The sequence below is a fragment of the Leptodactylus fuscus genome, chromosome 9 (genome assembly GCF_031893055.1).
Source record: "Leptodactylus fuscus isolate aLepFus1 chromosome 9, aLepFus1.hap2, whole genome shotgun sequence".
NCBI classification, from domain to species: Eukaryota; Metazoa; Chordata; class Amphibia; order Anura; family Leptodactylidae; genus Leptodactylus; species Leptodactylus fuscus.
Window position 1 is genome coordinate 52417619 of NC_134273.1, and position 72089 is coordinate 52489707.

Here is a 72089-nt window from a genome sequence, read left to right on the forward strand (position 1 = left end):
AGGGAGAGACAGTAAAAGGACCCGAAAACAGATCCTGGGACTCTGCTGGGAAGATTGGGCATGTTGGCAGGAAGGAAGGGCAGACTCTTGGGTATGAACACGACTGCAGGTAGTGGCTGACTGGCTGGTGGAAAAGCAGCTGGAAGCATTATTTGCTAGCCATTGTAACCTGGTCTGCGTTGTACCCTGCGCCCTGCTTAACGCATCTGTCATATCAGGAATTGTGAGGAGCGCATGCTAATCTTTCGGTTTAAATTTATGTTTCTGTTCATATTAATGTGGAGGAAAGAAAGTTTCAAGTATTTTTCCACTTTCATAGAGGTTCTAGTGAGTTTGTAAAGTGTCCAGTGGAAAGGATGGGATAGGATTTCACATAAGTCTACTGTCTGATGAACCCTTGGGTTTTGGAGTTGGAACTCCGTCAAAGGTCTCTGCTGCTCACACACCCTGCTCAACATATGTTACATAGGGTTTCAGCGTGTGGTGACCTCGAAAAAAGAGCCGATGCTTCAGGCAGATGTAGGCGCTGCTGGAGTGTATTGAGGCTAGCAGCGGCTACTGTAGACTTGCAGAAGTGGCCACACAAGTGCCGCACTTTCACCAGTAGCTCGTGAACATTGGGGTACGTTTTAAAAATCCGTTGCACCACTAAGTTGAAAATGTGGGCCAGGCATGGACCGTGTTGGAGGCTGGCAAGCTCCAGAGCCGCTACCAGGTTTCGGCCATTATCACACACGAAAACATGCATAGGCCCAGGTGCATCGGCGAAAACCATATTGTCATCTTATCGAGGATGGCATCTCTCACCTTGGAGCAGTGTGCTGTCTGTCCCCCAAGCTGATGATCTTCAGCACGGCCTGCTGACGTCTCCCCACGCCAGTGTTGCAGCATTTCCAGCTCGTAGCTGGGGTCAATTTAACGGTGGAGGAGGAGGGTGGTGTTTCAGCGCTCCTGCCAGTAATGTTGGGCAGGGAGACAAGGCAGGCCGCCACAGTTTGCGACCCGGTCCCAGCCTCAACTACATTCACCCAGTGTACCATGATTGAAACGTAGCGTCCCTGTCTACCTGCACTTGTCCATGCCTTGGTGGTCAAGTGGAACTTTGTGCAAAGCGCAGAACTTAGGGCCCGCCTGATGTTATGGGACACGTGCTGGTGCAAGCCGTGGACAGCACACCAGGAGAAGTAGGGACGACATAGCGAGGTGCCGCAGTTGCCAGCAGGTCTTCACAAGCTGGGACGGCAACATCCCCTGGGCCAGCAGTTTTAAGATGAGGCCGTTGAAGCCTTGGGCATGTGGGTGGGTTGCGTTGTACTTCTGCCTGCAATGAAAGGCCTGGGAGATGGGGAGTTGCTGGGAAGAAGCGCATGATGGTGCAGGCAAAAGGAGCAGTGCCAGGAAAAGGGGAGGATGAGGATGAACTCCCCAAAGTGTCAGAGGCAAAGGTGACCTGGCTGGTGATATGGACTGCAGCGCCAGCACTGGCATCACTGAGGACTGTTGCTGGTCCACAACCACAAAATTGCCAGGAAATGGCAGAGGCTCCAGTGTTTGTGCATCAGGACACACAAAGTGGTGTGGTAGCTCCTGGGATTGGTGAAGTGGTTGGACAGAGTGAGGGACAGTTAAAGGACCTGAAACCATCTCCTGGGAGGGGGAAATGTGGGATGACAGTCCTGGGAAGATTGGGCATGTTGGGAGGAAGGTGGACCAGACTCTTGGCAAGGAAGAGGACTTGTAGTGGCTGACTGGCTGGTGGATAAGGAGCTGTAAGCATTATCCATTGTAACACCTGTTCCTGGTGCTCGGGCCTGGTTAGTGTGGTACCCCGCTTAACGCAGCTATCAAGTCAGGGATTGTGATGAGCGCATGCTAATGTTTCTTTAGCTTAAAATTTGGGTTTCTGTCCATACTATAGGGGAGGAAAGAAGGTTTCCAGGTATTTTTGAACTCTCCATAGAGGTTGTATTGAGTGTGGAAAGTGTGTAGTTGTTAGGCTGTGATAGTGGTAATACAGGGACTTTGGCATGTTAGATGCACCCAGGCATGCTTCCCCTGCTGTCCCAGTTGCATTCTCGAGGTGTTGTCATCTTTTCCCAAGGTGTCATAGTGGACTTGGTGACCCTCCTGAGTCGAATATTGGTTTCCCCCTAAACAAGTATTTTTTTTCCCATAGACTATAATGGGGTTCGATAATCGTTCGAACAGTCGAGTTTTGAGGGGCTACTCGAATATTTCACTGTTTGCTCACCTCTAGTACTTACCTTTTACTTTGGTCTTGTTGGGTGTTTTCATATACCTGAATAACTACCTCATCACCCACATTATATTTATTCTAAATGGGTATATATCTGTCTGGGTATTGTGCATAATCTATTAACAGCACTGTAATACATATGCTGTTTATCATATTTTACATGTGACACTGCAATCTCCACCCATATTTCGATGAGACTTTTTAAATTGTTTTTAACTGTCTTGTTTTCCCTTTTGTGATATTTGTAATATTAATAAAATTATTTTTAAATTAGAATTACTTTGCTTTTGTTTGTTATTATATTGATACAGATACCATATAGGTTCACATAACCAATCGCAGAAGTTGGGGTTCACTCTGTTGCATTTGTAAGTACTGTCGAACTTGTATTTCTAGTCCATGTTTAAAGACATTGCTTTGATCTGAATTTTGCCAGAGTACCCAATGTTAAAGCCCCACTCTGATGATTTTTTCCACTCATTGTATACACATTACTCCAATGTATTATATACAGTAGATCTATAATTCAGCCAATATTATCTTATTCACTCCTTTTTATCTAAATCCTTCTCTTCTGCATGGTCATAGGACTCTGACTTAAAATATCCAGAACTAAAAAGTCAGTTTTGAGACCTCCTGTTTGATGAACTGCATCAGTGGAGAGTCTATGTTGGAGTAACAGAAACTCCCATCACTAACTACTGAAGAGCAGTCAGTCAGTTCTTGTGACACAGCGCTAGTGAATGGACTCACAGCTCAGTCTCCCTAACTGTATACTGATAATCTGCGCTCCAGAAGGAATGTATAATACAGTCTAGATACTGTGTGATGGTGGGCTTCTGTATTATGCGATTGATAGTAGAACAAAGACGGTGAAAAATCAAAAGCCAAGATGGTATTTGATCCTGAGCCAAAGAGAAGCTGAATTGTAGGGATATGAGAGTAGCATACATGTAAGAAACCTGCAGTGTCACAGACAAGCATACAAAGAGTGCAAGGGTGAATTTTTTTTTGTTGGAGTGCTTCTTTAAGTGAGGAGCATTTACTCTAGGCCCCAGCTTTTATATTACAAGTTGTAACTCAGTAACTCAACAGTTCAGTCAAGTAAAATTTTATTTTTATTTTTTTTTTTTTCAATATTTGCATTTTTCATATTTCTGGCACCCAGATAGTAGATCATATAATAAATTGATCCACAACAGGGTACATGTCTGTAGAGAACAAAACAAAAAGATAAGCAATATCACAGGATAGAAAGTAAATACAATAAATATTTGCCAACTTCAAAAACAATGAAAATTTGATTTTCCCTGTCCACACCACCGGTATGGGAGAAGGGCAAGAATTTTGGTCTGCCAAGTTTAGAATCACCTGTTACATAACATTAGAGAACCCCAGTTTAAAGGCCAAAAGCATATTGAATGGAAAATTGAACTTCCATGCCAACTCCAATCCATTTCCAAAAACCATCCAATGTATGATCACCATTTACTCTCAATGAACACTTAGAATGCCAAACCTTGGAAAATACTTTTGTGGCAAATATCTGACTTGTACAGAAATTCACATTGAGACAAAACACAAATAATTGGATTCCATGGAGATGTATGAATTTCATTCTTACAGTAGTTACTGTGAGTGTTCAAGTTTTGTTAACCGTAGCCACCATAACATTCCCCTAATTTAGAGTTACAAAAAAAGGGGGGGGGGGAACAAAATACAAGCCATCAGCATACTAAGCCACTGATTTCCATCTCCCGCACAGACACCAGCAAATTCCAGCAGGTTTGGTTCAAGATGCAGTAGTCAAGTAACACTTTTCTTGCAGAGCACTTGCCAGCATGTAAATATGCTGTAGGAAATTATTACGCTCCAAATAAAGCCTCAATCCTTGTCTCTCCATGGTACAGCTGCAAGGAACATGTATTGGTATATGTGTATACAAGATTCCATTTTCACTGGGCACTTTAGTGAGGTCGGCTGCTGCTGGACTCTGAGGAATGCCTACTCCGATGGCTGCTGTAACCGTTCGTATAACCATTGGTCTGTCGCTTTGATAAACCACCATTTAAAATATCCTGGATGTGCTGAACAATCAGGTTTATTGCAACTGTGAAAGAACAAATCAAGACAAGAGCGTGTTCACATAATTAATAAAAATGAAATGATAAAATACACATCTACCTTGGTGACCTTGCCTGGACATACATTACATGGTTACCTTAACGTAGTCTCTCCCAGCAATAACTGCGGACCCCAGGGGTCTCATTTCCAACAGCTGATAGCTGGTTTCATTATTAATTCCTTTCTACTGCAGATAATTTTATTTTTCATTCCTTTCCATCTTAAATAGACTTTTTTTTAACTTTTTTTTCCCCTGTATTGCAGTGTTTTATACCATGTTCAGCAATCCGTTACAATGTGTAGAGTTAAAATCACCAGCACTGGAGCAGTTGGAAATTGCCAGTGGCTATCTGCTGTATAATATATAGAAAGGCCTCAACTTCTCTACCTATGATGCATATAGCAGGAGGGGGTTAAGAGGTGTAAAGACTCAGATCACATTTCATTCTATATGTAAAGGGAACCGGTCTACAATTCTGCAAGCAACATATTATAGAGAAGGAATATATATTGTTTTGAGATAAAACATTCAATATAATTCTTATAGTCTTCTCAAGGAGACTGCACACCTGAACAAGGTGGCATGCAGTGGCAGAGTCTATATTGCTCCAATGAACTCAGTTGCATATTGACTAAAACTGCAACAGAGGCACCAATTCACAAGGGGAAACCATTATTTGATTCACATGACGTTAACCTATCTGCGGGTTGATAGGCTGGGTTCTTCAGAAAAACTCCCTCAAATTCAATTATATCATTCTTTGTTCAGAAACGGTGATGATGTTAAAGTGGCAGTCCTAGATGGCAAATAACAGCTATCTATACATGCACAGTCATACATGGACTTTCAATCACTGATCTAAAATGGTGATAATTTGCTATATAGAATGCATAAAATAAAAGTGATAAGCTGCAATTCACCATTAGCTATTAAAAACTATCATGGTCTATAATTCAGCAAAAGCTAAGCTTACCATTCCCACATCCTAAACTGACCTCTTAGCCTAGAATGAACGGCTACTTACCCAGGTTGTCAGCACCTCTGGGAATGATCACATCAGCATATTTCTTGGTCTACAAGACAATGAGGGGGAAACCACAGCGATTAAATAGCATTAAGGGCTCTTAAGCTAGCATTCCGTCTGTGTCTGCTTTCTTTCGGAATTTCTGGTGAGGCAGACACAAAGTATACAGGACATTTACTAGGTAATCCACCTCCAATAATGCTGATAAAGCAGACATAATATGATTAAATATCAGGTTTACTTACAGGTAGGCAGAATTCTTCAAAGGCTGGCTTCACAAATTTTATGTACTGTGAAAGAACCTGCTCTAAATCCCGCCCTCGTTCATTGATGTCTCGCAGCACTGCAAAATAAATCAATAAATCAGTGGACTGGCCTGTGCAGGATAATACAGTACAGTATGAACATCTATGTAGAAATAGAAAATATTGTATAAAATAACATTTTACATATAGAATTAAACAGCCAACCAAAGATCAAATAGATTACTGCGCTATGCTGAGGAGGTCCAAAAGACCGAAACAGCGCTGTCCATAGCTGGGAATCTGTTCCTTTTGGAATAAAAATACTAAATTGGCAATTAAATCTGCATCATGTTAGTAGGCTTATTAACTGAGTCATGCATGATGTTAAGGAGGCTGCCCTCTAGAGGGCAGCATACAGAGGCACTGTTCTCCTAATTACATCTTGGAGAATAGATTTGCATATTTTTTACAACATTGTATTAATTCTTGGCAAGAGCCGAGCTTAAACATCTGCAGTAAATAAACATTAAGAAAAAGAATCTCCAGATAATACAAAACTGACATAAAAATACAAAATGTTAGCCAAAAATATATGATTTACTAAATGTTCTAAAATCCAATAAAGAACTAAGGAAGTGGCAGGAAAATGCACTTGTAGCTTTCTCCATCTTCTAGGTTATTAGTCATATCTAAGTAATCCACCAACTACTTAGACATGTTTGGTTATCCACAGAAGCAGAGAGAAGGAAATCTCAATGGAAGGTAAGGAAATAGGAAGAGTGGTTTCATCATATGTTCACTGTATATCCATTAGACATCAGTCACAGCAGAGAATGGTGATAAAGGGGTTGTCCGACAAAAAGTAGTTTAGAGAATCCACAACTTCAGGTTTGTTCATTTATAGCAAGTTCCTTATTTGGTCTATTGATCAGCACATATAGTTGAAAGCTAACAAGATGTATGTCTGCCACAGAATGTGTATGTAGATGGGCTTTCACTTGATCAATGCCTCCAAGCAACTAATCCTGAAAAAGATTTACTATTAGTCACAAATTTTTAGCTATAACCTAAGGCTATGTAAGATAAAAATATTTCCATTATATTGAAATCTGGCTAAAAGTCTAAGGCCAGATTCACATGGTAGCGTTCAGGCCAGGTGACTGTCCCACATGAAGCTGAGCTGAATGGAGCTAGGTTTTGGTCAGTAATTCTGGTCGATACACTGACCCTGACTTTCCTAACCAAACCAAGACGTGTGAAAGTGGGCTAAGGGTCCTTCAACACAGATCACTGTCTGGACATAACATGTGTCAATCAACAATAAGGCGATCCGTGCTCCTTTAAAGTGCTTTTTACATTGCCTGATTTTAACTATATTGTAAATGAATGACTGTTAAAGGGGTTATCTAGCAGTATTTCAGGAACTGACATCATGTCTTTCGGTCATATAGCCATGCTGCAGATCAGTCCAATTAATTTGAATGGGACTTGTCTGTTGGTCAGATGACCATGGTACTGCTATGTTGTCACTTACTGGAAAGAGAAAGTTGAGCTCTTTTTGAATGAAAAACAGCCATGAATTACTCCTTTAATATGACTCTCCATGGTCCCCATACAGTTTGCCTATTTTGGCAGCAAACCCGTTTTTACATAGTTGGATTTTGGTCATTTATTGGATGACTACAAGAGTCAATGATCAGGGATGGCGTTTATATCTCACACTAGGAATGATGAGAGGCATTTGGAAGGCAACTTCAAAATAAATTGTTATAATTTTGGGTGCACATTTGTAACCTTTAACAGCTACTGAAAATGAACATCCGAAAATATTGTCCAAGGCACAGCTGTCAACTTTCTGAAGACTGCACAACCAACTATTATTGGCCTCAATAGGAAATTTTTTTTATTTTTTTTTAAATCTAGAATATTGGTGGCTCCAAGATTGATACTCCGTTACTACCAGATACTCATTTACAGCATAGGAGAAAAAGTGATATTTCATAGTATAGGGTGATTCAAAAGAAAGTTGGTGCAAAAGCAGAGCCAAATTTGAATTGTGCTTACTCAGAGTAACACAATATGGTGAAAGCAAAAAAGTTTTTTTGCATGTTGGAATTATCAGTGTACTCCACACCCAGAAAATGCATTTCACATTGGATGAAGCAGTTTGAAACAACTGGGTGTTTATGTCATGGAAATAGACCAGGCCTCCCAAATACTTTGGAAGAGACAGTGTACAAACTTGCATTGCCTATAGCGTCTTTCCAGGTTAATAAATTTGGGTTATATGCTCTTGGTTATGAATACCAAGACTATAATGTTTAGGCTCTGTACTGTCAGGAGGGCAGTGTAAAGCAGCAGCAGCAGGCAAGGGGGTGTGATTCGGAGCCTGGACACTGGCTGCCTCCGATTGTAGCCCTGAATCACGCCCCCTGCCTGACATCACAGAGCCTAAATAGTACATCAGGCACCAAAACTAACTGCTTGTCGCTTGGGAATGGAGGGGTTTAGAAAGAAAATTCAAACTGCGCTGAAGTCAGCAGAACAGCAGCTATTAACTGAAGGTAATACAATGGATTGGAGGTATTGTCTTCTTTAACATCTTCATATGTGCACATATTAGTGATCACACCCACCTCTTCTTGATAGCCTTGTGTCTGCATCTGTGTCCACAAACAATTTCATCTGAAACATATCCCTGATGTCTTGAACATAAAATGCCAGAATGCCTTCAAACAGTATTACATCTGCTGGATAAACCGTTTCAGACTCCTCTTTCCTTAAGGTAGAAAAATAAAAATGAAAAAGTGAAAATAAAACAGCTATTTAAGCAATATCCAGATCAAGAGTTAATATCATAATGGCTACCTTTGCACAAAACTGTTATAACAAACCTTTTAAGCAGTCTGTGACTTTGCAAAAGTCTCTATAAGCAACCCTGAGACCCCCAGAATGGACAACTGCAGCAAGAAAAGTGCAAGTCTCTGCAGAATCATTAGAAGACACTTGTCAAAAGCATTGAAGTTACTCGCGTCATTTGCTAATTATTTCTAGAAAGGTTACAAACTTATTGCTATTGAAATGTGCAAACACATTTTTCATTTTAGAACTTGCTTGAAAAAACAGACTACGTTTGCCATCTGAATGTGTTATGAACTGATATTGATTCCTTGGTATATAATATTAATGTTTAAAATGAAAACTGAAGAGGCTTTCATGGTGTTAGCACCTTATATCAGACATGTTCATTTCATAGAGGTAAGATTGTAAGATTAGGTTATGAGCTCTTACCAATATGACCACTTAGTCCATAGTCCTATTTCAAGGCTCTTTAATGGGTCAGACATTAACATACAGGGTAGCTAAGTGACAATATGGAGAGAGTTTTGTTTTAGAAGTGCTAATACAGCTCTAGCAACATTTAGTTAACCTTCTTGTCCTGGATCCCTTCCACTGAAGCCACTGATTGGCCTCAGTGGTCATGTGAGGTCAATCCGTAGCCTCAGGAAGAGACCCCAGAATGTCACAGGTAGTGAGGTCACTTATAGCAGGGACTTCTGGCAGAAGACAACAACAGACCAGGAGGACCGAACCACGCCGAGAGTCACCAGAGCCTTGGGAAAAGTTTGGGTTTTTTATACTGCTGCACCTGACAGATTTTAAAAAATTATTTTTTTTTGCCCTGGCAACCCCTTTAACCCTTGTCCACACTAACTGTAGAGGGGAGTTTGCTTATTCATGCCAAAACCAAACATATACAGAAACAGGCAAGCTGAATGTAAGTATTCATAAAGGAGAAGGATATTACAGGATTCCATGATCACGATAGGAAATATAACCAATAGGCCAGGCAAGGTCATATATAATACTGTAGAATATATCTCATATGGCTCACTTACTATGCATTTAGAAATGAGATTTAATTTTTAAGGACTAAAGGGGATGCAAATGAAAAGGAGACTGCAGAGAGGACAGTTCTGTACTTCGGAGAGATCTTTGCCCCTTAGCACTGTTGAACAAAGATGATAGGAAGTACATTGTGTCTCTGACAGCTTCTCAAACCACTGGCATTTTACACTCCCACTCATATTGCAGGATTCCATGACTTGTGGGTAGAGATTTCTGCAGAGTCTGTCACCGGACATTACTAGTTTGTCCAGTGAATTTTTTAAGTGTTGATCATTTTAGAAATCTGCTATAATAAAATATAACAAATATTTCCCGCCCCCAATAATACAATTTTAAAGGGGACAACATTTACTTTAACATTTATATTCAAGTTATGCAAGGTAGTCATTGAGTTGGATTAGTAGAAGTATGCTAGGGCTGATGCTGCCAGCCATGTCTAACACCCGAACCCATGTCTATTTCCCGATTCTGCAAAACCCTGCAGAGCCAAACTGATGTTCCAGGACTGTATATTGTGAGGGTAAGGTTAGCAAAGGCCCTAAAAGCTGCAATTGTATCTGCTGCTGATAAAACTGGGGAAGGCAATGGAGCAGTGATGGCTATGGGCAGTATGCAACAGGGAGTTTATAGATAAGCTGAGGTGCAAAGGAGGAGCAGGGAAACATTTAGACAGAATAGGTACATGACCGAGCAGGGGCAGGGCTCTGATTAATCTGAGGTCACATGGTATGCTGGCAGCAGCAAGATATCTCCGGTTTCCACTGCACTCCATACTAGCGAAAAAAAGGGTCTAGAATTATTCTTGGAGCAAAAGAGTGATCCAGATTTCACAATGAAGTGATGTCATAAGAAGAAATATAGATTGGACAGAGAACTGTGTAGCCTGGACCTTCCCTATAGCAGCAGAGCGGAATGGTAGGTTCAGGCAAAGAAAGCTTATAACCTAAAAAGTATGTGATAAATGAAAATTTAGGATGAGTAAATTTTATCTAAACTGAAGCTACACTCTAAGAAAAAAAATATCTAAAGCCAAATATCCCGGTACTAGACATAGTCCACAGGGTATGGGAAAATTGTCTGATAGGCGAGGAGCCAACTGCTGGGACCACTAAAGGGGTCCTGTGCCGCTCCATCAATGACCCAAACCAAGCAGGATTGCTTCAGAAGAAAAAATCCCTCAGGCTCTTCCCTCCCTTAAGTGTATTCTTGTAGATAAACATTTTTGGGAGAAACCAAGAACAATTTTCTTTCTTTTGGCATATAAGAATACACTTGTGGGCTTAGTTTTGGGTCACTAAACACCCTCGTTTGAGCTAGTAATAGGTTCTGCACAGGGGTGTTTGTTTTTTCCCCTTTCTCTATAGCTCTCTATGAATGGTGAGACAGACATGTAAGTCTTCTGCACTCTTTTCATTTCCATGGAAGTGCTGCAGACAGCTGAGAGACATTTTCAGAGGTTTAGGAGTTAAAAGGGCAAATTAATGAGAGTCATTCCCGCTACCAGGATATTGCTTACAGAGAGTACAATGTCAAGAAGTCTATCTGATAATAGAGCCATGGTTGAAGAGTACAGGTATTAAAAAGATATATAAATTGATTTCATTTTATAGTCCGTTTATTCCCGTAATGGCAGTTTATTCCTAGTACAAGGGTTCAGCTCGCTTTGAGCCTTCTTTTTTGGTTTTACTATTAAAAAGGTACCTGTGAATGTGGTTCCTTCAAGCATGTGCTTTTATTGTTATGTGCTGCCAAATGGTTTTTCTATTTGTATATTATAGTATGTATGTCCTTAGAGCAATGCAAGTCTGTCTTCCAATTACCTGGAGTGAGTAACAAAGTCATAAACTGGGATTTGCACAGTTTTCCCTTCCATGAGCTCTCGGAGAGTCTTCAAGATTAGTTCATTGTCAAAGGCATCTGCAAAAGAAAAAACGAATTTTGGGATGGTAAGTAGTCAACTGAAAAGGACATAAAGGTCAATATACACTCACCGGCCACTTTATTAGGTACACCTGTCCAACTGCTCGTTAACACTTAATTTCTAATCAGCCAATCACATGGCGGCAACTCGGTGCATTTAGGCATGTAGACATGGTCAAGACAATCTCCTGCAGTTCAAACCGAGCATCAGTATGGGGAAGAAAGGTGATTTGAGTGCCTTTGAACGTGGCATGGTTGTTGGTGCCAGAAGGGCTGGTCTGAGTATTTCAGAAACTGCTGATCTACTGGGATTTTCACGCACAACCATCTCTAGGGTTTACAGAGAATGGTCCGAAAAAGAAAAAACATCCAGTGAGCGGCAGTTCTGTGGGCGGAAATGCGTTGTTGATGCCAGAGGTCAGAGGAGAATGGCCAGACTGGTTCGAGCTGATAGAAAGGCAACAGTGACTCAAATAGCCACCCGTTACAACCAAGGTAGCCAGAAGAGCATCTCTGAACGCACAGTACGTCGAACTTTGAGGCAGATGGGCTACAGCAGCAGAAGACCACACCGGGTGCCACTCCTTTCAGCTAAGAACAGGAAACTGAGGCTACAATTTGCACAAGCTCATCAAAAGTGGACAATTGAAGATTGGAAAAACGTTGCCTGGTCTGATGAGTCTCGATTTCTGCTACGACATTCGGATGGTAGGGTCAGAATTTGGCGTCAACAACATGAAAGCATGGATCCATCCTGCCTTGTATCAACGGTTCAGGCTGGTGGTGGTGGTGTCATGGTGTGGGGAATATTTTCTTGGCACTCTTTGGGCCCCTTGGTACCAATTGAGCATCGTTGCAACGCCAAAGCCTACCTGAGTATTGTTGCTGACCATGTCCATCCCTTTATGACCACAATGTACCCAACATCTGATGGCTACTTTCAGCAGGTTAATGCGCCATGTCATAAAGCTGGAATCATCTCAGACTGGTTTCTTGAACATGACAATGAGTTCACTGTACTCCAATGGCCTCCACAGTCACCAGATCTCAATCCAATAGAGCATCTTTGGGATGTGGTGGAACGGGAGATTCGCATCATGGATGTGCAGCCGACAAATCTGCGGCAACTGTGTGATGCCATCATGTCAATATGGACCAAAATCTCTGAGGAATGCTTCCAGCACCTTGTTGAATCTATGCCACGAAGAATTGAGGCAGTTCTGAAGGCAAAAGGGGGTCCAACCCGTTACTAGCGTGGTGTACCTAATAAAGTGGCCGGTGAGTGGATATTTCTACATAAAAAATTATATGTAAACTAGCACCTGCTGTTCAAACAGTTACTACCCTTATAAGGTTACTAAATTTCATCATGGACAAAGCAGGTTAAAAAAAAAAAATTGATGACTTATCTTTAAAGGGATTCTACCATTAAAACCTATTTTTTTGTGGATAAGACGTCGGAATAGCCTTTAGAAAGGCTATTTGTCTCTTACCTTTAGATGTGATCTCCGCCGTGCCTTAGAAATACCGGTTTTTAGCGGTATGCAAATTAGTTCTCTCACAGCCATAGGGCGGGCCCCAGTGCTGAAAATGCGATGGGGTCGTCCCCACTGCTGCTCAAGAACACGATCCTGCGACGCCTCTATCTTCGGCTGGATCCTCCCCTTCTCTGTAGTCTTCCTCCTGCGTCACCTCTGACGCCTACGCAGTTGGCTCTGCCAGTGAGACGCTCTTGCTCTTGAAGTTCAATGCAGGAGAGGCCTCCCAAAAATGGCTGCCGGCCGGCATTCGCACTCGGCTCTGCTGGTGTCTCACTGGCAGAGCCAAATGTGCAGGCGTCGGACGTGACACAGGAGGAAGACGACAGAGAAGGGGAGGATCCAGCCGAAGATAGAGGCGTCGCAGGATCGTGTTCTCGAGCAGCAGTGGGGACGCCCCCATCGCTGCCAGAGAACTAATTTGCATACCGGTAAAAACTGGTATTTCTAAGGAACGGCGCGGTGGAGATAACATCTAAAAGTAAGAGACTAATAGCCTTTCTAAAGGCTATTCCGACATCTTATCCACAAAAAAGAGGTTTTAATGGTAGAATCGCTTTAAGTTAGTCCATTAATTGAAGTTAATTGAGTTTTCTGGGAAAAAGAAAATATGGTTAAAGGCAGAAATGCTTGTCAAATGAATGAATGAATGAATAAACATTAACTACTGGTGAGCAATGGTGTATTTGCACTTTTTTTTTTTACCATTCCTCATACTGTCAGGCTTACGCAATACTTACTTGTTTACATGTCTTAGTTGTGGCAGTGTCAGCCCCTCCTATCCTCCGCCCACTGCACCTCCTAGTAGTTTTTCATTCACACCCTCTGATGATGTGCAATACTCTCCTCTTTGCTATATAGCTGTATTATATCCATATACATATTTGCCTTCATAGTTGTATGTGTATATATCTACATACATGTACGTATGTGTACAGTATTTATATGAAGCATAAATTTTAGTATGTGTATACACACATTATATATACACACATTAATATAGTTACTTACATCTATATACAGCATACAACAAATATACAAAAAATAGAGAGAGCATATATGTATGTGTATCTGTAGTATCTAAAAGAACAATCACACAATCTGATCCCACAATAAACGCTTCCCAGTAAGTTGTGTTCACATGCTGCGTTTTTATTCAGTTGGTCTCCCTAAAATGTGTTGCACAAGTCATAGAATCCTAGATCTTTAATGATCTTGTATGGACTGTGTTAGTGCACTTGTATAACTGTAGGAACACTTTATGGCTCTCTGAGGAGTGAATGAATCACTTCTAGTGACTGAGACAACTGGTACGATGCATCATTTCTTGGAACATATAAAGGCTGGGTGACAAAGGAAAGACAACATTAACATTGAACTATTTAATAAAAGAAAAATACACACACCAGATGTTGTGTGCTTACAAAAGACTCTTGGCAGGAATCCTTGTTCTGGCCTCAAGTAGAGGAGAAAGGAAAAAAAAAAATACAGTGTGGGACTTTCATCTATGCACAGCAACAATTTGCAAACAGTAAGGCTTCGCTCACATCTACGTTCGGGGAGTCCGCTTGAGGACCCCCTGAACGGAATACCGAATGCATTGTCAAGCGGTGAGCTTATGAAAGCACATGGACCCTATAGACTATAATGGGGTCTGTGTGTTTTCCACACAGTGTTCACACACAACATGCGGGGAGGAAAGTAGTTCATGAAGTACTTTCCTCTCCGCATGTCTCGTGCGGACACCGCATGGAAAACACGTGGACCCGTTTATAGTCTATAGGGTCTGTGTGTTTTCATAAGCTCACCGCTTGTCAATGCATTCAGTATTCCGTTCAGGGGTTCCCCAAGCAAACTCCCTTAACGGAATACCGAACGCAGATGTGAACCAGGCCTAACATATAAAGCATGTACAAAATAACAATAAATACATCTTTAATTTTAAAAAAAAAAAAAAAAGTAGTCAATCAATTTTGATTAAAAAAAGGACCAAACTGACAAAACACTATAAAAGACAGAGAACCTGGCAATAGTTAATACGTAGAGCTATTTCACTAGAAAAGGCCTCATTTGTACAATTTATAGTCCGAGGGACACAAAGGCTAAAATATGAATAAATATTACCTGGGTGATCAAAGTTGAATTGGCCTTTGAGAGCTTTACTCTTCTGCTCTGGGGTCAGTATGCGATAGAAGCTGTCCTGACTTATCATAACCACCTGCTTCTGATGGTGATCCACCTCATTCTGTCCCAGGAGCTGCACAATCTTGGAACATACAGATGACTGTAGGGGAATAAAAAAAAAAAAAAAAAATGCATATTACGCAACTTGGTGAAGAGTTGCAGACACACACACACACACATACAATTTGGCCAATGTCTAGATTTACTGCAGCAGGATATATAAACACTGAAAGGGAAAACGACAAATACATAAACTCTGGTGTAGTGTTTAGTCCTGTCATTCTAGCAAGAAGTTAAAGGGATTCTATCATTAGCCTCCCTTTTTGAACTAAGACCACGTCGGAATAGCCTTAAGAAAGGCTATTCTTCTTCTACCTTTATTATTCCGATCACGCCGCCTTTCCGGTGTTATTTAGTTCTTTTGCCGTATGCATATGAGTCTTTAGAAAGTGCAGGGGGGAGTTCCTCTTTGCTGTCCGAAGATTCTCCAGCGACGCCTCCATCTTCTTCTCCCGACCGCCTCTTTGTCGCGTCATCGGCCACGTCTTTAGCCAAAAGAGCTGACTGCACATGTCCGGCGGCCATTTTCCTGCGGCCTCTTACACAGGAAAATGGCCAAACGGACATGCTCAGTCAGCTGAAGACGCGGCCAATGACGTGGCAAAGAGGTGATCAGAAGAAGAAGATGGAGGGGTTGCTGGAGAGTCTTCAGACAGCACAGGGGACGCCCCCTGTGCTTTATGAAGACACATTTGAATATGGTGAAAAAACTAAACACCGGAACGGCGACACGGATCAGAATAGTAAAGGTAGGAGAAGAATAGCCTTACTTAAGGCTATTGGGACGTGGTCTTAGTTCAAAAAGGGATTCTAAAAATGGAATCTCTTTAATAATGAACAGTTCTGTTAGGTCATTTCTTAAGACTGTACACCCATCCTCCCAGCCATGAATATTGGGGCAAGATCAAAAACTGCAATGTTATTCTTAATATAGAGGCTTTGATAAATAGAGGCTATTGGTTTTCAGAGACTAAGCTTTAATGTCACCTCTGGCCAAGATTGTAAAGTGATGGTGTTAACTTTACTATGACATTGTGTACACTACAATAACATTACCCTTCTATTTAGAATATCAAAACTGTATCAGCACATGCAAGTCAGACAAGCCTGGGTCCAAACCCATTCAGTATTCCTAAACTGTGGATGAGCGGAACAACCAGAACATCCAGACAAACACTATTCAGCATTTCTGACAGAGCAGTTATAACAAATATGGTACAAGTGGGTTGTGCAGAGAACTAGAACATGGAAAACCTAGGTGTTCTTGTAGATGAGAAGAACAGCTTGCAACAACAATCTGTCATATTAAAGCTAGCAGGATCCTGAATTGAGAGGTATGTACAGAAACAACAGAATCTAGAAAGTATAAGGGTGCATTCACACTGAGTAAACGCTAGCTTATTCTGAACGTAAAACACGTTCAGAATAAGCGGCGTCTAAAGCAGCTCCATTCATTTCTATGGGAGCGGGGATACGAGCGCTCCCCATAGAAATGAATGGGCTGCTTCTTTCACTCCGTGCAGTCCCATTGAAGTGAATGGGGAGTGCCGGCGTGTACGCTCCGGCATGAGCAGAGCTTGCCGTATACGCCGGCACTCCCCATTCACTTCAATGGGACTGCACGGAGTGAAAGAAGCAGACCATTCATTTCTATGGGGAGCGCTCGTATCCCCGCTCCCATAGAAATGAATGGAGCTGCTTTAGACGCCGCTTATTCTGAACGTGTTTTACGTTCAGAATAAGCTAGCGTTTACTCAGTGTGAATTCACCCTAAGGCTACTTTCACACGGTCAGTATTTTTCATCAGTATTTGTAAAACCAGTGAGAACAGAGTAGCATTAAACCTGATAAACCGCAGAGGATCCAAGATATGACAAAAGGAGAAAATAATTATATTCAATTACTTATACAGTGTTTTGTAGCAACAAACTGTGATCCAACAACCTCCCCTCCCCCCAAACACAAGACTAATGGCATTTAACAGGTCCAGAGCCTCTGCTGCAGATTCACATTCAGTTGCTGCTGACCCATCTTGGCAAAACCCAAAAGGACACACTATAAGGGCGTCATGACATGTCCAGTTCATACAGATATGCGAGATCAGTTTCAATCACAGACAGCACATAATCCTGCTCATTTTAGGATTTTGTGCGGACCATGGATCCAATTCGTTTTTTTTTAATTTTATACTTTTTGTCTCTGGGTCCATGAAACATAGATGCGCTGCCTGGGAATATCATGGACCCACCTGTTTTAATGGGTGTCAGTGGTACACAAAAAAAAAAAAAAAATTCAGGGCTAGAGAAAAAAATCCCAAATGTGCCAGAATCAGTGGAGCAGCAACTATTCATAAGAGAGCTGGACTTGGTGGAGGTGGTGAAAGGTCTTCTTTAAAGTTAAGGGGGAAAACAAATCCCTAACACTTGTTTACCAAGATCAACCTCTGAATTGAGCCGAATCATTGTCTACAGGGAGTAACGGCAGCAACTGAGGACAACATCTGTGAAGAAAGTGACATGAATGCCCTGTTGGATTCTCCCAGGCACAGTGGCAGTTTTCATTTTTATGGGCAGGAAAACATTGCAATTTACAGTACAATTTCCTGTTTTTCCAAAGTAATAGCACTGTCTTTATAAACACAGCCTTTCCGCTCTCAAGCTAGATCACAACGAGGAAGTCCATACTAAAAATGGAATTCTCAGCAAATGCAAAGACAGGTAACTGAAAGCACATATACATACATACAGGTGGAAAAAATGGTGCAGATTATACTCCAGGAGACTGTAATTTGATTTTTTTTGTTTGTTTCTATGGGCTTGGCAACTCAAACACACAGGGAAAAAAGTTAGATGCAATAGCAAGTTCTTGAATTTATTCATATTCCCGCATAGCACTACTCTAAAAAACTGCTTTATCACATAAATGGGTTTTCCAGGCTACAAATATTGATGACCTATCCTAAGGTGGGGGTCCGACAACCAGCACTCTCACCTGTCAGCTGTTCTCAGTAATTGACACAATGAGAATGGAGAAAAACAGACCTGTGAAAAACTGTGCAATGGCTGAACCAAGTCACTGCAGTTTAGCTCCCATTCAAGTGACTGGGATTGGACTGTAGTAATTTGGTCTGGCCACTGCTTAGAGAACGGAGATCTGCTTTCTGCTCCGTTCTCTGTGTATCACTTACAGAGAATAGCTGATAGGTGGGAGTGCTAGGTGTGAAACCCCCACCAATCTGATACGGATGACCTATCCCATAGGATAGATCATCCATATTTGTAGTCCTGTAAACCCCTTTAAATAAGGGAAACATTTTTAAAGGGATCCTATCATTAAAACTCTTTTTTTTTCTGCCTAACACTTCGGAATAGCCTTAAGAAAGGCTATTCTTCTCCTACCTTTAGAGGTCTTCTCCGCGCCCCCGTTCGGTATATAATCCGGTTTGCGTCAGTATGCAAATGAGTTTTCTCGCAACATTGGGGGCAGGCCCCAGCGCTCAAACAGCACTGGGGGCGTCCTCAATGCTTTGAGAGAACTCTCCAGCGCCGCCTCCATCTTCTTCAGGAACGGGTCTTCTTCGTGTCTTCTTCCAGGGGTTGGCTTCAAACTTCTAGGCCTCGGGCCTAGGACAAAGCAGACTGCACATGCCCGCCGGCCACAAGAAAACGGCCACTTACACAGTATTGTAAGCGGCCATTTTCTTGTGGCTAGCAGGCATGCGCAGTCGACTGCCTGAGGCCTAGAAGTTTGAAACCACCACCGGAAGATGACCTGTTCCTAAAGAAGATGGAGGCGACGCTGGAGAGTTCTCTCAAAGCATTGGGACTGCCCCCCAGTGCTGTTTGAGCGCTGGGGCCCGCCCCCAGTGCTGCGAGAGAACTCATATGCATACCAACGAAAACCGGATTATATACCGAACGACAGAGAAGACATCTAAAGGTAGGGGAAGAATAGCCTTTCTTAAGGCTATTCCTATGTGTTAGGCAGAAAAAAAATGAGTTTTAATGATAGGATCCCTTTAAATGTGCAGTCAAAATACAGGAAGATTCAAAAAAATTCAAAAAAGCTGGTACAAATTCAATGCCTGTATTTAAAGGGAATTGGGGTTTAGTTTCCCAAATTGCCCTGTTATAATGTAAAAATATATAGGATGTAATGCCACAAGTCTGGACTGAACTGGACTACTGCCTAGACATCTGCCATGTCAGCAATGGAGACTGCATCAAACATTTGTAGTGTATAGGTCAGTGATGGCGAATCTATGGTACGCGTGCCAGAGAAGGCGCACAGAGCCCTCTATGCTGGCACGCGTGTAGTCGCTTGGATCACTCAGTAACAGGGAATCTGGTACAGGATTCTCTGTTAGTGAGCGATCACTGCTTTCGCTGCACATCCAGCTGAAAGCTGTCAGTTTAAAAACTCATTCATTTCAATTTATTTTTTAAAGCAAACCATCAGTGTTTGTTTGCAGCCTCTCCACCATGAAATCTTTTTTTGCCCAAACACGAAATAGGACCTGCAGGACTTTATGTCCGTAAAAATAAATAAATAAATAAAGTTTCACGGTGGGGAGGCTGCATACGGACACCGACTGTTTACTTTAGAGACCCATTGAAATTAATGGGTTTTTAAACTGACTGCCGGGAAGGTGTCCCCAACCTGTTTTTCCTGCAGTTTTGGTAGAATCACAGTGTGAACGCCCCCTTAGTCTTCATGCTAGAGTGTGTATTTGCGTTATGTATAAACGAGGATTAGATTTTTGTTATAATTTTGCACAATAGTTTTTGAGCCACGCTGTGCAATATTATATATTTTCCACAAGTACAAGAGGACCAGGAAAGCAAAATAAATATTAGCATAGTATATGAGGTGAATTCCATGAGATCAGCAGACTGAAGCGCCACAAGTCATCAAACCAGTTAGGCAGAGGCCACGCATTGAAAAAGCTGCATTTTTTATTGCAGATTTTGCAGGGGGGGGGGGGGTTTACCCAAAACCAAATGTGGTTTGGGAAGCTGAAGGGAATGGGAAATATAAAGGAAGTCCTTGTAGATTTAGCAGAATGGAGAAGTACAAGACTTTCCTTTATATTTCCCATTCCATTTCCCATACTCTTGCCTTCAAAAAAACACTGTAAAATCTGCAAAAACAAAACGATGCGTATAATGTACTGGAGGGAACAGATGACACTTCCATATTTTCTAGTGAAAGTTACAACATAACAAAAATAAATAAAAAATAAAAATAAAAAATAAATAAAAAATATATCATGCAGTGATATTAACTAAACCTAGTATTTTCCAGTGTCTGTTGTACAGTATATACTTATTACAGGGGATCTGCAGTTTTGGCCTTTAGTTTGCTATGGTTGGCTGCATTCTCTCTGGCCACAAGACATGAACAACATATTGCCTGTGGAAGTGATGCCCATCATAGGAGGTATACTCCGAATCAGAGCAAGCGTCGGGTACGGAGAGACTGTCGTACAAATGAGCGTACACTGTTGCCAAGGAAACTGTATGAAGCCAGAATCAGTACAAGTCTTGTTAACCCCTTAAGGACAGAGACAGTTTTGGCCTTAAAATGGACTTTCCACCACCTCCACCAACTTCAGTTTTTTGCATTGTTGGACAGTGTGTAAGAGCTCAGAATCACACCCCATTACCGGAGTTTTGTTTTTACAACAGTTACCATGCAGGATATTCACCGACCCCAGGCCTCTGTTTGGATGACACATCCTCCATTCCCTTTAGTACCAACATTGGCCCAGCCAGAAGCATAGTCGTCACCTGAGTTATGGTGATGTTTCAGTAGTAAATTCACCAATACCCAACATGTGACCGATTTGGCCAGTGAATGACAGCAGCGGGCACATAAGCTCGGTACTTCTGGACCGGAGGAAATGGGAGACATGCCACCTGAACAATGGACCAGGGATGGGCGATGATCGATAATACACTAACATCTGCTACTAATGGTGCAAGGGCTTGTGTCTGCAATGTAATTGTACAATGTGGTATATTTACATGCTACCTGCCATGCCATATTATTTATGCTTGATTCTCTCAGAACTGAAGGGATCATTTACCTCCTTTTTTTTTCTAACCCTATCTCTTAATCTCATCATGCCCAACGGCTGGTTTCGCACAATGCGTTTTTGTGCCAAGAAGCTGCAGCTAGTTTTTTGGGGGGAGAAGTCTAACAAAAAAAAACAAAAAAAAACTGTATACCTATAATATCTTTTACTTCTTACAATAATTCGGTGATGACCATGACTCTTGACCCTAGCCATACACATGATTTTGATTTCTTGTACACCTTCAGTTCAGAAAATCTACTATATATCACTAGAACATATCGCATTCTTTTTTGTATTTCTGGTTTAGTTGTCCTTTAAGTACTGCAGGGAATTTTTTTTTAAGTGACCTTTACGCAGCATCACATGACTGTCAATGTAACACATTACACCTTAAGTAGGGAAATTCCAAGTAGTCAGAGCTAAACAACAAATGATACCGAGCTATTGTTCACCAGGAATATCATAATAAAAAACTGTGGGAATTAATAGTGGACAGGAAGGAGGATCCCAAGAGCCATGTACGTTCAAATACGTTACTGGAACCTACTTTAAGGCTTAGGCCACAGTTATCCATTAAATCTACTTTTGGCTTTTCCACTACACGTGTCCTCAGCCTATGCCTACAGTCACAAAAAACAAAGGTAAAAAAAAAAAAAATCAGATTTTGAACCTGCAGGGTGTCAGTTTTCACGAATCATATATTGCTGTGTATGTATGCAGCGTCCATAAAAACGGACAAAAATAAAGCAAGTCAACAGTCAAAATACTGCTCATGTGAATAGCCACCATTTTTCAACAGTGATACCAAACGTCCATCTCGAAGCCATCATTCAGTCATTTTGATATAGGATCATATTCTATCTACACAAATGTAAGCCCCCCCCCCTCATTTCCTATACTTTCTACGGATATTCAGGAACCCATTGATTATAATGGTCCACAAAACAGACCAAAAATAGAGAAAGTGTCCCATCTTTTCCCTCGGATTTCTTCATGTACCTAAAGGACTCAATAGGTACGCATACAGTCCATGAGTAATACGGACATCTCACATCTACATCTAGAGTTAATTCTATATGGCATTGACTGTCTGCAGTGAAAAAAATGATATACCCGGTAAGTGACGAGTCACCATCAGTCCGTTATTATGTGCGTACAGAACAGATCTAATCAGTAATTTATCACTTCAGCCAAGAGGGTTTGGGTTTTATGTAAAATAACTGGTTAAAATAAATTAGATACATATTACATTAACCACCTTTATTGGATATTATGTATAGTACCCAGTTATTACAATAAAAAACAGTAACATATCCTATCCTACTAATATTATAAATGTGAAAGTTTGTAAGTTTGTGTATTTGTATGTTTGTTACTCAATCATGCTGAAATGGTTGAACAGATTTGGATGAAATTTGGCACATAGTTTGTAACCTGGATTAACACATAGGATACTTTTTATCCCAGGAAATGACATGGCTTCACGGTGTTATCAAGTTTTGTATCCTACTAATATTAAACTGCTCTTGCCGGCAAGACAATCATTGTGTACAAACCATTCTGTACAAGCACCTGCATATTATCTGATCCGCGTAAGTGTTATGTGTCCCGTTCAGCCAGAGGGAGGAGAGGGGGAAGAAATACAGAAAGTGAGAAACAGACAATCGAGGCAGCGTGCTGAAACACTAAGATGGGCAAACCCCCTTAATGTAAATTTGAAGTTTCCCAATTTTAAACATACCTGGAAAACGAGAATCTAATTCTCAAAAAACGAGAGCTATGAAGGTAGCCAGAAGTCAACACACTTCTCCTCAAGCAGAGCTGAGGAGGATTGAGCAAACTAGGCATCAAGCAGCAATTAGAGCAGCTGAAACGCCAGAGCAGGCAGATCATCAACACCAACAACACGCAGACGAAGTTGCAGGCGGCAGAAGCTAGTACCGTATTTTTCGGACTATAAGACGCACTGGACTATAAGACGCACCTAGGTTTTAGAGGAGGAAAATAGGAAAAAAAATTTTTGAAGCAAAAACTGGTAAAATATTTAATATATGGGAGTTGTAGTTTTGCAACAGCTGCAAGGCCACATTGACAGGTGACCCTGCAGCTGTACGGGGACGCATAGAGTGTTTTTTTTTTGCGGGGCCAGAAGTACTTTTTAGTTATACCATTTTGGGGAATGTCTATTGCTTAGATCACCTTTTATTGAAAAAAAAACGGTGGTTTATGACATATGATCTTCTACTTTTATATATATATATATTCTAGGGACAGGAGGTGATTTAGAACTTTTATTTATTTCATATTTTTATTATATATTTTTAAAGCTTTTTTTTTTTATTTTTTAACTATTTTATTTCTCCCCCCCCCCCCCCCGGGGCTTGAACCTGCGGTCACTTGATCGCAAGTCCCATAGACGGCAATACAACTGTATTGCCGTCTATGGGACATTCTGTGTATTAGTATTACGGCTGGTCATAGAGACCAGCTGCAATACTAATATAGCCGTGACAGGCCGGGGAGCCTCATTAGGCTCCCGGCTGTCACCCGGACAGGTCGGCTCCTGCGATATCGCCGCGCAGGAGCCGGCCTGCATCTTTACAGGTACGGGGGAGGCACAGGTTCGGGGGAGAAGGGGCCGCTGATACTGACCCGGCATCCGCTGTACTAGAGAGGCGGATGCCGGTGAGGGATAGACGCCGGGGCCTGAGACATCGCTGCCCTGCCCTGCATGAAGCCAGCTCCCGCTGCTGGCTTCATGTAGGGCAGAGGAGCGCAGCGATGTCTCAGGCCCCGGCACCTGTAATGGCGTCTATCACTTGCCGGCTTCCGCCTCTCTATTACGGCGGGTGCCAGGCGCCACATTCGGCCTATAAGACGCACCCTTCTTTTCCCCCAAAATTTTGGGGAAAAAAAGTGCGTCTTATAGTCCGAAAAATACGGTATATTATATGAAAATCCCAATAGATAGCACTGTAATCTTTAAGTGAACAGAATCCCCTCCTTTATAGGAAACAAAATACAAGTTTGTACATTTAATAATGTCTGAGATATAACTGTTTGGAGTGACACTTCCCTACCGCCATTTTCTCTACATTTTACACAGCCTTGTATTCCTGTACACCATATACAGCAATATTCATTGAGGGACAGAAACAACTCTCAATACAGAAACAAAGGAAAGAGAAAGTCTCCCCCCCAATAACAAAAAAACAAAAAAAAAAAAAAACTGTCTAGATGCAAAACATATAAAATTAAGTTAGAAGAACAGGGCAACTGTCAAGAATCCAGCATATACAACATTACAGGGAACACATGGCTAAAAAGGACAATACCGCTGGTAAGAACACTTATATGCACCAGTAAACCAGTAAATAAGAAAGATGGAATTTTCTATCTGATGAAGCCTTAAGCTCCATACATCTACGTGTCACTATATCTGATACAGCAGATAAAAGGTTAACACTTGCTTCTTGCACGCCCTTTGTCTGCACAAAGAGGTAAAGGGCACTGGAACAGGAATAATGTGAAGACTTGACCTAATTCTCCAAATAGACAATATCAAAAGAGTTTAATGTGACAACTCATAATCCGGCCCCACCTAAGAACCAGTCTAGCCTACATCACTCTCCCAAAACAGTAATGCCCTTCGCTGTAATTACTCAGCCACACCAGACAGGCCTCATTACCTTGGGTCACTAGATGCCAGTGCCCACACAACAGAGTTCAGACAGGTGACAAGGAAAATTCTGATGATCCTTCATGTGTGGGTGCACTAGAGGCATAACGGACAACTTCACATATATATTTAGGCCCCATGCACAAGATCATGTGGGGCAGAGTTTGCAGCAGGATGCACTCGGATGACACTGGAGTGATACCCGAGTGCACAAACACCTATGGGGGCTTCTGATATATTCTGTGCTGATGAGACAGAGCAGGATAGGACCGGATATATAGGTGTCATGGGACAGAATGGATCAGAAGCCCCCATAGATGTGAATGCATAGCATAATGCACGGAGATGAAATGCCAAGTGTCATCCGAGTGCATTCCGCTGCAATCTCAGCCCCACATCAAAAGCACACTTGGTCATGTGCATGGGGCATTACAACACATGCTCCCTGATGAAACTAGCTTAAAGGGAGTCTATAACCTCCCTCAAGCATATTCTACTGCCTCAACCATGTGACAGAGCACATTACAGTGATAAACATTGTACTTTTGTTATGCATTTCATGCTTTTAATTGGTGCACTGGCGGCAGGCCCTTAGCTCCCTGGAGCACGGTTCTGGCCACTCAGACCCCTAACATCTCCTGCCTAAACCACACCCAGCAGTGAGAGTTCATCTACTGCGATGACATCACCTATTCTACTTGAGCCTCAAGAGCAATGTTCCAAGGACTGAAGGCCACACCTCCAGTGCACCAAATGTCTCATTTTCATAGGACCTCAAAGTTGTTTTTCCTTCATATCGACAAGTGAGACATAGAAAACAAAGGTATGATATTTAAAGAGGACTTTGACTTTTCATGTCCTCGGGCACATGCGGTTTTATATGCTGCTACGTGCGCCAGGGGAAGAGATATCGGTGCATTTACTGATAGCTCTTCACCACCAGAAGGGTGTTCCGGACAGTCTAGCTGGGAACGACCCTTCTGAAGGGTATTGTGCGTAGCTCTATACTGACAGATGGGGCATTTCTTATGAAGCTGAGCAGTGAACGCCCCCCCCCCCCCTCCCGAGTACTAGTCTATGGACAAGTACTGTCAGGATATGGTGGTAAGGAACGCCCCTCGCCTGAACAAAATAAACTCTCTAATATTAGTCCCTGCCACTAGAGATCTTCCTCTTTCCTAATTTGCAGTTCCCTCCCTGTTATTAGGGAACACCATGACCTTGCCTTTATATCACTTGTTTTTAGTTAGGATTTTTTTAATCAATTAGTTTTGTGTATTCTAATAAATTTTTTGATATTAAAATTCATGTGTTGCAAAAAATTTTTTGATTGAAGAACTACTCCTGAGGTGAAGTGTATGCTATAGTAGGGTTAGCCTGTGTATTTGCCTAGATTATTGGAATTGTAGGTTGAAGACTGTTACTAGGGAAGGTCTACCTTTAGAAACAAGAAGACTCAAGACAGAACATAGTAAGTGGTGGTGGGAGCAGCCGGTCTCTCTTCACAGCAGGACCGGGCAATTAACAGCAAAATAACAAAAAACTAAATTCAGCTTAATTAATTGAGGTGATCTTAAATAAGGAAGGCAGTATCCTAGAATAATCAATTATTAATCGTAATTGAGGTAAAATGTTCAAATAGTTGCACTTCTGAATTAGGGTAAGTTCACACAGAGTTTTTTGGTCAGGGTTCTGAGGCCGTATCCGCCTCAAAACCCTGACCAAAAAGACAGCTCCCATTGAAATCAAGCAACGGCTCCCTGAAAAAAGCAGCAAGATGTTAATTCTTCAGGCCGAGTCGCCTCGCGATTCGGCCTGAAGACACTCCCTCCTCCGGACTAGGCCCATTCATTGGGCCTAATCCGGAGCACAGTGCGCGGCTGGATGCTGGTGCAGTGTACTGGCTTTCAGTCGTGGCTACCTGGTTTTTGGATCAGAACCTGCCTCCGCCTCAGGTTTCGATCCAAAAAACCCTGCGTGAAGTACCCTTAGGTCATAATCATCCATGCCATTTGCAGACTATGCTGTTCTGTGCGCCATGCCTATACACTGTAGAGAGTCTGCAGCTTCCCATAGTCAGTGACTATCTTCTCCTGACTAGCTGTTTGCATTATTGGAGATGAAATGTTTGTCATAGCAAGCAGCTTTCAATATTGTTCTCAGATCTCTTGTTCTGTATCAGGGATCTTTTTATCTACATCATAAACTGGAATTGCAGTACAGTGTCCAGTTGACTTTTCAAGTATTTGTTTGCGATTTTACATTTTCTCCCGGCAAATATATGTGTAAAGAAATCAGTAGTAGTAGAAATAATGAATAGGGGAGAGAGGAAGACTGATCTAGACTGTCCCAGAGATAAATGCAAGCTGTAATGCAATCATAATAGGGCTATTACCAGTAGAAAAATGAATAGTACACCATGTATGAAGGCTTATACAGGCAGAGAACAAGTCCACACAGATACATCAATTTTTAATGAAAATCCAGGTATTGTTTAAGACCAGCCAGTAGGAATACTCCTTGGGCTTATTGTTAGAGCTAAATATTCTAGGGACGGTAGGGATTGGATAAGGTTAAGAGAACTCCTTGCCAACAATCATTGGATATGGAAATTGCAACAGATAGAACAGAATACCGCACAGACTGACCATTTTAGACTATTACCTAAGTTAACTGCTGCACAGAATAGCTGGCCAGTGGTTGCACGCCATTTATGTATTCTTTGTGGCTTTGGATTGAATAAACTTAATATTTTGGTAGTCACCCTCTCCTTGTTTTCATTGTCAAGGCCAATGTGATAGGATATCACAGGAAGAGGAGCAAGGGCTGTAGTGGTAGAGTCTTTTGTTGCAGGCATGAACACATGTAATTATATTATGAAGGACGCTATGATACGCTAGGCTTTGCTCACAGCTATGCTGTGGTTTCCATCCATGAAGACCACAGCAAACGTCATGAATGGCCTGGCTAGGAGAGGTGGAGGCCAGGCCAGAATGGAGACTTACTCTGTAACAATGGCTGCTACTGTGACTGACTTTATGTTATTACATAGATAGCAAGCAATAGTACAACTTGTTATGTAGCTTATCAGAAAATGCTTCTTTCTCCACCTTAGTCTCTTTTTCTCCTATCCCCCCTCCTAAACTGTCAATCACTCTAGTAAGCCACAAGTCCAAGACAGATTTAGAAGAGATTCAAGTGTCACATTACACATGCCCATAGAAGTCTATGAAGGGGGAGCAGAGACATTCAGAGAAGGCTACGGTTAATAGTATGTGCCTATTCACATCAGTAATGTTTAGTATTTCTGTATAATACTCACCATATTTACTATTGATTCTCTGTGGGAGACAATATAACAGCCTGTCTCTCCCCTTATAGTCAGGGACAACTGACAAGAGATGGAGCAGGTAAAAATGCTGTATAAAATGGATATTGTGGCCAGAAATAGGGTTACACACAACAGCTCATCCTGAAAAGTCACGAAACATCTTGTGACTGACCGGCCTCAGCAGTGATGCCAGTTCTGCGGATTTCACAGATGAGGCCGGTGATTGACTACAGTGGCCACCTTCAGAAGAGAAGGAGCAGCAGTCGCTGGAAGTGAAGTATTTGGGAAAGGAGTAAACTTTATTTAAGGCTTAGGTTCACAGCCAGATCACTAAAACAACGGTTACATGTGTACACCATAGACCAGGGGTAGGCAACCCTCGGCACGACAGCTATTGTAAAACTACAACTCCCAGCATGCATACTTGCTCTGCTGTTCTTGGAACTCCCATAGAAGTGAAAGGAGCATGTTGGGAGTTGTAGTTTCACAGCAGCTGGAGTGCTGAAGCTTGCGGACCACTGCCATAGACTATAATACAGGACTTTTCTCTCTGCCAATTATGAGAGGATTCCGCGGCGCACTCTCCAACAGGGACTCTGACGCAGATGGTAACCTAGCCTTATTCACTCTATTTGCAACATGCAGAAAACTTCTGAAAGGAGTTGGACATCCCCTTTAAGTACCTCCAATTCCATTTTCTATTAGTTTGCAGAGTCGGATAGCCTAAACCACCGACTAAGACGCCTCTATTTTTCTACAGCCCAACTCCTTCATAAATGCTATACTGGACATCCATGGTCAGTGAGAAGCAATAAAGCTCCTGTAATTCACAAAAAAAAAAAAAAAAGTTATTGACTGACTCATAGCATACAAAATATGCAACAACTTAGACACCTGACAATTATGCAATATCAATAATTCTATAATATTTAATAATCAATGTATTTTGAAGCCCAAGCTGGTAAGCTTCTTCCACTGTCCTGTTTGTTTTCTTATATTAATGAAGGAACTTACAGAACAATGAGAACCTTTGATTTAGGCTGCAAACGTGTATTTTTCCAAAATTATCAACTTATGCCTAATGTTTTTTTTTTTTCCAGAGTGCAGTCTGATTTTGGGGAGAATGGGGTGTCTGTACTTTTGGGGTTTTTTTATGGAACACTTCACAAATTTGCATGTCATCCTTGTGCAGGGGCCATGCTAATCTTCTTTGTATTGTTCCAATTTTAGTACATGTGCTGCCGAAGCGAGCACGGGGTGTCTGTACTTTGACAAAGTGCTGTGAGGTCCGTCTGAAAAATGAGTATGGGTATGATGAGCAGACTAAGTCAGCATAGTGTACTTCACATAAACATGTGCCCAGCAACCTATAGAAGGGCTTATCTGCGTCCACATACATACTACCCACCCTACTCATAAACAGTTGGCATCTAAGTGGCTGTTCATCAGTATTTAGCACCTGTGCGACATTCCCTGTATGATACTGTATGGCGGTCTGCAGGCAAGTGGTAAGCCTGCCCCTCTATCAGGGAGCACGGAGAAAGGCCATGTCATTGCTTAACTGAGTAGATTTGCTATACAAGAATCTAGGGATCAGTTGTAGATGCCCAAAAAGGAGCTGGAAAGGTGGACTTTTTTTGACACAGTGAAGTAACAATCATAGTTAAAGCTGTGTTCACATCAGCACTATTATTTCCATGTTTCTGCTCTATAGTAGGGTTAGCAAAACAAAATGATCAGTGTTGAATCTGTCACATATTGGACACCAACAACACCCAACACACCCTATTGAATATACTGAAAATTCAAGGGACCCCATTATGATTTCCGTCATTCCACTGGAACAATCTCAGCGGCACATGTTTTTCTTTAATGGATTTTCTCAACTGAATATGCAACTTAGTGTGTGAACGTGGCCTAATAAACAGTTCAACAAATGCTGGCAGAAGACGACTTCTAATTCTAGATCATGGCTTACAGTCTGAGCCACTGCTCTTTACTGTGGGCTTTATGTCTTGCTCCAACTGTCTACCATCTGAAGCTCCTTTCTTATGAGAACTCCTCCTCAGAACTAAAGAATAAACTCCATCAGGATGGAGGACGCACATGGCCGATAAAATGACTACATGTCACACATTCCCGGTATGGATTACTCATGTGCTCATTCAGGAGCCGCTCTCCACAGCCATCCAGCACCTCCGCCGACAACCAGAGCACATGTTAGGAAATAAAGAAAACCTGATATATGGCGGGGGCAGCAAATGGAGCCAAGGCCACATTACCACTTACTGGTACAAAGACATTTCTGTATCCCGTACCAGCGTCACCTGTACACGACGGCCAATGCTTAACTAGATCCCTCTCAACTGTTCTTCACCACAAATGGTTAACTAGATCCTTCCAACGACACCGGATGCGGCATGTAGCACACGTTAGCAATCTGGAGGACGGGCAGATTCGCTATCACAGCTTTATGGATGGGGTTACATTTTATGGCCAGGTGGTTTTTTATTATGTCTAGCACTACTTTTTGTTAGTTTGTTACAGAAGACAAGTTCCTGCCATGTTGTCGCTGTCGAGAAACAAACAATATTTACAAAGATTCAATCTGACAGATGTTATTGGTTCAGAGCATTGCAATCTGTGGCTGTGACATACATTGTATACTGTACAGACATTGCAATCTGTGGCTGTGACATACATTGTATACTGTACAGACATTGTATACAGTCTGCAGAAGGATGACCTCATGGATTGTGCAATAAGTGTGCTCTAGTCACTGCCCTCAGCCCTCGCAGCAATCCTAGAACACTGCTGCCCTATGTGAGGCGCTCCACACTCCGGGCCAGCCTCTTTGTTGCCCGGTGACCCCTTCCCAGGCCATGAGGGAGCCACAGACAGCATTGTTGGCTGCTGCTCATTGTATGCGGCGGGTAGAACACGCGTCCATGTCGCGGCCACAGTCAGGAGGCGCCAAGAATGACAGCGCTGAGAGCTCACCATTCATCCCTCTCCTCCATGATGCCCAGCAACGTGCCCGACAGGCACACGCTGGGAGCCTCAGGCCTGCTCGGCCTCATCCCGCCCACTACAAGTCCCAGCACTAGAGGAAACTCACTTTGCCGCTGGCCGTGCCCCCGCTGACTCCGATCAGGAACGGCTGACCGTTGTTCGGCGTGTGCTCGGGCAGTGCTTGCTCGCTGTCCCCGGCCATGCTTCCCCCAGTGATCCCTCCCTCCAGTGTGTGTGTGTGAGTCACGTCTCTCCGCTCTCAGTCTGCCTGCTCCTCCTCTTCACGATGATGCCTTCATTTCTTATTTGAGGAGTCGGTGGGGGCTGGATCTACAGCAGTCTCTGTGTGTGCCCCGATACACCGACTGGTCGGCACAATGCCAGGCGACGGCTGCTGCTGGCAGAGTGGGGAATGTGGAAGTCAGCAGTCATACTGGCCTTGATCCACCTCTTCCTGGAGATGTCCATTGATAAGAAGCTAACAGGCTGGGGGTGTCCTTAGGGTGCAGTGCCAGTGTAATGGTGGCCACAATGACTACTTATGCCATCTATATACCTTCTGTAATTTACCCCATAAATTCTTGTTGTGAAGGATCAAACATGTTTTAAAGAGGCTCTATCAGCAAAATTATGCTCTATGAGCCCCACATAGGCTATTCAGGCACCGCAAATGTTATTCTAAACCTCCCCCCCCACACACACACACACACATTTTAAAATAAAACCATAAAAAACATATTTGTAAATCATACCTATCGGACCTCCACGGTCCGACATCTTCTTGCTCTCACGCCTTCCTCTTCTTTCTTCTTCCATCGACGCCCTCCTGTCCTCGCTCTTACCCACCTTCATCTTCTTTTCTTCCGAAATGAAGAAGTTTGTGAGCGTACTGCTCATGCACAGTACGCTTGCGTAGTACTAAGGGGTACTTAGAACTACAACAAAAATGGCACCAACGCGTGCACAGTAGCGCTCCGGAGGGAGCGATATTGTGCACGTGCGTGATTTTAACACAACCCGCTGGAAGAACAGAAGATGAAGGCAGGGAAGAGCCAGGACAGGAAGACATCACTGGAAGAAGAAAGAAGAGGAAGGCATGACAGCAAGATGACGTCAGACTGTGGAGGACCGCTCACCGCGCACGATAGGTATGATTCACAAATATGTTTTCATGGTGTTATTTTAAAACGGGGGGGGAGGTTTAAAGTAACATTGTTGGTGCGTGAATAGCCTTTTTAAAGGCTATTCACGCATATGTGGGGCTCTTACAGCATAATTTTGCTGATAGAGCCACTTTAAGGGGGTATTCCAGTATTAACAGGTTATCACCTTTCTAATGGTGAGGGTCCTGACCTCTGAATCCATCCTTCCCAATGACCTGAATAAGGGTCCTGTGTTTCCTACTTCACCCACTTGAACTACTGCAGTCAGGAGGAGTGGACCATCTAGCAGGTTATCACCTACCTAATGGTGAGGGTCCTGACCTCTGTATCTCCCCTTCCTGATGACCAGCAAAGGGGTCCTGTGTTTCCTACTTACCCATCTGCACTACTGCCAGCCTTTTAATGGAGCTGTGGTCTACTCCTGCTGGAGACATGGCCGCACATTTCACACAGGACTGGAAGTGGAGAGGATTTTATTGAGTATTAAAGAGGCATTTACAAGGGGCAGGGAGCAATTGATGGGGCGTCTGCATGAGAGCCTGGCCACTGGAATATGAGGGAATACCCCAAATAGCATTTGAGAACCTAATAACATTAAAAAAAAAAAAAAAGAAAGCTGAATTCCTCATCGTTGGACTCTTGTTCAACTGAGCTAAGGCCCTACTGCAAACAGCGGTGCTAGAACAGCCAACATTCAAGGGGTTTTTTTTTACTTGTTTTAAACATTTCCATTTTTATATGCTCAAATAATCACTTTATGGAAGTTTTTCTATAGTGAGAGAAGATGTAGAAATGAACATATATGTAATATATTTCTATGTTTGATACTACACTGTCTGAAAGTAAGTCACTTTTCTTCTATGTATCTGACTTGTTTTGTAATTGAAATAATGGCCACTCGTTGCAATCCATTTTGCATTCACACTTCCACAATTACACTAAAAAAGGCTACAAAAACATTACTAAAGACCTGAATGTGTATTAATCCACAGACAAATTGTCTGCAAATGGAATGTGCAAATTTTTTAGACTCGTGAAGAAGCCTGCAAGAGGTGAGAAAGAACCAAAGGGTGACAGAAGAGGGAAAAAGAGCAACATACACCAGAACCTCATCCCAGCTGTGAAGTATAGGAGCATCAAGTTTTGGCCTGTGGTGCTGTATTAGGGCATGGCTACATTGTAGTCATTGAGAAAATGAATGCAGTGATGCATCAAAACACTTTAGAGGATGGTGTTATATACAGTATGACTTCAATCTGGAGAGATGCAGCAAGATAATGACCCAAGACACAAGTAAGACTAGGCTTCAGTATAAAACCAGTGAACCTCATAAAATCTACAGGCTAACCACTTTTAAGCAGACAGGCCCTCTCTCTTTCGGGTTCTCATGTGGACCTGAGTAACAGAGACCCAAATGCTGGTTTGTACCTAGTGTAACACTGACTCACAATGTACATGATATACTATACTAGTGCGCTGTTGACTGTTACCTAATGTTTATTAATAGTAATTATTATCTGCTGGTATTGTAGGCAATAACTCTGATGTCACTATATTATACAGTGCCCTATGTTTCCATAATAAATACCCTGCTGTTTAAAGATTAACTTCACTATTTATGGACATTGGGTCTTATGTGATCATGTAATCGTGTAACTTTTATTTACAGATTAGTTTAACAACATATTTAAAAAGCTTTTCCAGGATTTAATGGAAACCTGTCAGGTGCTTCTCCACCACCACCATCACCGTTGAAAAATGACATTTAAAACCACCCCACTAAGGCTCACCCCAAGGGCCTGAAAAATAATTTTTTTATTGGCTCACCCCAAGGGCCTTAAAAATCATTTTTTTTATGCTTCACCTCAAGGGCCTTAAAAAAAAATTTAATGGTTCACCCCAAGGGCCTTAAAACTAATTTTTTATGTCTCATCCCAAGGGCCTGAAAACTAATTTTTTTATGGCTTACACCAAGGGCCTGAAAACTAACTTTTTATGGCTCACACCAAGGGCCTGAAAACTAAAACTCTGCTGGTTAAAGGCTCAATTCACCCCAAGAGCCAAAAACACTGCTGGTTAAACACTCAACTCACCACAATGCCTAAAACTCTGCTGGTGCAAGGCTCAAGTCACCTCAAGGGCCAAAAATACTGCTGGTTAAAGGCTCAATTCACCCAAAGGGCCAGTAACTAACACTCTGCTGCTACAAGGCTCAACTCACCCAAAGGGCCAAAAACGCTGCTGGTTAAAGGCTCAACTCACCTCAAGAGCCTAAAACTCTGCTGGTGTAAGGCTCAAGTAACCTCAAGGACCAAAAACACTGCTTGTTAAAGGCTCAATTCACCCAAAGGGCCTAAAACTCTGCTGGTAGAAGGCTCAACTCACCCAAAAGGCCTAAAACTCTGCCAGTGCAAGGCTCAACTGACTTCATGAACCTAGGAAATATATTTTTTAAAAAACTTGATAGTCTTCAGTAGTTGATACCTTTTTAATGGCTAGCTAATAATGATGAGGAATCGCGCCATTTCGCCCTGGCCTCCGGCCTCCAAGGTGCAAGGATTCCGCCTCCACCTTAGCCACCTGGCCGCAGCCTCTGGCCTACCTGGCCTTTGCCCAGGGCAAAACTGCGATCGCCTTCTTATCTTTACCGTCCAATCTCACAACCAGAGAGAGGACCGGGCTTTATAGGATAATACGAGAAGAGCCTTCCAAAGTTTTAAAGTTTTATTAACCCAAGGGGGTCGATACCAGTCAGCCAGACATACATAAAGATATACGCTGGCGGATACAAGCTTATACGGTTACAGAAAGGTATGATACAGTACAGTAGGGTAAAAAGATTAAAAGATTAGAAACAGAAACAGTCCTTAGGCACATGGCACTTCTGCAGCCAGTGCATGATATCCATAAGGCAAGAGATTACAGTCCAATAGGTCCATGGTAGGGGCACATACAGCTCCACCACATAACATATAGCAATAAAGAGAGTTTTTAATCCATACCGGTATAAAAGTCCATAAGAATTCATCATAGTCCATGATCAAATGAGAGTTACATCATACTCCTCATAATCCATAAGTCCATGATCAGAGTCCATAAGCACATGGCTTCCCTAGTCCCCTAGTTCATGGGCCTAATACTCTGTTGCTACAAGGCTCAACTCACCGCAAGGGCCTAAAGCTAAGTTTGGGAGGGCTCACCCCAAGGGCCTGAAAAGTAAATTTTTGTATTGGCTCAGCTTAAGGGCCTCTAACTTAATTTGGAAGGGCTCACGTGAAGGGCCATAAAAGTAATTTTTGGAGGTCTCACCACATCACACACACATACACAATGACAGTTAGAGCCCCACATATGCGTGCATAGCCTTTAAAAAGGCTATTCAGGCACTGTAAATGTTAAATTAAACTACCCCCCCCGTTTTAAAATAATAACTTAAAAAAGAATGTTCTCTACTTACGGAACGTGCACCCTGGGCGGGCATTCAGGGTGCGCCGTCTTCTTCTTCCCCGCCTCTTCTTCCCCTGACGTCTTCGGGTCCCGTCCTCCTCCGGCGCTTGCTCGCGGACACTGATAAAAAAAAAATAGCCCGGGCGCATGCGCAGTAGCCGTAGTACAAGCCGCGTGCTACTGCGCATGCGCCTGGGCTATTTTTTTTTTTATCAGTGTCCGCGAGCAAGCGCCGGAGGAGGACGGGACCCGAAGACGTCAGAGGAAGAAGAGGCGGGGAAGAAGAAGACGGCGCACCCTGAATGCCCGCCCAGGGTGCATGTTCCGTAAGTAGACAACATTCTTTTTTAAGTTATTATTTTAAAACGGGGAGTAGTTTAATTTAACTTTTACAGTGCCTGAATAGCCTTTTTAAAGGCTATGCACGCATATGTGGGGCTCTAGCAGCATAATTTTGCTGATAGAGCCCCTTTAAGGGTAGGGGCTGTTGGATTTCCCATTGCCTATGCCATCCGTGGTTGTCATGTGCAACGTGATTTAAAGGGGTGCATGCTAATGTTTTATTTAGCTTAAAATGTGTCTTTCTGTCCATACTAATGTAGTGGAAAGAAGGTTTCCAAGTATTTTTCCACTTTCATAGAGGTTATATTGAGTTTGGAAAGTGTCTCGTTGATAGGCTGTGATAGTGGCGTAATACTGGGACTTGGGCATGTTAGATGCACCCAGGCATGCTTCCCTTACTGTCCCAGTTGCATTCCAGAGGTGTTGGCATCATTTCCTGAGGTGTCATTGTGGACTTGGTGACTCTCCTTAGTCGAATATTGGTTTCCCCTTAAACAAATATTTTTTCCCCATAGACTATAATAGAATTCGATATTCGGTCGAATATTTAGGGTCTACTCAAAACGAATATCGAATATTTCACTACTCGCTCATCTCTAATAAGGACTATGAAGCCATCAGTAATACCAACACCACAGAAACTGCACAGCTCCTTTATCTCTTGAACTATAAAAATCCAGTACACTTCCTTCTGAGGTAATCTGATCCTAACCTTTACGTCAGCACCTTTAATCCAGTGAAATACTTTATGTCCCATTTCATGTGAGTATCCAGTGACATCTGTCCCATCATGCTTTTCTGTGATTATTTTCTCTCTGTAATTTGCTTTTTGTACTTTCGGTCTAGACATGCCAGCGACGTGTAAAGATATTTCCAGCACACCCTTAAGAATCTTAGGTGTGAGTGAAAGACATTTTCCAGTCCTCAGTACAGTAAATGTAGTCCCTGGCACTCAGTTTTATTTCCATCAATCAGACATGACAGAATTACAGATATATGTGATAAGCCAGACATTTAGGCCACATGACCTTTTCAATGACTATCACAGTGGAGACTACGAGGCATTCCCCTTAGACATAGGAGGATGTGATATCTGTTAGAAAATATCATGTGACAGAAATGTCTGGCTGTAGAATTCTGTTCATTGATGAAATAAAACTGGACATACCAACTGGCAAGGCCTGGAATATGGAGTATGATACCTTTCTGTATCTTTCCTCCCTCCATCTTCTGAATCACACAGCAGGGTCCCCCAATAACCAATCACTCTGGGCAAGCTTCTGTGTGGACATATATGCCTGGCTTACACAGCTAAGGGGCCCTTGTTCAAGGCAAGAGCAGTCAGCAGGCCTCAGAACGGACCCTAAGGCTGAGTTCACACAGTTTTTTGGTCAGGATTTTGACACCGAATTCACCTCAAAATCCTGACCAAAAAGATAGCTCCCATTGAAATCAATGTGAGCTGGACAGTTCTTTTTTCCGGGAGCCAGAACAAACGGCTCCTGGAAAAAAGAAGCAACATGCTCATTCTTCAGACGGATTCACATTGCGAATCCGCCTAAAGACATTCCCTCCTCCCGACTTGGCCCATTCATTGGGCCTAATCTGAGCAGAGTGTGAGACTGGATGCCGGTGCACTGCATCGGCATCTAGTCGCAGATACATGGTTTTTGGTCCGGAAACTGAGGTGGCTTCCGCCTCAGTTTCCGGACCAAAAAACCCTGTGTGAACCCGGCCTAAGACAGAGTCAGTTAGAGACAAGGGCTAGGCAGCAAGCTACTACAGAAAAATACATTTTTGTTGGCGATATTTTAGGAATTTGCAAAAAAGAATTAGGTAATATTTGCATGTAATTGTACAGAAATAATTTTACTGGTGGGCTCTGGGCACCCCAGTCTGACAGTGTCTATGATCTCATATTCCTGATATGTTCACATGGAACAAAAAGGCTACTATTTAGGACAATAACTATTTAGGCTCTCTAATTGGTTGAACTCTCAAGTCAATTTTATGACATTACAATTTACATCACAATTTTCACTAGGCATATTTAGTCTGTCACTCATAAGCAGCATAATAATTAGTATATTATCATCTATTCTGTATTCTGTGCCTTCTGAGGAGGCATGCCGGTGTTTGAGATTCAACCTCTTAAGATACAACCTGCTTTAGTCAATTTTTGTATTTTTACATTACATTATACATTACATTACACTGACATTGTATAGTATAACTCTATTATTGTACTTTGGTGGGGGTTAATGGGGCATAGGAAAAAAAACTAAAAATAAGTATACTATATATATATATATATATATATATATATATATATATATATATATATATACACACACACACAGTCCTATGAAAAAGTTTGGGCACCCCTATTAATCTTAATCATTTTTAGTTCTAAATATTTTGGTGTTTGCAACAGCCATTTCAGTCTGATATATCTAATAACTGATGGACACAGTAATATTTCAGGATTGAAATGAGGTTTATTGTACTAACAGAAAATGTGCAATATGCATTAAACCAAAATTTGATTGGTGCAAAAGTATGGGCACCTCAACAGAAAAGTGACATTAATATTTAGTAGATCTTCCTTTTGCCTCTAGTCGCTTCCTGTAGCTTTTAATCAGTTCCTGGATCCTGGATGAAGGTATTTTGGACCATTCCTCTTTACAAAACAATTCAAGTTCAGTTAAGTTTGATCCGGTGAACAATACAGCGCTAGCGGAAAAAAGAAGCAACATGACCTTTCTTGAGGCAGATTCCACCTCAGGAAATCAATGCAAGTGAATGGGAGGCGGATAACCGCTAGCGTTTTTTTTCCCAAAAACCGCTACACGGTTTTTGGAAAAAAACGCCTCAAAAAAATCGCCAGGCGTTTTAAGTCCATTAACTGTGCTGGAGGGAAAAACCACCTGACGGCTTTTTGAGGCGGTTTTTGCCAGTATAGCCCTCGGCTTATACTCGAGTCAGCAAAAAAAAAAAAAAATTATTTTTTTTTTTAGGAGGGGGCAGCGCCGCACCTCCCATGAGGCGACCTGAAGCGACCGCTTCAGGCGGCGCTATGCCAGGGCCCCAGGGAGGGCGGCATTTTTGCTTACCACAAGCTCTCCTGGACTGACTTAGCACCGAACGGTGGATTGGGGAGGCCACTTGAGCAGCGCTGCTCCAGCGGCCTCCCCTCATGCACAGGCAGAGAGCAGGTCCTCTCCGTGCCTGCTCTCTACCTGCGAATGCCGCTAAGCCCCACCCCTTCACTTTGTCCCGCCCCATTCGCTCAGCCACGCCCCCTCCGCCCCGCCCCTCCCCATCCCGGAGGGGGCGGCTTTCTGTCGTTCGCCTCGGGCAGCGAAAGGGGCAGGTTCACCCCTGGGAGGGGGGTCTATGACCAGCCACAATATTAATATATAGAATCTCCCATAAAATAGTGCAAAAGAAGAAAAAAAGATTTAAAAAAAAAATAAAAAAATAAAAGTTCTAAATCATTCCTTTCCCTAGAATACATACAAAAGTAGAAATTACTGTGTAACACATACACATTAGGTATCCCTGTGTCTGAAAGTGCCCAGTCTACTGAATATAGGGGATCTGCAGTGCTCCTGTTTCGTCGGGAAGGGGTTAATAGGAGCACTGCAGTTTCCCTATATTCAGCCAGACTGAATTCCAAGTGGGGGAAGAAAAAAACCCAGTCCTCAAGCTCAGGGAAGGGGCAGACAGACAACCAAAACACCCCCTCCCCTTTCCCAGCATCCAGCATCTACAGCACCAGTAGCTGCTGCATTTCCCGCCCCCCAGGCTTATACTCGAGTCAATAAGTTTTCTGAGTTTTTTGTGGTAAAATTAGGGGGTCGGCTTATATTTGGGTCGGCTTATACTCCAGTATATACGGTACTTTAAATTTTGCAATAAAACTTTGAGCTCAAACAAACCCAGTTTTTTGCTGTTCAATTCAAACAAATTGACCAAAATGACCACCGCCATGTTGACAGCATGGAGAACAAAAAAATGAAAAAGATCTCATGATAATATAATAAATTTTATTTATATAGCACCAACATATTCCGCAGCGCTGTACAATTTGTAGGGTTCAGATACAGACAGATACAAAACAAAGAACGTCATTTCACACAATGGGACTGAGGGCCCTGCTCACAAGAGCTTACAATCTATGAGGTAGAGGGGGTGACACAAGAGGTAGGAGGGGCGGCATTGCTTATACAGTGTTCAGACAATTTTGTAATAGAGGTTGCAGCCATTACACAAACAAAGCTTTATGGGCCGTCACTAGTAGTGTCCTTTAACATGTGGATAGAGCATGGACAAATATGTTAGGCTGAAAAGGCATCAAGAAGGGTTTGCATTAGGAATTGTGATAGGCCTGTCTGAAAAAATGCATCTTTAGTTTGCGTTTGAAACTGTAGAAATTGGGAGTTAATCTGATTGTCCGGGGTAGAGCATTCCAGAGAAGTGGTGCAGCTCGGGAGAAGTCTTGTATACGAGCGTGGGAGGTTCTGATAATAGAGGATGTAAGTGTTAGGTCATTGAGTGAGCGGAGAGCACGGGTTGGGCGGTAGACAGAGATGAGGGAGGGGATGTAGGGAGGTGCGGCATTATGGAGAGCCTTGTGGATGAGGGTGATAACTTTATATTTTATTCTATATTGAATGGGCAGCCAGTGTAGTGACTGGCACAGACCAGAGGCATCACTGTAGCGTCTAGCCTGATAGATGAGCCTGGCCGCTGCATTCAGAATACAGTAGATTGTAGAGGGGAGAGTTTAGTGAGGGGAAGACCGATTAGTAAGGAGTTACAGTAGTCAAGGCGAGAATGAATCAGAAAGACAATAAGTGTCTTTAGTGTATCTCTGATAAGGAAAGGACGTATTCTGGAGATATTTTTGAGGTGGAGGTGACATGAACGTGCGAGTGATTCAATATGAGGGGTGAAAGAAAGGTCTGCGTCAAACATGACCCCGAGGCAGCGGGCCTGCTGCCTAGGAGTTATAGTAAGGCCTGAGACTGCAATGGATATATCAGGGACAGATCTGTTAGATGGTGGAAACAGTAGTAGTTCAGTCTTAGAGAGATTTAGTTTCAGATAGAGCGAGGACATGATATTAGAGACAGCAGAGAGACAGTCACTGGTGTTCTGTATGAGTGCAGGGGTGATGTCACGGGAAGATGTGTATAATTGGGTGTCATCAGCATAAAGATGGTACCTGAAGCCAAATCTGGCGATGGTTTGTCCAATGGGGGCTGTGTAGAGAGAAAAGAGCAGGGGGCCTAGGACCGAGCCCTGAGGAACCCCAACAGCAAGGGAAAGAGGGGAGGAAACAGAGCCCACAAATGATACGCTGAAAGTGCGGTCTGAGAGATAAGATGAGAACCAGGAGAGCGCAGTGTCATTGAGGCCGACTGAGCGGAGCATAGTAAGGAGGAGATGATGGTCAACAGTGTCAAAAGCTGCAGAGAGGTCCAGAAGAATAAGAAGAGAGAATTTGCCATTGGATTTAGCCGTCAGGAGATCATTGGAGACTTTTGTGAGAGCCGTTTCAGTAGAGTGCAGAGCGCAGAAACCAGATTGTAAGGGGTCAAGAAGAGAGTTAGCAGAGAGGTAGCGGATTAAACGAGAATAGACCAGGCGTTCCAAGAGTTTAGAGATGAAGGGGAGGTTAGAGACGGGTCGATAGTTAGCAGCACAGGACGGGTCCAGGAAGTGTTTTTTCAATAGCGGAGTTATAACAGCATGCTTGAAGGAGGATGGGAAGATTCCAGAAGAGAGAGAGAGGTTAAATATTTTAGTAAGGTGAGTGGTGACAGCAGGCGACAGAGATTGGAGAAGGTGTGAGGGGAAGGGGTCACTACTGCAGGTTGTAGGGCGAGATGAAGAAAGTAGCTGGGAGACTTCCTCTTCTGTAACAGGTTCAAAAGATGAGAATAGACAGTCTGAGGTGCAATTGGTGAGGGGATCATTGCTATGGTAGGTGGTGGGATCAATGCCACCTGGGGCTTGGGCAGTAATTTCCTGATGGATCTTATCAATTTTAGCATGGAAATACGTGGCCAGGTCATCAGCACTAAGGTCTGTGAATGGCGTCTGCACCTTGGGTGTGAGTAAGGAGTGAAAGGTTTCAAAAAGCCTTTTAGGGTTGCTGGAGAGAGAAGAGATGAGGGCGGTGAAATAGTCTTGTTTGGCTAGGCGAAGGGCAGAACTATATGTTTTAAGCATGAACTTGAAGTGGAGGAAGTCTGCAGGTGAGCGTGATTTTCTCCAGAGACGTTCGGCACACCTAGAGCAGCGCTGAAGAAATAGTGTCTGTGGCGTGTGCCAGGGCTGCTGCCTCCTACGTGGGACTTTACGAGTGGAGGGGGGAGCAACCTCATCCAATGCATTTTTAAGGGTTTCATTATAGTGACTGGTGGCCAGATTTGGACAGGAGATTGAGGAGATAGGGGACAGAGAGGACTGTAGAGTATCTGAGAGGTGCTTGGTGTCAATACCACGCAAATTCCTATATGTGTGATGGGTAGGGGTATCTTGTGAAGGGGAGAGGGCGCTGATGGTGAGAGACAGAAGGTTATGATCAGAGAGCGGCAGAGAAGAGTTAGAAAATTTAGAAACTGTGAGGAGTCGATGGAAGACAAGATCAATCGTGTTTCCATCTACATGTGTAGCAGAAGAAGAACATTGTGAGAGACCAAGAGAAGTGGTTAATGAGAGAAACTGTGAGGCAGCTGGGGAGTGAGGGGGGGCAATAGGGATGTTAAAGTCACCCATAATAAGGGTAGGAATTTCACTGGATAAGAAGTGGGGAAGCCAAGAAGCAAAGTGGTCCAAAAATTGGTAGGGTGAGGCAGGTGGACGGTAGATCATGGCTACACGTAAGGAGAGTGGGCGGAAAAGTCTGATAGCATGGACTTCAAATGAAGAGAATGTGAGTGAGGGGACCGGGGGAATGGACTGAAAAATGCACTGTGGTGACAAGAGTAAGCCTACCCCACCACCCTGCCTGTTGTCAGGCCTAGAGGTATGTGAGAATTGTAGGCCACCATGAGACAGAGCAGCAGGGGAGGCTGTGTCTGCCTGTTGGATCCAAGTTTCAGTAAGGGCGAGCAGGCTGAGGGATTTACTAAGGAATAAGTCATTAATGTATTCTAGTTTGTTACACACTGAGCGGTCGTTCCAGAGAGAGCAGCTAAAAGAGACAGGGGAGAGATGAGGAGAAGGAACATGGTAAATATTGATGAGGTTTGTAGGCCTTCTATGTGTGCAGGAAGAAGAGTTAGTGAAGGAGGGAGGGCCGGGGTCAGGAGAGATGTCCCCAACAGCTAGGAGGAGTAACATGGACAGAGACAGAAGGTGGATCAGTGATTTATGTGGGCGCTTATGTTTGGTGTCACTGCTAAAAGAAGTAATGGGGTGATTACAGAGTGTGAAAAGTGTGTGAGAGCTGTACATGGGAGAGGGAAGAAGAGAGGGACTGACATGGATGGTGTGTACTTGTGGTAGAGATGGAGGAGAGGTCTTCAGGAAGACAATGGCTAAGATAGTAAGAGACAGTGTAGCTATAGCATACCATGTGGTAAAACGTGTTGTTTTAGGTTTGAATGTACCTGGTGTTCTGCCATGGTTGGCCTGTTCCGTGCCCTGTTTAAGTGCACTTTGGTTAATCTGCACTTCGGTTAATCTGCATGCTGCACATGAGATGCCCCCGCATATGAGATGCACCCCATAAGCTACATCTACTTATATAGGAAAGCACATCTTCAGAACTAGCACTAATTTAAGTCGTTAACTAATTAATCTACAAACTGTGACACATGAGGAGACTGGCAGTGTCGATCCTAGTAAACACTTGGCCAGAAACAGCAATGAAATCAGTGAGGATCAAAAGGCAGATACTAGAGCAGATAAGACATGGAAGTGCAAAAATACAGCCTGGATTAATTGCTGGAATATAGGTCAGAGATCAGGCAGAGGTAAAATAGTGGTTCATATACCATTCAATGTTACAGCAGATGCATTAAGGCAGATACAGACAGCAGCAAGCAGAGGTGGGGTGGATACAATAGAAGATTCATATACCATTCAATGTTACAGCAGATGCATGAAGGCAGATACAGACAGCAGCAAGCAGAGGATACATGATCTTGGGGATCAGACGGACTCACCCATAATGCACAGCTAATTAACAGGACTAGACTAATAAATCTTAAGGGACTAAAGGGCAGTATAAAGATAGTGTAAGCCCGGAAAAAGAAGATGTGGGGAGAAATTAGATAGGATCTCAGACAGCCAGAGATAGGAAATAATACATAGATAATACAATGTGGGGTGCTGGGAATTAGTGTACTAAGGAATAAAGAATAAGATTTAGATATATTTAAGAAACTGATATTGGGAGATTGTATAGGAAACCGAATCAATGTTTGTTTGTCACAGACTCCCAATATAGAGTAGATAAACCAGCACAACAGCACAAACAGGCTGTGTGTGTGTGTGTGTGTGTGTGTGTGTGTGTGTGTGTGTGTGTGTATGTGTGAGTGTTGCTGACTTTGCAGCCGTTTCATCGATCAAATCTATCCTGCATATTATAAGTGTTCAAGAAAACTAGAACACATGGGTGTAACAAGTAACCACAGAAATACTTGTAATGGGCCCCATTCTACCTAACTGGATCTAAATATGTTAAAGTTCCCCAGTCTATTATTAGTTTGTGGGGAGGGGGGGGGTACAAGATAAAAAAAAATTCTACTACCACGCCCACGGCACATGTTTTAGCCATGCCCCCACGAGACAGCAATATGTGCCACCTATGTAAGAATTACATAGCGAGAGGGAAAACCATTGTAGGCTAAGGTCCAACGGGACATCCTGCACCTGCAATACTGCGATTCTTCCCTCAGTGCTATAGACAGAAAGTTTTCCACTTCGGACTTTCTGTTAAAATTATACCTATGGGGAAACCGCCGGCATTTCCGTAGGTATAATTGACATGCTGCGATTTCCAAAACCGAGCCACTTTAACTTTACTGTAAAACGCCACAATTTTTCCCACACGCAATTTATGTTTCGTGGGGCCCTGGCCTTAGGCTATGGAAACGCTGATTTTTTTTTTTTTGGTTGCAGTTTTTTTGTTTTTTGAGCCAAAGCCAAGAATGTCTACAAAAGGAATAGGAAATATATAGGAAGCTCTTATACTTCTACCTTCTGCTCAGTCCACTCCTGACTTTGGCTCAAAAAATGCAGTTTAATCTGCAACAAAAAATGCTGCATTTCTGCAACATAGGGCCTCAACCTTAAAAAAAAATTGTAGTAACATTTTGTGCTATTAAAATAACCCCATAAAAGTGTGAAGATATTTACCCCTTCCTGACATCTGCTATTCTATGGAGACACATTCAAATCCCCTTCCATCATCCATAGTTATGACTAATTGTACCTTAGGTCTCAGAGGAAATGGATCCCCCTTATTTGTCAGGCCCCAAAGCAGCTGCTATGTCTCTACCCTGGTAGTTATGCCCATGTGAGAACAGGTAATTTAGTCACACCAAACATAGTGGCAGGGGTGTAGGTATAGGGGGTGAGTGGCAGCAACCATTACTGGACTCTGGACCCTGTGGGGGATGCAAAAGTCTCTCTGCCACATAAAATATAAAATACTTAATTGATAAGAGAGAAGTTGACTTTCCCAACAGCTCCAGTAGAACAAATTACAACACTACAAACCAACACATGTAGCAGAAATATACAGTATAAGATAAGTAGGGGCCCCATTCCAAGTTTTGCATTAGGAGGCCAGGAGCTTAATGTTACACCTATGAAATGCACTCTTTTTGCATATATCTGACATATTTTATTACCTTGCCAAAAGCCCAAACCCAGTGAAATAGCTATATACCAGAGCTGGGCGATTGTCTAGGTAGTGCCCCTTTTAAACCACACCCTTTTACAGTATTAGTATGAAATTTTGTTGGATGAAATTTTGTTTAAGTTAGTTATTTTGGTTATTATAATATTTGCGAGGTTCACCCAAGGAACACAACTGTACCAATCTGCTTTGGAGTATCTTCAGACCCCACAGTATAATAAGTGGAGGCCCAGGGAAGATGAGCAAACATAAAAAAACAGTATTAGGGTATGTTCACACTGAGTTTTTTGCAGGTGGATTTTGACACGGAATCCGCCTCAAAATCTGCCTGCAAAAATGGCTCCTGTTGACTTTCAATGGGAGCCCCTCGCTTTTTTTTTCCGCTAGCTAGTAGCGAGATGTCCTATCTTGCCGCAGATTCCGCAGCTCGAAACATGCTCCTGTTTAGGCCCATTCATTCGGGCCTAATCAGGAGCGGGATGCCGCGACGGAATGCTAATGCTGCATCAGCATCCAGTCACGCCTAGCTGTACGGAGTGTTCACAAGGCGGAAAAGGTTTCCACAACCTTGTCCTCCATGTGAACATACCCTTACTCACCTCTCCTGGGTTCCAGTATGACTCCCTGTTCTCTTTGATGCTACTGATGTCAGTCTGAAGTTGTCATTATTATGTGGTAGTTTCCTTGTGTATTGTTCCTCCATCTTTTCCATTGTATGTGTTTTATAATTGTGTATTTAATTATTATGAAATTCTTTTAACATTTTGTGGGCATGTTCTTTTGTATTAGCATTTTAATATTTACAACACTCCAAAAATTACCCTTTTCGGGGGGAAGGTACCTTGGGTTTATCATACACATATAGCAGTTACATTGTAGAAAGCAATGGTTTTGTAGAAAAATTAGCCCATTTTTAGGACTTGTAAGTGCTACAGACTTGTTGAGTCACTTGAAAACTAATGAAGAATTGGTTTATTGAGTAGTGGTAGCTGTGGCAACATGAGTGACAGTACGGCATGGAATGATATTATGGGCCAGGTCATAGAGCATGTCATGCTGAGTGGTGTCAGTAGTTATAAAGGCCCCTTCACACGGCGTAAGCGCGCCGCACATTTAGACACGTATACACTTGTCTGTACATGTGTCTGAGCGCGGCGCTTCAAAACAGAGCCCATTCCCCGGCATCCACTGTAATAGAGAGGCGGATGCCGGGGAGTGTAGATGCCGGCACAGGTGCCTGCAACATTGCTACACTCCTGCCCTGCATGAAGCCAGCAGCGGCAGGAGTGATGCTGCTATTCCGGAGAGGAGGGGGGGGCGGAGGAGCGGAATACCAGCATCGCTCCTGCCGCTGCTGGCTTCATGCAGGGCAGGAGCGTAGCGATGTTGCAGGCACCTGTGCCAGTGTCTACACTTCCCGACATCCGCCTCTCTATTACAGCGGATGCCGGGTCTCTGTTGGCATTGTGAAGGCTGTACGTCCAATGCCTAGCTGCATCAGGAGCGCACACGCAGGGCCAGCAGCATAGAAGCAGCATCTCCTCGCCGCTGGCTTTGCATACGTAACCCCGCCCACCAATGACACAACAAAGCCGGAAGAAAGAAGAATTTACAGCATTGAAGACTGGTGAGTATGCGACGTGGGAATACCCCTTTAAGTCTTGATCCCATTGTCTTCTGGGAAGTAGATTAAACCAGTAGCAAGAACAGACCCAGTCTGTTGTGTGTGTACCATCTGGAATGCTTGTAACAACCATTGCTTCTTCCCAGGCCAATTTTGAGCTTTTTTTTTTTTTTTTTTTTTTAATTAAATCTGATGGTGCAATGTGTTTTAAACATGTTGCTTGTTACTATAAGCTACCATCTGATTACCCATAGCCATACCTGTTTCTGTGACATTGACATTACTAAGGCACCTGGAGTTTTCATGAAAAGTTGATATATCTGCATGGCCTGTATGCCTGTACAAGCCTTCATGAATGGTGTTCTGTTCTGCTGCTGCTAAAAGACCTATTACAGCTGTAGTACATTGCTATTTAATTTTGCTTATTCTGTTTTTGAAGTAAAAGTTTATTTATTGTGCTGTTTTTCCAAATACATCTCTTTGCACCAGACATTGTGTCCCTGTCTCTGGTTGGGTCTGGACCATTGCTGCTACTGAGCTGCCTTCCCCATAGTTTATACACCAGTTCCTCCCCTAGTTGGTCTAGTATCTTGGATTTATAGTCCTGGAAAAACTAAAAAGGACTGACGTTTCCATTGATCTGCATGTGATATACATGTGATATATTACTGTACTAATCATATTCCAAGGGGACTATGGTGCAATTTACAACCTACCCTGTTTGCTGAGAATCTGGAATTATGTCAGAAAATCCTCTATTAAGCTTACACTGAGTATAGAGGACCGGAGAAGTGGTACCATGTAGTGTATAATAAAAGTTGGCGTTTTATTTTTATTAGCAGTGACAAAAAAAATATCCACATATCAATCCTCACAGGGGTCTTTATCAAGTGTGAGGGTCATCTTTTATGCGTAATGCTGGTGGAATCGATTCATTTTTTTATATCTTTGGAGCCTGATTTGGAGATGGGGCACCAGGCATTCAAGACGAGTAGTACTATGCACCATCCATATATATCAATGGTAAATCCTAGCTAAAACACCTTAAATACCATCTCTAAGAGTAAATGTATGTAAAAAAAACCCTTGACACTGTAGATGCCATATGACATCACAGAATATACCACATCATAGAAGCCACATGACATTACAATTAATGCGGTATGTGTAAAGTTCTTAACCTGAGCCATCTTGTGTCACTTGAGCTTGAAGAGGACAGACGTGCAGTTTTGGGACTGTTAATGGTGCAATCCCCCCCGATTGCACCATTAACAGTCCCAAAATCTTAGCTAGACCCTTGTACAATGTGTTTCTTGCTGTGACTGTCAGAGATGATTATTTACAAGAAAGACATTTCTAAGAAATTATCTTCATCCTGATCATATGGAAATGTGCATACCTGGGGAAGAGTTTTTTCTCCTCCATAATGTAAAACATATGTCCATATGGCCTAAAAGTGCATTTGGACAGGGGGGCGTGGCTAGCCGGCAAGGAGAGAGGACGCGTCTGCTGGAGCTCCCGGCATCTGCGGCTTTCTCCTTTCGGCATCTGATCCTTACCTGCCTGATTCAGGTCGGTGGCACCCGGTGGTGTATCCCTGGACCCTGGCGGAACGTCTTGGGCTGTTTTCTTCTGCTCCCCCCCGGACCTGTTGACTTCGGAGCTTTGCGGCCTACTCACCGGCCTGTCCTGCTGCGCCATCTCCACTTCCGGCTCCCTCCTGTGGATCGCGGCGGCCGGCTCCCGTCCTCCTTCCCTGTACTGTGGCTGCAGCTGGTGTGTGGAGGTGAGCGGTGTTTCTCCTGGCCCCCTGTACGCTACCTCCGGTGTCCTGTGTCTGCTCCCGGCCTGTGTGGAACCTGTTGTACGGCCTGTATATTCCTGCATTGGGACTGGCAGTGACGGCGGCCATTTTGTGACGCACCTGTGTTCTGCAGTTTCAGGGGGGGTTGAGAGAGTGTTGAGCCCCTACACTACCATCAGGGGGGCTCCTCTCTTTCCCCCTGGACTTTACTGGACATTGCCTCCTGCTTCCCCTGCTTGAGTGATATTATTTTAAGTGAGTGCTGAGCCCCTACACCACCATCAGGGGGGGCTCCTCACCTTCCACCTGGACTGGACTTTACATATTACTTGGCCTGCTCCCTGCCTATTCTGGTTGAGCCCTTTGTGAGTGCAGAGCCCCTACTCCACCACCAGGGGGGGCTCCTCACACTGGGCTCCCGTGGAACTGCAATTGCCTGTGTGTCCCCACTGCAGGCCACTTGTTTTACCATGCTCGATTAAATTGCTAACAGTGTCACCTCTGGCGGCTCTCAGCTGATTGTTAGGCTTCTTGTTATATGGCCCCCACAGCCCTGCTGGAATTTGATGCTGTCTGACCTCCTGCACTGCTCCGCGAACTTTGTCCCTGTCGCATAGAACTGCCCTCCTGCCCTACCAGCTTCAGTTGCATCTCTGACCTTCCCTGCTGTTTCTATTATGCCTCGGAAGAAACCATCCTCCTCCAAAACCCCTAGGAAGCTTTCTGACTTCTTCTCGAGCACCATGTCGCACTCTTTGCCTTCTTCACCATCAGGTTCCCGCTCCCCAGCGAAGTCGCCTTCACGGTCTGAATTGGTGGACTCTTTACCTGAAGAGGGCTCTCTCTCAGCTGAACGTCCTCCCCTGCTGGTTGATGGTGGTAAGAGAAGTTTTGTTGTGTCTCCTCAGGGTTCTCCATCTGGCAAGGAGCCGTTGTGTAAACGGGTCGCTGATGTCCTACCTGCCTCTGATACTCCATCTGATTTTGTTCATTCGGACATTTCTGATTTCCCGGCTTCCTCAGACCCTGTAACGTGTGATACATTGAAAGGGATGCTTGTTCTTCTACAGGCGGGGATTAACAAGACTGTCTCCTCTGTCGTGGACAAATTGCGACAGGATATCGATGCTTTGGGAGAGCAGACTGACCATCTTGAAAATAAAATGGAGGAATTTTCGTCTGCTCATAATGACCTGGTTGACGCTCACAACACCCTGGAAGCGGAGGTCAGATGGCTCAAAATTAAAGCTGCAGACGCTGAGGATCGGTCTAGACGTAATAATATTAAGATCCGTGGTGTCCCCGAAGATGTGGCATTGGAGGACTTGGTGGCCTATGTTCAACGTCTCTTTAAGAAAATTCTCCCGCGACTTACTGAACTGGAGCTCACCCTGGATCGGACCCATCGTATTCCAAAAGCGAACTCTGCTCCTGTGGATGTCCCGAGAGATGTGTTAACGAGGGTCCATTTCTATCAAGTTAAGGACTCGATTCTTGCGGAAGCCAGGAAATGTGGTACCTTACCAGCTCCGTTTGCATCCATTTCCCTGTTCCCCGATCTATCCGCAGCTACTATGCAGGCCAGGCGTGAACTGGCTCCCATCACCAAGATCCTCAGAGACCGGGGCATGCGGTATCGTTGGGGCTTTCCTACCAAACTGCTGATTCCCCGCAATGGGGTTTTCCATTCCTTCCCTGATGTGGAGGCGGGCATGTCCCTCCTCCGTAAATGGAAACTTGCCCCTGTTGACTCTCTCTCATCTGTTCCTGAATCCTCAGTGCGGCCTTCTCATCTTGCTAAGGAATGGACTGTGGTGGGTGGTCGTAAGTGAATCCTTTATCCGCTCCGGCGGACTGACTCGCCTTGCCTAATGTTATGACTTTATTGTTTGATTTAGGTGACCTGTGTGCCTTTCTAATACTCACTCTCGCTGAGTGTTACTGACCTGTTTTTCTCCCCCCCCCCAGCTGATTACTTTTGGTTATTCGGTGTTTTTTGACACTATGCTATTTTGTTTGCATTCTTTGTTCTTATTTCATACCTGGAATGTCGTATGGTTATTATGCCTATTCATACATACTTTATGCATCCTTGTTTTTTTTGTGTGTAGCCACCTGGATCTTCCGCCATTTCTCCTTAGTTTGTTACTATGGTACTCCGTATATCTTCACTTAATGTTAGGGGTCTAAATAGCCCCTGTAAGCGGAGTTCTGTCTGGAGGGAGGCCCGTCGCCTTCGCTGCGATCTGCTTTTTCTCCAGGAGACTCATTTTTGTGCTGGCAAAAGTCCTAAGTTCTCTAACCCCTCTTTCCCTCATATATATCAGGCTTCTTGCAATGCTAAGCGTAAGGGTGTTCTTATTGCTGTGCGGGACTCAGTAGCCTTTTCCCTTGACTCCACTTTAGTTGATCCCGGGGGTCGGTTTCTGGGGTTTAATTGCCTTATTAACAATGTTAAATATACTTTGGTAACTGTTTATCTCCCGAATCGTTCCCAGGCGCAATATTGGAAATCTGTGCTTTCCAAGATCCGAACTTTTGCTACTGGTATGTTGATCATTCGTGGGGATTTTAATTGCTTAGTAGATAATTCTCTAGACTCTTCCAACCCCAAGAGACGCTCCCCTATATTATCCTCCTCTTTGATTGACCAGGGCCTTTATGACATCTGGCGTTGTCAACATGGCGGGGAACGAGATTATAGTTATTTCTCCTCTTCGTCCTCCTCTTATTCCCGTATTGACTTTTTTCTTACTGATAAAATTGGGCTGATGCAGGCAGAATCTACGGATATTGGGCTGATCACCTGGACTGATCATGCTCCGGTGTCCCTCTCTCTACATGAGAAATTCTCCACTGCTATGCCTACCCAATGGCGCTTGAATGAGTATATCCTAGATCACCCCTCCTATGGTGAGCACCTCCGTGAGGCCCTGAGGGAATATTTTTCCCTCAACTCCCCCTCCGTGTCAGATCCCCATGTGCTCTGGAATGCCCATAAGGCATATATGCGAGGGATACTTATTCAGGCGTGCGTGAAGGCTAAAAAGGAACGATCTAAAGACATAGATGCCGCACTTCGCTCCCTATCCTCTCTCTCCGCAATTAATAAGCTTAACCCCACCCTCATTGTCTCTGCGGAGATTAGGCAATGTCAACTCCGATTGTAGGGCCTTCTGGCTTGCCAACAGGACTTAGCTTTTAAGCGTTTTCAATGTCAGGCCTATGTGCATAACAGTAGGGCTAGTGCCTTTTTAGCCAAAAAAATCAAACAGTCGCGCCCCAAAACCCGTATTGCTCACCTTGTGGATGACTCGGGTACTAAAGTAATTGACCCCCGCCTTATTGCAGAGCAGTTTCGCTTATATTATAAGTCACTATACAATCTTAGGGATGATCCCCAGACATACCAGCCATCTAAGGAAGAAATCGATAGATTCTTAGACTCTGTGGCCCTGCCCCGCCTTTCCCCTGCGCAGTCTGTCTCCCTAGCCTCACCTATCACCTTGTTTGAAGTTACGGAAGCTATAGCCTCACTGAAACCATTAAAATCTCCTGGCCCTGACGGCTTCTCAGGGATCTATTACAAGAAATACGCAGATATTTTATCCCCTCATCTTTTAGCTGTGTTCAGGAAGGCGGCGGAGGAGCAATGCTTCCCGGAAGAAGTGTTGTCGGCTACTATAGTGACCATCCCTAAACCCGGCAAATCTCCCACTGCCCCGGCTAATTTTAGACCTATTTCCCTTCTGAACACAGATATCAAATTGTACGCTAAAATCCTTGCCGAGCGGTTGCTCCTCCTTCTCACCCAGTTAGTTAGTCCTGACCAGGTAGGTTTTGTATTCGGTAGGCAGGCTCCAGACGGCACACGGAGGTTCATAGACCTTATTCAGAAAGCCGAAAGAGATGGTATGCCTTCTTTGCTTCTGACTTTGGATGCTGAGAAGGCTTTTGATAGGGTCCACTGGGATTATTTAGATAGCCTTTTGGATAAGTTTGGTATGGGGTCAGTCTTTAAATCTGCTATTCTAGCTCTGTACTCCCACCCGTCGGCTCGTGTGCTCTCATCGGGCTTCTTGTCTGAGCCCTTTAGGATCTCGAATGGTACCCGCCAGGGTTGTCCTCTTTCCCCTATTATCTTTGCGCTGGTGATGGAACCCCTGGCGGAGTCCATTCGGTCGGCAGAAAATATTGCAGGTATTACTGTGGGCCGCCAGCAGCATAAAATTGGCCTATATGCTGATGATGTTATACTGGCCCTGACTTCCCCTGGTCCCTCCTTGAGTTCTGCTACGGAGGTCCTAAAGAGATTTGGTAAAGTTTCTTATTATAAGGTAAATTCCTCCAAATCACAGATCTTGCCTGTTATCATCTCTCCCTCGTTGAGACGGGATCTCAGTACTCAATTCCCCTACCAATGGAATGATTCCCGTATAGCTTACCTTGGCATCTCCCTGACGGCCCCTAGTTCGGATCTGTTCTCTGCCAATTATTTCCCCCTTCTGACCAAAATTACATCTCTCCTTGCCTCCTTCTCACAACTGATGTTGTCTTGGGCTAGCAGAATCGCCATTGTCAAAATGATGGTGTTACCTCTAATTTTGTATATGTTCCGTACAGTCGCCATCCCCCTCCCTACCTCATATTTTACTAAGCTTCAGTCTATTCTTTCCAACTACATTTGGGAGGGTAAGAGATCCAGGGTCCGACTTAAGGTGATGACGCGTCCTTGGTCCCATGGGGGTGCGGGTGTCCCAGATGTTAGAAAATATTATATGGCGTCTATTCTTGATCAACTTAAGGTTGGGTGGGATGAGACTTCTAAATGGCGTTGGGCCGAAATTGAGGAAAGCCTTCTAGATGCCCCGCTTATGAGTATTTTACGTCCTAAGGATTTGAGCCCACCCATCACTTCCCCTCCCTTGCTGAGTATTAGGGCCTCAGTGTCTGCTTGGCGTTACTTTTTGTCATACACCTCCAGGGAAGACCTGGTCCCTTTGTCGAAGCTACCTATATTATATTTGACCTCTTTTCTCCCCCAGCTGCGACTCCGTGGATGGGTCTCTAGGGGTCTCTATAAAGTGGCCCACCTGTACTCTGATGACGGGTTTAAGTCGTTCTCCATGTTACAGGAAGAGTTCCAGCTCCCTAAAACAGACTTCTTTAAATATTTGCAGTTGCGTCATTTTTTTCAATCCTACGAGCCCTCTAGATTGACCTTTCCCAGGCTAGCCTTAAAACTGTGGAATAGATCCTCGCCTGTTCGAGGTGGGTTATCTGTGTTTTATGGCTTTTTCTCTGTCCCCCCGGAGCGGGTCAAGCCTCTTCACCTGCTCCATTGGGAAGCGGATCTTGCCAGAACCATCCCTCTGTCGGACTGGTATACGGCAGCTGGGTTTGTTAAGCGTGTATCTAGGGGGGCGTCACATTGGGAAACGGCCTTGAAAATTATGCTGCGGTGGTATAGGACTCCGACCCAAATGGCGCACATTGATTCTTCTTGTTCCAGACTCTGCTGGAGGGGGTGCGGCCAAGTAGGTTCCTTCTTGCATTTGTGGTGGGACTGCCCTCTGGTTCGAGCCTTCTGGGTAGCGGTATTTCACTTCATGTCCACCATAGCCGGTTTTGATATCAGTCCTTCTCCTGGTCTCGCCCTTTGCTTCTTAGATGTTGGTAGTTTTCCCTCGGAGATGCAGGTCGTTCTGGGTCAGATCGTGCTCGCAGCTCGGGCCATGATCGCTCGTCAATGGAAGTCCGCTCTTTGTTTGACCGTAGCTGAATTATTCCACCATGTGAACTTGGCATGCACCTTGGAACGTCTGTTGTCCAACAAAAACCATACTTACGCCAAGTTTCGATCCCAGTGGTCCCTTTGGATTTCGTATGTGGAGTCTAATAAGGGTGTTCTTTCTCCTCGGCCTCAGGCTGCTCCCATGGGGACCCCTTGATCACTATCTACCTACTATGTTGTTATCCCAGGTGGCTTTATTTTCTTTTCTTTTTTGGATGTATTTTGTGTTTCTTCAGTATTGTATTCAGGTATGTGGTTATGTTGTTTATGTTATTGTTTGGTTTTCTCGTTCTTTTCTGTCCTTATTCCGTGTCCCCTATTCTTTCTTTTCCCTTTTCCCTTCCTGTTCCTCTCTGGTTGTGTTCCCTTCTTCATTCCTTTCATGTCTTCTCGTAGAATTGGTGTCTTTGTAGCGTTTGTATATCTGGTCCTTTGGTCTTTGTTTGTGTGGTCATGTTTGTGTCATCCATGTATTTGGGTTGCAGCCCGAAGTTCCAACTTGCAATTCCTGTTCTACTGATTGGACCTATGCCGATTCTTCTTATGTTTGTAATTGCTTTTCTATTATATTGTAAAAGTTTTCTTCTTTTCAATAAAAATCATATTTAAAATAAAATAAAAGTGCATTTGGACAGAGAGTTTGTCAAGTTAGGTGTAACAACTCTGCCTGTTTGGGTCTCTGCGCCACCCTCTGCTCACATGCTGCGGCACAGGAGGCGTGTGCAGTTTGATAACTTGCTTAGAGTTTTTGGTTGCATTGTCTGAACACTGTCCTATGCCTTCACCTTGTTAATTGATTTTCCACCACACCCGTCTCCTTCACCTTCATTTCCCCCTGCTCCTCTAAGGGTATGTTCACACATCAGTATGCCATCCGTCCGTCCGTTTGAATTCAGTTTGACACTTCAAAACGGACTGATAAACATACTGATTGTATACTGACACCTTTTTATGCTGATAGCAAATGCTGTGCATCCTCTAGAGGACAGATAAGGGGATTAAAAGTAGCAATTGGAAACAGAGTAGAGATATCTCCTTATCTCTACTTTGTTTACAAACACAGTAAAGTGTGTTTTCATCAGTTAATCCGACACAATCAATAATTCCTTGAGACCTGGGCTATGATTATTATAGTGTTCCAAAGACAAAAATTCCAGACTCAGTTGGTGATGGAAGAAAACAGTGTTGTAAAGCTACAAGATTTGAATCTTTGTTTGAATCTTGATCCCAGTGTGTATCCTGTGACAACTCATTCCAGGTAACTGGGAATCCTCCTCACCAGTGGCTTTATGTAGTGGTCCATCCAGGTGCCCAATCGTTCATTCAGTGAACCAATACCCATAATAATCGGTTGGCTTGGGTCCAAAATTCATTTCAGGTTGAACAAATTTGGTATTTAAAATAGCTTAAAATAGCTTAAAACATAGTGTTGAAGGGCTACTATTTAATGTCTATCTCTCTAATGCAAACACAATCGAAATTATGTCAAAGTGAACGTGACTCTTCAGACCCTAGAGTATAATAGGTGGAGGCCCAGGGGAAGTGTAAAAAAATAATAAAAAACATTCCTTCTTACCTTCCATTACCTCTTTTGGGCCTCCTCACAGCGTTCAGTGCTCTGTCTCTGCCGCCTCCAGTGAGCATCTGCTGCTCTTTCATGACGTCATGTGCCCAGGGTCATCACTGAGGCCTGTGATTGGGCCTTAGCGGTGACATTGGCACGCTGAGCGTCATGATATTATGACTCTCAGCGTCCCCATGTAACCATTGGTGGCTTAGTCATAGGCCTTAGCCATGACCCCGGGCGCACAGGAGCGTGGAGAACCAAATTAGGAAACAGAAGGTGAGTATGAATATTTCATTTTTACTTTTGTCACCTTCCCTGGGCCTCCCCCCTATTATACTCTGGGGTCTGAAGAGATCTTAAACTATAATACAGAAGCCATTTTAGTTCTCCCAAGATAAATCTCCATTTGTTCGGTTTTGTAAAAAAAAACAAACCCCAATTTGGAATATTTGGTTTCAACCTTCTTATGTAATGATAGGGTCTTCACTGTCTGTCTGAATCTCATAATGATAGGATGTTCATTGCCTGTCTGGAGCTCATTATGTTGAAGAGACTCTTGGATCATGTTCATTAATATCTTAATGGCTCAAAGATACTGAAATCTGTTCCCTGATAAAAAATCTTTTATTCCTCGGAAAGATCATTCACACAATTATTGGAAAAAACTGCATGTCAACAGCCCTCTTAGGGCTAGTTCACACGTGAACTGCCCGCGCGGGTTTTGACACAGAGAGAGACGCGTCGAGCCGCGTCTCTCTCTTGTCAAAACCCGCCCGCCGCGACCATCGCTGTCGCGGCTTAACCCTCTGCTGTCGGCTCAAATGAATGAGCCGACATAGGAGGGAGCTGCGGGGGGCGGAAGCCGCGCGACTGAGACAGCGCGGCTTCCGCCTGAAGAAAGGACATGTCCTTTCTTTTCTCCGCTAGCAGCAGCTCGCCGCTAGCGGAGAACAGAAGCCCGGCGGTCTCCATAGACCACCATTATAAGGGGAGGTTTTGGACGCGAAATCCGCTGTCAAAAACCTCCCCTTATACTCACGTGTGAACTAGCCCTAATTGTTTAATTTTTCATTTCACCCAACATAGGCAGTAGAAACAATGTAATACTGGCGACTGAGGTGGGAGGTGTCATTATGTGGGGCTTACTTATGGGACTTTTTTTTTTTTTGGGGGGGGGGGGACTTAGGGATAGTTTGAACTGGACCCACTAATCTATTCAAACTACAGATCTTGTGTGAAATTGTCCACTTACACTATCTTTAGCTTAATGTGTTAGGTATATCTTTAGTAAGAAGCTCATTTCAAGCCTAATAAAATTTCCATGCAGACAAAAAAGGAAACATAGATGAATGCTCATAAAATGAGCTTTTACGTGTCTAGCATTAAATCCCAAACTATAGCTCTACTCATGTATTAAGCAATAACTTGAAAAAGTTTTGATTTTGTTACATGCCACGACACGAAAATTTCACATAAAAATGCAGAGAACAGTAACATATTGGAAAGTCTTGCTGGTATTTTGTTGATCCAGTTTTTCACATCTAGGTTGCCAAGTGTCTGCCCCAGAGCTTAGTCTTGTACCTTGTTCGGGGATTCAGTATCGTGTTGTGCCTGGTGTTGCTGTCCAGGAGTATTAACCCAACGCCTGATGCCCATTGACCTTAACTCAATGATTTTCTCAATGAGGTTCTTGTTGTTGTACCAAGATTGTTAAAATGTGAAGCCTGAAGTCAAGAGTATTGTACTTTATAACTTCACACACTGATTTTTAGTAGTGTGATAGAATAGATTGCATATTAATGGCAGTATCTTCATGACATACAAGAGTGTAATTGCATCAGTGGATACCATGAGACTGCTATGGAGAAAGAGGCCAATATCATAGCATGCCACTTGTATTGTTGTGGTTTTATGGATGCTTTTTCATAAAATATTTCCTGTTAGTATAATAAATACAAAACAATAAATCAATATTTGTCTGTTTGATGTTTATTATAGATAAGAATAACTTCTAAGGCTAGGATCATATCTGCGTTGGTGTCTCTATAGGAAACTCCGCTGCAGATTCCGGCAGAGATACAAATCCTGCAGGGACATTTTGTCCCTTTTCGGTCACCTGAATGGTAGGAGGTATATGTATGATCATCTAAGAAGCAAACATTTATCATGACATGCTTTAAATCAATCTTCCTTTAGGGCATTAAAACACAAGAATCATTGTATATTTGTTTAGTCTTATAGGGCTCATGCACACGTGAAGGCCATGTGCACAGAGCCTGTATGACTTGTTATATAGCTATAGGCACGTATTGCTTCACTACATTCTTCCCTAAGACAAATGCTTCAAGGGAAGAATAACTTACCGTACCACAGTTTCTTTTATTAGATTTGTATGGAATTCATGAGAAATAATATACAAAGCACGTCATTTACAGAATATGATCCATAGTACAGTGATGTTCATAAAGGCTGTTTATATTACATATGCAATATTTGCATTTCACAAATGCTGCTTCTCATTAGATCTAAGGCTATATTGTACTTCCATCTAATAAAGGACTTGTATTATATTATGGGTGGAATTATAGAAATGATTTTGCCAGACCAGTTTGGTGCAGTTCTTGACAATGTTCCACCTCCAGCCCAAATTCAAATGATGAGTGCAAATGTACATTGTATATGTACCGTAATGAAGTTTTCCCTAAAATATGCTATAACATTGTGATCAGTGAGGGCCTGGTACCAGGGACCCCATAGCATCTGGAAAAATGTGTGAAAGTGGTCACCCTGGCATTCCATTGCACAGCACCATGGTAAGCGAAACACTGTGCGGTGATCACAGATCCATCAAAGTGAATGGGGCTTCCGGAGTTCAAAAAATCTATGTAAGAGCTGCTTCTACGAAGTACTTTAGCCCTGTCATTTTAAGACCCATCAGGGAGTGAGTGTTGGCGTATTGATGGTGGAAAACTTGCTGCAGCCCACAATGTTTACATGAAACCACATAGTTAAAGGCTGGTAGAAGAACAACCAAATATTGTTGCAAGTCCAGAACCCAATGTTGCAAGACTACAACTTACTTTGTTGATCTGGTTGTCTAGACGGTAATAGACAGACGTATTACCACAACATTGGTCATTGGAAAAAAAAACATCTATTGTACTCTATCTTCCTGAGTCTTTTGAAAAGGCAAAATTAAAGGAGTCGTCCAGCATATAATACTGATGTGATGATCTAGCATTAGGATAGGTTATTATAGCAGATTGGCGGAGGTCCAATAACCCAGTACCCACATCAGTCAGCTGTCTACAGCAAATACACCTTTGCATAATTTTTTATTAAATTTGTTGAACTAGCTTGTGGTAAAAACATTTTCTTATTCACTTCTGCGGGATATAATTTCATGCAACACTCCAGAGGGCCAGACAAAATTTCTGGCACCCTTAACTTAAAGGGATTCTACCATTAAACTACATTTTTTTTTCTAATTACCATGTCAGAATAGCCTTAAGAAAGGCTATTTGTCTCCTACCTTTAGACGTGGTCTCCACCACGCCGTTCCGTAGAAATACCGGTTTTAACCAGTATGCAAATGAGCTCTCCGCAGCAATGAGGGCGGGCCCCAGCATTGAAAGGCCGATGAGCGCATCCCCATTGCTGCCCGAGAGCTCTTTCCTGTGCCGCCTCCTTCTTCTGCAGCAACTCCGCCTCTTCTGGCTTCTCTTGCTCTTGTAGTTCTATACAGGAGCATAGAGAGGCCACACGAAAAATGGCCCGGCTGGTGTACCATGTCTACATGCCTAAATGCACTGAGTTGCCGCCATGTGATTGGCTGATTAGAAACCATTAAGTATTAACCAGCAGTTGGACAGGTGTACCTAATAAAGTGGCCGGTGAGTGTACATCTTAGATAGGGACTAAGGGCGTCGCGGACGAAGTCGCAGGTAATGCTAGTAGATCATAAAGGACGGGACATACCAACATAACCCAATAGACAGACATTTCAAGCAGTAGCACTCTGGGATGCTGCAGCAATATAGTTTATCTTCAGTGAATGTGACAAAAAGGCTGGTCAGGGTTGAGGGAAAGCTGAATGGAGCAATGTATAAAGATAATCTTAATGAAAACAAGATGCAAGGAAGTTTCATAGCCAGAGAACTAAGATTCTTACTATTCAGCTAGTCGAGCCCTCTACGTGCTTTACGTGTCTCTTTGTAATTACAAACTGTGATGCCGCTGGGAAGGGAGTTGTCTGTCCCTTTTGATCATCACTCTTGTAAAATATGTCCATGTCACAGTGAAACATGGTGTTGTTATGCAATTTTACTTGTTTATGTTTCGACACTCAGAGAAGAAAGCTGCATTTGCCATGTATTTCCTACTGTTAAAAAGCTTACAGAAAAAAACGCTGTGATTTAGATTTCCAGCAAAGTGGATGAGATTTTAAGAAATCCATTCACACATTGTTGAAAAAAAAAAGCTGTGGAAAACAAATAATGAAAAGACTAAAAGTCTGCAGCATCCTTGAAGAAATGCTGTGGTTTTAATTTACATCTCTCACTTTTTTTGAGTAAAAAAAGTAGCAAAAATGCAGTGTTTCCGAAAAACATAATTACTATTACTAAAATTCACCATCATGAGATTTCTAAACTTATAGATTTCATTCATAGATTGCATTATCGCTGCAGAAACACTGTCCACTCCACAGTGACAACTCAGAATAAAGTAATGATCAAACATCGGAATCAGGAAAGGAAGAAAAAGCTTTTAGTTGAATGAAAAACACTGAGAAAAATGGTGCAGAAACCAAAGTAAAAACTTGTAAACATTTGGTTTGATTGTAATCTGTGTTTTTACACAATGCGGAATATTTATCAATAGAAATCCGACACTTTTCTCCACATTTGCACCAAGATTATGTTGCACGCCATTTACCACATGTTTATGAGCAGGATTTTACTAGAAAAAGCAGAAAAATTCGACAAGCCCGACACTTTTGAAAAATGTGCACCAGAATCGGCACATATATGAAACGGAACGAATATGGCACAGATTTCATGTGCAAAGTAGACCAAGCGTAAAATTAATTTACTACAATTTACTTCGTGCATCATAAATTCCCGTCATTTGCCAAAGATGATTTGTGTCCACTCATATTGTGCCAAAAATTGTAGGGTTTTGATGCATGCACCAAATATATGTTCCTTACAGCCTGCAAGTTTTGTCTACAGATTTTGACTACATGTTTTGTGCCATATATTTGTATACATTTTTTTGCGCCAAATATTTGTTTCATTCTGAATCAGAATTTTGGAACTTCTAGAAACACTCCATATTTATGAAGGTCCATACAACAAATTCATTAATATGTCTAAAACTCTGAACAGAATTCAAAGTTTAAGACAATGCAAGGATCGACAGTATTGAGAAATGTGTTCCAGGATTTCTGCACCATTTTTTCAGCAGCTTTTTCCCAACAATGTTTCAGTTCTGTGTACCTTTCACCTTATGGGTAAATTGGTTTGGTTTTGGTCATTGTTTTGCATCAGTATTTCTAAGCCAAAATCAGAAGTGAAAACTACAATGAGATAAGGTATAATGCATACCTCCCAAACGTACCAGATTCAGCAGTAACTCCAGCCGGTAACTGCCTATTAAATTTTTATTTATTTTTTTAAAACCCAGCGGTATCGGCTTTCGCCGGGCCCTCTAATGTCCCAGGCCCTGTGGCAGCTGCCTCCAATGATTCCCCAGTAGTTACACCACTGATTAGGCCCCTGTCTCTGCTCCCAGTGTGTTGGGTGAGCAGTAAGCATGATGTACCAACACCACTTTCATCCTGTCTGTTGCTCTCTGAAGTGGGAACATCAGAGGAATGGGGCAAGGTTAGTTTGTTTGGTTTTTGTATGCAATGCATTGCAAAGTTGCGGCACTTCTATTACAGTAATATTACTGTAATAGAAAGTAATGGCAGTTAAGCCTTCAATAGGATCCCTGCTGTCATGGCAATGGATTGCCAGCTACAAATCCAAAAATGGTGGCACCGATGTGCTGTAGGTAAAATGGTGTCTGGTCAGATTTGACCAAACGCTGGGGGGTATTGCCGCCAGGTTTCTGCTGTATAATCAGTATTTAAATACAGAAATCCACTGTACTATTACGGAAGATATTGGGAAAGGGTTAAGCAAACCACTGTTTTTTTGCTGTTTTGCGTCTGATAAATTAAAAAAAAAAAAAAAAAAAAGTGATAAAGGCAATAGATATTCCCCAAAATGGTAGAACTAAAAAGTACACCTGGCCCCACTAAAAATGATGCCCTATGCATCCTTGAAAACGGAAATATAAAAAGGTTACGGGTGTCAGAATATGGCGACTTTTAGAAAAGTTTTCTTTTGGAAAGTTTTAGATTTTTGTTATTGCATTAAAATGTAAATAAAACTATATAAATTGATATCCCCAGAATTGTACCGAAACATAGAATACAGGTGACATCATTATGGCTGCAGAGTGAACGCCGTATAAATGAAGCCTGTAAGAAAATTGCACAAATGCAATTTTTCTCCATCCCTCCCATTCTAAATTAATTTCCTGTTTCCCAACACATTCTAGAGCAGTGGTTCTCAACCTTTCTAATGCCGTGACCCCGCAATACAGTTCCTCATGTTGTGGTGACCCAATTCAGTTTGGAATGTGTGTCCATAACGGCGTGCGTTCCAGCTGAATAGCGCTGCTGCAGACAGTAGTGCGGCTTCTGAGTGGCTAAAGCCGTCGGAAATATGTATTTTCTGATGGCTTTAGGCATACCTCCCAACTTTTGAAGATTAGAAAGAGGGACAAAATATGTGGCGCGCGCAGCTGAGAATTTAGCTCCGCCCACTTTTATGTTGACTCCGCCTATTCTCATTCATTTTTCATGTGCTCCCACAAAGTATAATCCTCCTACAGTCACCCGTACATTATATGTCCCCTCGCCATCTCTCCCCCAGTTTCATATAACCCCTTCATCTGCCTCCAGATTCATGTCCCCCCCTCCATCTCTGCTCCCAGTTTCATGTCCCCCATATCTGCCCCCAGTGTCATGCCGTAGCCCCCTTCATCTGCCCAGTTTGATGTCCCCCCATCTCTGCCGCCAGTTTCACGTCTCCCCATCTCTGTCCCCAGTGTCATGCCGTATCCCCCCTTCATCTGCCCACAGTTTCATGTCCCCATCTGTTCCCCAGTTTCATGTTCCCCCATCTCTGCCCAGAGCTTCATGTCCCTCCATCTCTGCCCCCAGTGTCATGCAGTCCCCCCCTTCATCTGCCTAGAGTTTTATGTCCCTCCATCGCTGCCCCCAGTGTCATGCCGTCCCCCCTTTCATCTGCCCACAGTTTCATGTCCCCCATCTCTTCCCCAAGTTTCATGTCCCCATCTGTTCCCCAGTTTCATGTTCCCCCATCTCTGCCAAGAGCTTCATGTCCCTCCATCTCTACCCCCAGTGTCATGCCGTCCCTCCTTCATCTGCCCAGAGTTTCATATCCCTCCATCTCTGCCTCCAGTGTCATGCCGTCCCCCCCCCTTCATCTGCCCCTTCATTATGTTCCACCTTAATGTTTAAAACAAATAAAAACACTTATACTCACCTTCCAACGCCGGGATCGCGACCCACAGGTTGAGAACCGCTGTTCTAGAGAATAGTAAATGGTGCCATTATGAAGAACAATTTGTCCCGCAAACCTTAAGCCCTCATATGACTCTGTGAATGGAAAAACTGTCAGCAGTAAATTGGCTATAAAAAATAATCTCAGTTCCTTGTAGAAATTAATCTACATGTTCACTTTTTATTAAAAGTCTTGGAGAGCCCTTACTGGGCTTTGGTCTCAGCTCAAGATTCTAGGCAAAGCGCTTTTCCCCTCTTTTGTATATGAATAAACAGTGATTTACATGAAAATTGGCCTCCAAAGCTGAATAACAGGCATTTTTGGAGACTGTAGAAACACTACTTCAAGGTATTGTTTTTATTTGTGAATGGATATATGTCATTTACTTTTTTGCCAGTAGATGGCAGTATTGTAATATGATTATTGTCAAACATTGTGCACTTTCTTACAGCCATACAATGAGTAGAGTTTGTGTTCAATAATGAGCTCGGTCAGTGCACGAAAATTTCCTGATAACTACCATAGGTGTCCGACAGCTAGTGTCCGATGCTAATGTCCGCACACAAAATGTAACGGACACAGCTATTGTCCAATGCTAATATCCGCGCAAGATTTTGCACGGACATTAGCATCGGACACTAGCTGTTGGACAGCGACGGTAGTGTGAACGCTCCCTAAATAAACACATTCCAGTTCTGAGATTACCAGAAGTACAGGTTGAATTATTGTCATGGAGTCTTGAATGATCGTCTGTACAAAGATACTTTAGCATAGGCGATAGTTTCATTCTACGGGGTATGATGACTTAGTGCTCGTCCACATGATCGAGTTTCCCCGTGAACACATACTGGGAGACAGACTCCTAGCATTATAGTTATTTAAGCAGATTGGAGTTTCTGTTTGAGAAGAGTTGTTATCCAAAACTTTGGATAAAATATATCAAACTCTTTACAACCTTGTTGTCTTCTATACACCTTGCTTAACTTGCCATGTGACGGAAAAGAACCATCACACAATTTCTGGCTCAAAATCAGTGGCGTAACTACCGCGGTAGCGGCTGCCACATGGCTCGGGGCATTAGAGGCCTGGCGACAGCTGCTACCCCTGCATTTTTTTTTCCTTAATAGGCCGTTACCGGCTGGAGTTATTACAGTAGGTAACAGGCCCATTTACTTAACGATCCTGGCAGGGGCCGGGATCGGTAAGTGACGCCACGGGTTGTATTATAATGCATTATATTTACCCCTCAGTGTTATAGTCTTAGCCACCTATGGTTAGGTAATTTTTGGTATTTGGCTATTATGTCCCCCCTATTTATGTGTCTTATGTTATTTGTGTCATATTTTTTTTAAATCTTGGCATTAATAAAATGTATTAGTTTCATACTAATTTTGTGTATTTTTTCTTAGTATTTTGGTTGGTTTATTGCACACAATAGCATGTTATTTTGTTTTTTTTTTGGTTTGTTAACTCTGTCTGAACACTGCCCTATTCCCTTATCCCTAAATTAATTCCCCTCCCCCCACCCATCGTTTACACCTTGTCTCTCTCTGATACTCGAATAATTAATCTTAGCCGCACCTGTGTGATTGCCAGCTTTTCTCCCTATCAAGCCTGGGGCAGATTCTGGACTTCCTATATTCAGGTCATCAGCCCACACATGGTTGAGGCTATTGTGACTAGTCCTTGCTAAGCTGTTCTCTTTCCTATTGTATTATATTTACTGACTTCTGACCTTTGGCTTTCCTTGTTACTTCTCTTTTGAATTATGGTACTGCTTTGTCTTTCTGGCTTTGACCCTTGGTTTACTCACTCCTCTTCTGTGTTGAATTGTCTTTTCCATGTTCTGTGTTTACACTTATTTAAAAAAGGGACTGTCGCCTAGTTGTCCCAGTCATTAGGACAGTTGGGGCAAGTAGGTAGGGACAGGGGCTGGGTCAAGTTTAGGACTCACTGTCTCTGTCTTTCCCTTCCTCCCAGGTTTCAGGAGCAGCCCTGGAGAATTGCTCAACTGACAATTCTCTTACAAGCATCATTAGAAAAAGATACATGGCTATGTCAATAGTACAAAGGTTTCAGCCATAGTTATCACAGAGTGAACAATCCAACGTGCCGTCCAATAACAAACAATGTAAAAAAAAGAGAATAAGGAAAAAGAACGCTAGCCATATAGACATAACATTACCTACTACAACTATTTTATTGCTCTCTGTTGGTGGTTTCCCTATATGTATAATGGAAGCAGAAAAAACACAATACATTGCTTTTTTACTGTGACTTGCTATGTGAGGCCTTAGCATAAAAATTCAACGACAGCTGCAGACAACTGAATTGCATACAACTTAATGCATTAATTTGGATTTCAGCTGAAGCCGATTAGTTAGGCTAGGGCACACAGCAACTTTGGCCACAACGCCAGTTCTGTAACCAAAGATCGCTGTATCACCCTCCAATTCCTTCATCCATATTAGTGAATGGAGTTGCATTGCAACTTCGGGGTGCCACAACCACTGCAAAAAAAAAAATTAAAAATCAAGCAATGTCCAGCTTTTTTGTGACTAGAATTCAGTGTTTTGGCTGTTGAGGAAGAATAACAAAAAACATGCTACATTTTACAATATCAGTAAAGTGAATGGGATTTTGTGAAACCTCATCCACAGATTGGGGGGGGGGGACACTACAAAATGCGTTCAAAGATGCATTTTTGAAAAATTCATAATGTTATTTTTACCAGCAAAAACGCTGCATTTTCCCCATAGATTTATATGTGGTGGGGAAGGTAAAAATTCATTTTTTTTCTGCTGTGTTTTTTTCTTACTTCATAATGCAATTACCACTTGCTAACCAGCAGCCAGAACAGCAGGTGTGCTACAGGTAGAGTATACAGTATGTGCTTCACTTATTGTTTCTTTAGAAGGTTACATGAATGTTAACTACTATAGACTCATTCATTATTTATTCGACATATTCTATATTGCTCATCCTCTTTCAGATCAGCCATTGTCTCTTCTTTCAGTGACTCAACACTGTGGCCAGAGGGTTGTTATTATGCGTTTGTCTTTTTATTTTATGGCCAGTTCTATAAATAGGGCTTATTTACTGACGCTAAGGCCCCACGTAGTAAGCTGCAGGCAGAAACCACCTGGAAAAGACCGTGGCGGAAACACATTTTTTTTCCACACTGTTTTTTTACAGAAAGTCCACTAAGTTTTCCTTTGCAGACTTTCTAACCCTATTATACCTATATGGAAAACACCAGCGTTTCCGTAGGTATAAATTGACATGCTGTGATTTTCAAAAACTGCAGATTTGTTTCTGCAATGTGTCCGTTAACATTGGTAATGTGAATAAAGCTTGACCTGGTAGCCTTCACGTCATCTAATTATATGACAAACAAGCTCATAGAGCGGAAGTGAAAAGCTGATCAATATATTTGTAAGTACATATTTTCATACAGGGGTAGTAAAGTTCAGGTAGCTATATTGTTGCACAGAATTCAACCCTGAGGCCACACATTGTGGAAAACCTGCAGTTATTTGTTGCAGATTTTGCTGTGTTTTTTTGAGATATAACCAAAGGTAGCCTCTAAAGAAAAGAGAAATATAAAAGAAGCGCTTATATTTCTACCTTAGGGCTAGTTCACACGGGGGCATGGAGGCGGATTTTGACAGCGGATTTAGCCTCAAAATTCGCCTCCATACAATGGTGGTCTATGGAGACCACTAGTGTTATTAAAGAAGCAAACTGGCCTTACTTCAGGTGGCTTCTGCCTGGCGGCAGCAACCTCCAATGTTGGCCCATTCATTTGAGCCAACTCCGGAGGGGGAAGCCACGACTACGACGGTCGTGGCAGGTGGGTTTTGACCCGAGAGTGACGTGGATCCCCGCGTCACTCTTGGTGTCAAAATCCGCCCCACCAGCCCTCGTGTGAATGATACATTATACTACATCTACATCTACTTGGCTAACACAGCAAATCTGCAACCAAAAACGCAATATATCTGCAACCTGTGGCCTTAATCTAAATGGCTTTTCAATGGTTTCTGTTGTATTCTGTGCTAAGCTATCAAAATGCAGCAATATCAGTGTCAAGTTAAACTTTGCCACTTGCTACACCTGTATACAATACCGGTGACTTTGGAAATTTTGTCTATTATACGTATTAACCCCTTAAAGGGGTATTCCAAACTCGCCTGTTCACCACCATGAAGGCTGTATGCTCTGTTCACTTCTTGGTTTTCTCGTTAAATTGGTGGGCAGGGTTTCCCTTGTTATCTCACAGACAAAGCCAGCTCTGCTATCACTCTTTATAGCAGTACATGTTTTCAGTCAGTAAATAAATTTGCACAGTATCACTGGAAGATGCACAATATAAAGCTGGTGTAACCGAGCTGGATTTGTTAGGTGATGAGAATCCCAAACTTACATGCTACAGGACCAAGAGTCAGTTTGCAATATACTTACTTTTAGGTCTGTGTTTAATGGACTCCCTGTCTCAGCCCTTATCAGTAAAATTCAATTAGCCGACTGGAAGAGCCGGAGATAAACAGCTCAGAAATACAAGCACCGAGCACTCAGCTCCCCCTCCCTCCATAACCTTGCAGAATGAAATAGGTGACCCAAGAAGACCAGATAGCCTGGAATGCCTCTTCTGTGTTATTGAGGCTGGCTGTCAAATACTCCATGCCATGAATATCTTTCATTTGGGCCAGGAGGTCAGGGCCAAAGGGGGAGAAGAGTTCTCTTTCAATTTTTAGCTATGAGGGTTTTCCATGCAGTGCAAAAGTAGAGGAAAAGTCTAGATGTTTTCTTGCCCAGATGTCTAGGAGGGAGGTTCAGGAGGTAAATAACAGGATTCAAAGTAAACCCACAGAGAAAGAGGGCATCTGTTAGGGCTTTGACCTCCCTCCAGAAACACAGAATCAATGGACATTCCCAAAAGATGTGATATAAGGTACCCATGGCACCATGTCAGTGCTAGCAGTCAGAGGGAATAGTCAGATGCAAGAAATGAAGGAGAGCAGGAGTATGGTACCAGTGCATCATTAAATTACATTGGGTTTTCTTATATGTCACACACATGGAGGACTTCATAGCAAAGGATCACACTATCTGCCACTGCCCCCATGATATCGATCTACCAACATCCTCTAGTCACATTGAAATGTATTTGTGGATAGTGGGAATGCCACCCTCTGGAGAGTAAATGAGCTGAGAGATAGGAAATAAGAGCTTTAGTGGAAGCGCTAGCTTGACAGAGTCTTTCGAAGGCTGTGGGAAGGGAAATGACAAAATAGCCTTTTAGTGTGCAGACAAAATGAGCAACCTGCCGGCAGTGAAGCCATTCTGTCAATGGAAGATTCAAGTTAGAAGTAAGGGAGAGTTCACACGGAGTAACGTGCCGCATGCGTCAGCCGCGTATGTGTTCAACTCCGATCTGCGTCCTCTGGAATCGGGACATACCTCCCTCCAACCGGGACCGCGGGACACGTCACCGGAATCGTGAATGTCCCGCGGAAATCGGGACGGTTGGGAGGTATGCACTAACCCCATAGACCAGTGATAGCGAACCTAGGGCACGCTTGTCAGAGAGGGTAAGCAGAGCCCCCTCTGCTGGCACACATGCAGTTGCCCGGATCACTCACTAACGAGGAATCCGGTACAGGATTCCCCGTTACTAAGTGATCGCTGCTTTCAGCTGGTTGTGAAAATGCCCATGCAGCTGAAAGCTGTCACTGTAGGCCGCGCAGTACATGTGGCCTACACTGACTGCAGAGTGTGACCTCTGCATCGGCAAGGGCATGATGACGTAAGTTATCAGCGCCCGCAGTGAACATGAGAAAGGATGACCGGCGCCTCTTCAGGTAAGTATATTTGTGTGCGTACTGTGTGGGCAGGGGGCTACTGTGGACCATTTTATGCTGTGTGGGGAGGGGACTACAGTGGACCATTTCATGGTGTGTGGGGAGGGAGACTACTGTGGACCATTTCATGCTGTGTGGGGAGAGGGCTACTGTGGACCATTTCATGCTGTGTGGGGAGGGGGACTACTGTGGAACATTTCATACTGTGTGGGAGGGGGAACTACTGTTCAGCATTTAATCTGACTAATTAGTACCTTACGTATGTCACCATATACAGCTCGGTGCTGTTCTCCCCTTTTTTTGTCTCCATGATACATGGTACAGGCTGTAATAACATTGCAGGGTCATTATAAAACAGATCCTGTGCGATGTAAGTAATGAACATGAATTGTTCAAAAGTAGAGATGAGCGAACAGTGTTCTATCGAACACATGTTCGATCGGATATCAGGGTGTTCGCCATGTTCGAATCGAATCGAACACCGCGTGGTAAAGTGCGCCAAAATTCGATTCCCCTCCCACCTTCCCTGGCGCCTTTTTTGCACCAATAACAGCGCAGGGGAGGTGGGACAGGAACTACGACACTGGGGGCATTGAAAAAAATTGGAAAAAGTCATTGGCTGCCGAAATCAGGTGACCTCCATTTTAGACGAATAGTGGATTTCAAATCCGGGTCATATGAGAATGTGAACTTTGTGACTATGAGACAGGGATAGCTGTACAGGCAGGGATAGCTAGGGATAACCTTTATTTAGGGGGGAATGTTATTAAAAATAACTTTTTGGGGCTCTATCGGGTGTGTAATTGTGATTTTTGTGAGATAAACTTTTTCCCATAGGGATGCATTGGCCAGCGCTGATTGGCCGAATTCCGTACTCTGGCCAATCAGTGCTGGCCAATGCATTCTATTAGCTTGATGAAGCAGAGTGTGCACAAGGGTTCAAGCGCACCCTCGGCTCTGATGTAGCAGAGCTGAGGCTGCACAAGGGTTCAAGCGCACCCTCGGCTCTGATGTAGGAGAGCCGAGGGTGCACTTGAACCCTTGTGCACCCTCGGCTCTGCTACATCAGAGCCGAGGGTGCGCTTGAACCCTTGTGCACACTCTGCTTCATCAAGCTAATAGAATGCATTGGCCAGCGCTGATTGGCCAATGCATTCTATTAGCCCGATGAAGTAGAGCTGAATGTGTGTGCTAAGCACATTGGCCAGCGCTGATTGGCCAGAGTACGGAATTCGGCCAATCAGCGCTGGCTCTGCTGGAGGAGGCGGAGTCTAAGATCGCTCCACACCAGTCTCCATTCAGGTCCGACCTTAGACTCCGCCTCCTCCAGCAGAGCCAGCGCTGATTGGCCGAATTCCGTACTCTGGCCAATCAGCACTGGCTAATGCATTGTATTGGCGTGATGAAGCAGTGCTGAATGTGTGTGCTTAACACACACATTCAGCTCTACTTCATCGGGCTAATAGAATGCATTGGCCAATCAGCGCTGGCCAATGCATTCTATTAGCGTGAACTGAGTTTGCACAGGGGTTCTAGTGCACCCTCGGCTCTGCTACATCAGATTGCTACATCTGATGTAGCAGTGCCGAGTGTGCATC

General features: G+C 43.2%; 1 protein-coding gene and 1 non-coding gene across 2 annotated transcripts; both read right to left on the reverse strand.

The window, feature by feature from the left end:
- Nucleotides 1-3384: 3384 nt before the first annotated feature.
- On the reverse strand, nucleotides 3385-31739 carry LOC142218179 (uridine-cytidine kinase 2). The gene is made up of 7 exons (XM_075286716.1): nucleotides 31470-31739; nucleotides 15143-15302; nucleotides 11381-11477; nucleotides 8288-8430; nucleotides 5652-5749; nucleotides 5407-5455; nucleotides 3385-4367 (listed from the first exon to the last, which is right to left on the reverse strand). The coding sequence occupies exons 1-7, from the start codon at nucleotides 31563-31565 to the stop codon at nucleotides 4225-4227; spliced, it is 786 nt and encodes a 261-aa protein (XP_075142817.1). The 5' UTR covers nucleotides 31566-31739; the 3' UTR covers nucleotides 3385-4224.
- Nucleotides 29499-29605, reverse strand: LOC142218978 (U6 spliceosomal RNA). Its single transcript, XR_012717504.1, has one exon. It is a non-coding gene; the product is annotated as a U6 spliceosomal RNA (small nuclear RNA).
- Nucleotides 31740-72089: the final 40350 nt, after the last annotated feature.

Excerpts from the sequence above, each read along its gene's own strand:
- LOC142218179 (XM_075286716.1), bottom strand. The coding sequence starts at position 31,565 with ATGGCCGGGGACAGCGAGCAAGCACTGCCCGAGCACACGCCGAACAAC. Across the intron at positions 8,431-11,380 it reads GACTTTGTTACTCACTCCAG|GAAAGAGGAGTCTGAAACGG; the intron begins GTAATTGGAAGA and ends TTCTACCTTAAG. Across the intron at positions 5,750-8,287 it reads CACAAGGCTATCAAGAAGAG|TGCTGCGAGACATCAATGAA; the intron begins GTGGGTGTGATC and ends TTTATTTTGCAG.